The sequence below is a fragment of the Protopterus annectens genome, chromosome 4.part0, assembly GCF_019279795.1.
Source record: "Protopterus annectens isolate FY-2018-M chromosome 4.part0, PAN1.0, whole genome shotgun sequence".
NCBI lineage: Eukaryota > Metazoa > Chordata > Ceratodontiformes > Protopteridae > Protopterus > Protopterus annectens.
The window spans coordinates 1,955,291,574-1,955,363,662 of record NC_056733.1 but is presented as its reverse complement, the minus strand read 5'-3'; positions in this window follow the sequence as shown (position 1 = coordinate 1,955,363,662).

Genomic DNA, 72,089 nt, shown 5'->3' with positions numbered 1-72,089 from the left:
TGACTGGTTCCATTAAATTTGTCACACTGGACATCTTGGCTAGGGCTAGTTAGAAAATTATTATTTTGCAGAGTGAATAACATTCAGAAAATGGTGGGAGGAGCTTAGATTTAATTACAAATATTAAGTAGCATGGATGGTGCAGTGGTAGCATTGTCGCTTCACAGGAAGAGGTTCTGCGGTTTGATTCCTGGCTGGGGTGCCGTCTGTGTAGACTCTGCATGTCTTCCTTGCATTTGTGTGGGTTTTCTCTGGGTGCTCCAATTTCCTCCCACATTCAAAGCATACATCTGGAGTTTTTCTCCCTGGGCTTTCACTGAAAATTGGCTTTGTTCCTAGTCAGACTTTCCCAGTTAAAAAAAAAAATATTTAGCTGTAGTGCTTGTTTGCCCTGATGTTCTTCTTCCTGACTATTGCTGATCTCTGTCTTTTTCTTTTATATCATTTTGTTTTGTTTTAAGATTTTTTGTTCTTTTTGTAGTTTCAAGAGGTCTTGGCTAGGGTCAGTTAGAAAATAATTATTTTGTAGTCAGTGAATAATATACATCTTATTAATGGGCAGAGCTGAGAAATAGCATTCCTCATTTAACTACAAATATTTATTGGCATGTTTATTTAGCTGTGGTGCTTGTTTGACTTGTTTTCTGCCTGATTATTGCTGACTTTTTCCCATCCAACCATTCTGTTGCTGTACTTTTAAACTTGGTGGTTTTTGAGGATTCCGGCGTGTAGATCGACAGACAAATGCCCATGAGCTACATCGCCCAAACTAGAAGGCCGCAGCACCTCTAGCCCATAGAGCGGTGCTGCTGAAAGAGAGATATGCCATGGTAATCTACAAACGCAGATGGCCCCTAAAGCTAATACGCAGGCTGTCAACTGAAAGTGTAAACGACCGGCAAAGTGAAACAGCTCGAGCAGACAAACGGCACATCGGTAGTGCTACACAAGTGCAGCAAAAACATAAATAAAAGAAATAAATACCTTTACAGCCCCTGTTGTCCACACAAGCAGAGCAAACATTCCCCGAGAAGCAGAAAGTAAAATCCACAATACAAACAGTATAACACAGCACAGCTAACCCTGAGCAATGCAGAATAGAATAACAACTCATGTGTCAGGCTGTAACTTTAAAGGAACAGACAGTTTAGTTTCAGACTTAATACCCCACACACAGTACAAGTTAATGCAAGACCAGTTTGTGTAATATGAGGAAGCATGTCACAGCAGGAGGGCTTTAGTATAGGACTAACCCAAAGTAGAGGCATGCCTGTAACAGACAGTACCTGTCCTGGCAGAGCCCCCTAAGTGCAGTGAAAGGTGGGAACATGCCAACCTGGGCAAGCATGGACTACTAACCCAGTAGCAGGAGATATACACAGTAGCATTAACCCATCTCCCACTCCACAGTAGTGTATGTATTGCAGGTGTAACCAAACCCATCCATTTGTCACTGCAATTGGAGTGCACAAGTACGCAGTCCCATGTAGACAGACAAGGGTGCAACAGAGAGATACCTCCCTATGTAACTTCTGCCACTGATACTGGGACTGGGCCCAACACCCTGATTGGCCAGCAGCAACAACTGGGAGTTAAAGGGGGCCGGTGCAGTACACTTAGAACCTGTGCTGCAATTAGGCTTTGTAGACATCTACCAGATTACAAGCATATGGCAACTCCAGGGCTGTGCTAACTGCAGATATTGCAACCGTAGCAGAGAGGCAGTCAGAGCAGGGTGGAGTGCAAAAAGCTGTACAGGGCCACTGTGGCAGGCAATGCTACATCACAGGGTACAAGACAAGGTGGTGTACAGTGAGTAACCTACTGTCTGGAAGGGACTTATTCCAAGGCTGGTTGTACATCCTGTTCCCAGCTAGACTGGCTGTGATGGATACTGAGAGGCCATCAACAAGTGCTGCTATCATACTGGAATCTATGTATCTGTATAGCCTCGGTCTGCTTGGCAACAGATACAGCACAGTGCCCAGCCAATGTGGCAAACCAATGCTGGTGGTTGAGGGGTACCTCTACCATTTGGAGCATGAAGCACCACCGAAATGGTACTGGGCATGTATCGAGTGGAGAGTAAAGGTGTGCAGAGGACGTGCCATCACTGTTTGCCAGGAAGAGGGGGAAGAACTGCTGAAATCACTGCCACACCAGTACGGCCCAGATGCAGCAATGGCCCAAGTGGCTACACTGCGAGCAGAACTGCGTCAGAGGGCAGTAAGCAGTAAAGAACTGCCAAGCTTGGCAATGCAGAGTGTCCTAGGCACAGCAGATGACAATGTACTACAAGAGGTGCCTTCTCGTGCATCCCTTCGTCGAAGCATAACCAGGGTACGGCAGAGGGCACGGGCATCCATGACTACACCTCCAGCAACACTTGCAGATATTGATGTTAGCCAGTATCCACTTCATAGTGGCAGCTTCATCCTCCGTAGAAGGTCAGATATGGATGGGACTCCTTGGTACTACTTACTACAACACAAAATTTGACCGATCTGTGCAGGTCTGACATCATTCTTGGAGATGGCACCTTCCCCACATGGGCTGATATATGTTGCCAGCTGTATACATTACATGGATGTATTGGTACCCCCACCTCAACAAGGATTGTACCCCTGGTGTACTGTCTCATGACATGGAAGTCAAAGTCGGCATACACCGCTTTGTGGGAGGTACTGAAGGGTATGGCCGCTGAACAGGGATGCACCTTGTCTCCACAGTATATTATGACTGATTTTGAGAAGGCAGCAATCTGTGCCAGCTGTAAGACATTCCCTAGGAGTATTCTGAAGGGATATTAAGCCACCAAAAAGGAAGAATAGTCGAAGAAACGACTCAGCCAGTATATCCAAGAAAATGTATTTTATAGTACCAACAATTGATGTTCTCCAGCGCCTCGGCATAAGCCTTTTAACAGAGTATAACAAAACCCATTTCTCATTCCTTTATATAATAAAAAACTGTTCTAATAAAATAATTAAAAAACACTTAATTACAGCAGCCATTTCCAATCAAGCTCTCTATTTAACCCCTTAGGGTATAGAGTATCAAATTTTAAAATAAACAGTGCTTCTTTCCGTTGTAGTTTATTCTTCAGGCACATACCTTTCACACAATGTACTTTTTCCAAAATTGTGCCTGTTAAATTCTTACCATCACTGTTATGATATTTTTTAAAATGAAAGCCTAAAGGGCTTTCTACCTTTTCATTTTTAATATTTCTCAGATGTTCTAAGAACCTGACTCGAAAACTTCTTTTTGATTCACCTATGTAAAATAGATTGCATTCACAATTTAGTACATAAACAATACCCTCTGTGTTACAACTAGAATTACCATTCACATTAAATTTCTTTCCATTTATACAGTCAAAAGAATTTACTGTTTGGTTACATATACTACAATGACCACATGCTTTAAAGCCATAATCAGAAATACATTTGGTTAAACTGACAGCAGAAAAAATAAAATAAGCATGAACTAGCATATCTTTAATACTCTTTCCACGTCAATAAGACACCATAGGTTTTTGAGGTAGCAATTCAGCCAAGCATGGATCTTGTAACAAATGTGTCCAATAAAACATAACAATTTCTACTAATTTCTCTGTATATGTTCCATATGTTGTAACAAAGAACATTCTATCCACTTGTTGATTATACACATTTTTATCTGGTTTAGCCCTATATTTTACTTGTTTATGAGTCTGATTATTAAGATTCAAATTATTTTTAGCTTGTTCTACACTTTCTACACTATAACCTATTTTGATAAATTTCTGACAAGTCAATCCAATTTCTAATTCGTTGTGTTGTTCATCACTAGTTAATCTTGAAATTTGCAATAATTCATTATAGGGAAGTGCTGATATTAGGTGTGGAGGATGGCAACTAGTCCCATTAATAAAATTATTCACACCTTCAAATTTATGATGCACTGATGTTAATACCTTATTACCTCTAACATACAAGTTTACATCCAAAAATGTAACTTTATTTCCCCACTGAGCTCCATCAAACTTGATACCAAAATTATTACAGATTATTACAGTCTAAGTCATGAATAAAATTAAGTACATCTAAATTACCCCCTTCACATAGAAAGATTAAATCATCTATGTAACGATAATATTCTATTACATGACTTCTAAAAAAGCACATTCTATATAGAAATTTAGTTTCAAAATAACTCATAAATAGATTTGCATATACTGGAGCAAAAACTGCTCCCATTGCTGTGCCTTTAATTTGTTGATAAAGAATTTCATTAAATTCAAAAAAATTATTTTTAAGACAAAACAGTATTAAATCAACTGTATAATAAGTAAGAGGAGTTTCACCCAAATGAAATTTAAGAGCTTCTACCCCTAATTCATGTGTAATATTAGTATACAAATTTTTAACATCTACTACTATCCAGTACCTATCTTCATTCCACTGAATTTTATTAATTTTCTCCAGAAAGTCAAAAGTGTCTCTAATATAGGAAGACAACTGCACAACCTTTGGTAAAAGTAATTCATGTAACACAATTCCTATATTATGAAGAAAATAGTTGCAAGCAGACACTATAGGATGACCCGGGGGATTATATCTATCTTTATGTAGTTTAGGAAGACAGTAAAATTTAGCCATAGTACAATTTTCTATGGAAAATTTCCTTTCTATGTCTTTTTTGGTAAAATAGCCAAGTCTATATCCCCTATTTATGAGTTCATTATATGCTGACAAGGCTGTTTCATATTCCTTCCATATAGCTATTCTATATACTTCCTCATTATTTAAGTTATCCATACACATCTTATAATACTGTTCTACTGTCATTATAACTAACTTATTGCCTTTATCTGAGGGCTTAAATATAATATCTTTTCTACATCTCAACTTCGTTAAAGCCTCCCATTCATTTTTAGTTAGATTATAGGACACTTTTTCCTTTTTTTTAAAAATATCCTGCATAGAATAATTCACTATGCTAGAAAAACATTTCACTGCCTCATTAGTAAAAGGAGGTATATAGTTACTTTTTATGCTAATCCCATCTGTCGGTAATAGACAGTACGCATTCACAGTTTCATCATTCTCAAAAAAAGAATCACAAGAAAAGAATTCCATAGAAGTTGTCTCATTCAGAGAATCATCCATGTCAAAGGAATTAGTTACTTGTACATTTTTTTCCTTTGACTTGGAAAAAAAGCACAAAAGATGTAACTTTCTTACTAACTTAAAAACATCTATTTTAAATGTATGCATATTAGAAACAACAGTAGGAATAAACTTAATACCACAATTTAATACTGCTATTTCAGTATCTGAAAAAGAACTACCAGTTAAGTTAAAAACATACTGTTCATCTAACCTGTTATTAACACCGTTAGTCTTAAGAAGGTTAATACCATCTTTTCCTTTTCCCCTGTTGATTCTGTTGTTGCCTGCCCCACGTCGTATCTGCTTGTCCCCTTTTCCGACCTCTCTCACTTGTATTGGGTCTGTTATAAAAATGTTCATACATATATTCACTTTTTTGAGCTGGAGGGAGTGAAGGAAAGTCTGCATTTTCATCCGACCATTCTCCTGAAGCTTCTGTTGCTTCTGATGAAGCAAACAAGACACCATGTTTTTTCTTTACCATTCTTTTACCGGAAAACCCGCCCATGGTTTTCGGATAGTTTTTATTGGTAAAAGCAGTCTCATTTGCATAATCCCTCAAATCTCTCTGCAATTTGTGTATTTTTCTATCAATCAAAGTCTCAGTTTTACTCAGTACTTTCTCATTAAGATCTTTTAACATGCCCTCAAATCTAGGGACCGTCAAAGAAGTACATAAACTAGAGCACAGCTTCGCAATGTCATTTTTAATCAATTTTTGTTTTAACAAATCTCTTTCGACTAGGATGGCCACCCATTCTGTTGTACAGCAATGTGTTGCCATTTCCCATCTTTTTGCAAACTGTACATCTTCTACATTTTTTTCATCAAAGGGCGTAGAAGGATTTTTGAAAGGTCTTAAGCCCTTTGGAGTAATATTTAGCTCCAGATACCTCTGTAAGCTAATAATATTGTAATGTGTTGCATTTTCTTTAAAAAGTAAACTTTCAAGTTTTTTAACAGTACCTTGTAATTCAGCTGACATAGCTGCAGTATGATGTTGTCCTATAGTAGAGAATGGATTAACAGTCCGTTTTTGACATCCATCCAACAGCACTTTATCCCAAATCTTCTGTGACTCCCCCAATTGGGATGTAGAATTCATACCTCTATCGGGCAAACGTTCTCCCACCTGTAGAATATTTTGTTCAAAAGTTCTTTGAGTAGTATCTCCCAGTTCCTCACGAAAAATTCTGGGAGTTTGAAAAGAAGGATCACTCGCCATAGATAAAGGTATATTAAGCCACCAAAAAGGAAGAATAGTCCAAGAAACGACTCAGCCAGTATATCCAAGAAAATTTATTTTATAGTACCAACAATTGATGTTCTCCAGCGCCTCGGCATAAGCCTTTTAACAGAGTATAACAAAACCCATTTCTCATTCCTTTATATAGTAAAAAACTGTTCTAATAAAATAATTAAAAAACACGGAAGTCGAAGTCTGCATACACCGCTTTGTGGGAGGTACTGAAGGGTATGGCCACTGAACAGGGATGCACCTTGTCTCCACAGTATATTATGACTGATTTTGAGAAGGCAGCAATCTGTGCCAGCTGTAAGACATTCCCTAGGAGTATTCTGAAGGGATGCCGATTCCATTTTGCACAGATCATCTGGCGCCAGATCCAGCATCACCACCTTGTGGCCATCTATGGCATGGACACTGCTTTCTCAATTGCCATCCGCAAGCTAATTGTGTTGGCATTCCTACCATTGGATGATATTGTCCCTGCATTTCTGGACATTGTGGCTTCCTTACCGGACTGTGCTCAGCCTACTGGCGTTTTTCTAGACCATCATTATGTACGAGGCCGACCATGCAAGTATGCATTCCGCTGCTTAGCACAGACACGAATGCCATCGTCCTACACTTTGCGGTTTTGGAATGTGTGTGATGTCTCAGAAGTGGACTTCTCGCAGACTAACAACCAGGTAGAGGCATGGCATTGTCGGCTGAAGGTATAACTGAGATGCCCTACTGTACAGCTATTTGACCTTCTGTCTGTTCTGCAGCAGGAGCAAAACCTGACAGATACCCGACGGGAATCTCTTTTGAGGGTGATGCCTGTGACACCACGTAGGAAGGCTATTGTTGTAAGGGAGCGTCATCTAAAGCACATCTTACAACATAAGTGTGACTACAGTGATGTGCATGATTTCCTCCATGCTGTGGAACATTTCTACAAGTTGTGATAATATTTGGGTTTAGTACGCACCAAGCACTACACACATCACATTGCATATTGCATTAATAAAGGCTTTGCCCACAGCACACAGGTTTCATGTTACTACTTTCATGCCCACGTGGCATGCTATGCCAGCCACATGTTCCACTGACAGTTGCACATGGTGGCTTCTAAGGGGGTGCACAGTGTAGCACTGTGGGGTTTGTATCTGCCACCTGTGGTTAGGGTGCAGGGGATTCCTCAATTCTCACAGAGAATTGTCCACAGGCATTTGCCACTGCAGCTAAATTGTCAACCTGCCATGTGTCCACATCCGGCTGTCTCACAGGTGGATGTCGCACTGCCTACGTGCCTGAACCCGGTTTTTGAATTGCTTGCCCCTACTATAAATCTGGTTTTGGACACTTACCCAGTGCCATCTCATCATCTCATTGTCCTGAGAACTGAGAGATCAGCTGGGAAGGCCACACCCTATTAGTGTCTTAAGCTTGAAATATCTTCTATTTCCTACCTTCCCACTTACTAAAACATGCACTTTATTCAGCTGCTTTTACTGTATGTGTGCTCTTATAGTGTTCAATTGCATTTAGTATGCTGCATTTATTACTGATTGTTAGTAGCCTAATGACATTGTAACTGTTATTGTAAGCCTCTTAGTTCTGATTTAAGCACTTGGGCTCCAAACTTATCTTACATTAGGAAGGCTTGTGGTTCGCACTCTTGAAGCAGGAGAAAATAGCCTAAGCCTTTTTGAGCTGGGAATTGCTGGTTGAATGCTTATTGTGCCTATTATTCTAAAATTGTATTAGTTCTTGATTAGTTAGTTCTTGTTTAAGCACTTGGTCTCCAAACCAGTTATTTTACATTAAGAAGGTTTCTGCTCTACTTTCTTATAGAAGGAGAGGGTAGCTTCCACCCTTTTGACTTGGGAATTGCTGGTGAAGACTTATTGTGTCTGCTATTCTAAGTGTGTTTGCTCTGGTTTAAGCACTTAGGCTGCAAATCAGTTATTTTACATTAGGAAGATTAGTGGTCTACACCATTATGAGAGGAGAAGATAGTCTATGCTCTTCTGAGCTGGGAATTGCTGGTTGTAGAAACAATCAACCAAAAAAGCCACTAAGGATCCAACAATGGTTAAAACAAGGTAATTTAATAAAATGGAATAAGATTAAAATTGAGCGCTTTCATCCTGCAAATGGAGACTTCATCAGAATCACAAACACTGAAAGCACACATCTTTTGTACTGTTAACCACAAGGTTCAATTAAAACAGCCATTTGTAATACATTAATTAGATGTGTAATTAATTGATCTTAAAGAGACACTGCACAAATGGATTTCAAGAATGGTAAAATTCATAAACTACTTATGAAAAAACCTTGGGAGACCAAATAACTTAAATGGCATTTCACAATTGAATTTTAAATATATTTATTCAAAAAAATAGATCACATTTTGTCAGCCCTGATATGTAATACTGAAATTATTTACACATGCTCATTTAAACCAGGGGGAAGGCCGCATATAGTCTGAGCTGCCATATCAATCCTCTATTTGTGAGCTGGCCCTTCCACTCCCCTCCTCTGGGGTTGACATTAATGATTTCTAAAATCCCAAAGGAGATCTTCATAAAAACTGGACAGCTGATAGAATGTTTATATAAGGCATTAGTATCTTTGTGATTTGCAATGTCATAAATGTGTGCATAAATACATGTTTTTTAGTGCCCTCTCAGTTTTACATATGTAGTATGCTGAGCACTGGTCACTCTTAGCCAGGTATACAACTATGGTTGTTCCACAATTCCCTTTTTGAGAAACTACCCTAATATTAAACATATTATCAAGCACTATGCTGTGTACCATAGAAATGTATAAACACTGTTTGCAGCTGCCACAAGGAATAATTCCCCCATCTGAAAAATAATTCTCAGGTGGTTTATTTTCAAACAATTCTTTGAAATTTTTATCAGTTTTGGAAATAAATGTTCATCTGGCTCCGACCAAGTCGTATATGTCCTTATTAATTTAAAAAATGTTCTAATTATGTTTAACAGTGTCCTTAACCTTACTAGAAAACTGATTATTCTCAAGAATAAATGCGTTGTCATACATATATTCCTATGTATTGTCCAGAGTCTTTTTAAAGCCAAGAGCTTACAAAGGTTTACATCTTGCCCCCACCCATCATACACTTCATTAAGTATATTGTAAACTAGTTTCTCTGGGTATCACCTCTGCATGAACATTTGTTTCAGGTTATTCAATTCAACCCACTTATCCTCATATCGGGATTTCATCCTTGTTGCAAGTATTGATTGCCTTTTGACAAAAGTTTTCCTTTGTGTAAATGGATGGCTGCTGGACATTACAGAACATTTATTTTCTGTGAATATTTGACTTAAATCCATCTGCTGTATGGGAAATGAGGGTGTCAAGAATTGGAAGGGCTGGTTCACAAATAGAAACCTGATGTGGCAGCAGCGCAGACTATGTTCAACCCCCTCCCCAATTTAAATGAACATGTATCGATAACTCCAGTATTAAACAGCAGGGCTGACAAATTGTGATCTAATACATTTTACTAAATTATTTTGTTTTAACCATTGTTAGATCCTTAGTGGTGGTGTTGGTTACTTGCTTCTTCATTAACTTTTTCATCAACACTGTACTGCTCTCATTTCCTGAGTTTTCTTGTGGGTACATGAGCACTTCCTGATGGATTTGTTAGATAATATACAACTACCAAGTTCTTGGGCTAACAATTCAGTGAACAATTCAGAAATAGCCCAGCTAAAGAAGGATGTTGCTGTTCTTAAAGACAATCCTACTAAACTTATTGAATTACTTTCTCAGGCAGATGACTGAGGTTTAAGTAGGTGGGTGTTCCTACATCTTCTATAGTTCTATGCGATGGCCATGCCTATCTTCATCCTTGCACTGACGAAGAACAGTGTCTGACACTCAGGATGTATTTTTTGAGAAAAGAGGACTTACAAACTCAAATAATAATGCCAGCTCTTCTGCAGCATCTAGTGGAGTCCGTGACCTTCTGTAAATTGCAAATGTTCCTTCTAATAAGGACAGAACAAGGACTTATGCAGAAGTAGCAGGTACTGCACCTTCTTTGAATAAAACATTACCATTACATTCTACAGAGCAGCTGAACAATGGCAGTAAACTGAATCACTATCAGACAGATATTATGAGCCAAAATAGTGGTCATTCAAGTCTATTCAATGTTAAAAACCTTATGGAAAACACTTATAATTTTCAAAATGTTGGTGCCATGGACTCAAATATTATTAAAACTGAACGCAATAATAATTATCCCTCTTTAATGGACTTAATTTTCTTGTTTGAAAAAAAGACTTGTGCAAATGACAAGTACTTAAATGGAAAATTCTTACTCGAGGGCATATTGTAAGTTCAATATTGTACTGCAGGGCTTATGGATGTATAAATTTCCCTTCGGTTTGCATTATAGTGATGAGAGGTTATCTGATTTTACTACTTTTTTTGATAATTGCGGGTTTGAATTGGTTCACAAAATAATGAAGTATAATTAGTCCTTTTTAAGTATTTTAAGTTCAGAAGATGAAAATTTGAATCAATAAATATTAAATTACCTGAATTTTTTCTTAATATAATATGTTTCATGAAAGAATTCTGAGTGAAGTAGCTAAAAAGTGTAACAACATTTTCAAACTGGAAAGGGATGCAAAACAATATCAGAACAAAATGGTATATCCCATTCCACAAGTAAATTCTTTTGTCTGGTAAGAAAAATGTATTTGATTCAGATGCTGTTTCCCCTTCAAGGACTCATAGGTCTGACTTGGGTGGAGGGCAAAGTAGAAGTATAGGTGAGCTTGGCAACTTCTCTAACGAACCACAGGATTTTCATTTACTATGATGTTCAGAGATATTAGCGAGCCAGTCAAAGCAAGTAATAGAATCAGGGCAGCAGTTTCACTGTTCCCCCAGATGAATTATTACAAGACGGGAAGGGGGAAGTGAAGATAACAACTAGTAATGATGGTGTTATGTGTTCAAATAAAGTTTTTTTAATTTATAACTACACAGATTCTTCTATTACAAGAGATAATTTTACTTTGTTTTTAAAAGGTTTCAAATTTGTTCCAACCAGAGGTATTGACATTGCTGACTCACTGGTAGAGTTACTGCTGTTCACTAGGAAGCTGAATTTTAATATATTTTTTTTCATGATAAGACTAATAAAGACAGTTTAGCTGCTTATCACAACAAGCAGTTTGTCAAAAAGCATAGTACCTCTAATTTTCCCCTCCATCCTATCTTACAACTGTTTGAAAAAGCAGTTATAGAGGATATGTATAAAATGTATTCAGAATAAAAGGGTATTCTATAACCTTACCAAGAAAGAAAAGGAACTTATGAACACTTTTAGAAAAGATAGGAACATTAGAATCATGAAACCGGACAAAGGCGGAGGTGTTGTATTATTTGAGACGTGATTATTTCAACATTATGACACATATTTTAAACAATACAGATATGTATACTACCATATCAAAAAATCTGATTAATATAGCATATAGGGAAAATTGATTCATATTTACAGGAATATATATTGGATGAATGGATAGATTAGGAGACCAATAAGTTTCTGTCTAAACATAAGCCAATTTTCCCAGTATATTTGGGATTCTGAAAATCCATAAGGATGTGGTAAACCCTCCTTTAAGGCCAGTAGTTGCTGTACAGGGATCTGAGACCCACCTTGTGTCAGTTTTAGTAGATAAATGGGTGAAAGATGTTGTAGTAAGTACCCCTCAACTCATCAAAGACTCGTAGGATTTTTTACGACTTAAAAAACAGTCTAAGGAACACTATGCTCTGTGTGTCAAAAAAGTAATGTAAAATAATGTAAAATAATTGTTTTTTAATACTCATATTATGTTTGTACGATGTGCAACAGTGCGTAACAAGCCGTTAAAGAAAATATTTAAAAGTGTAAAAAAAAAAAATATGTAACAATAATGAATTATAGGGCCTTGCATGGAGTATGTACAATGGTAGATTTCTGTGGTTGCTAAGGAGGCAGGTTCTGGAATAGTGTAGCTTCCTGGTTGTGTGCACGGATCTGTATGCAAATAAGCAGGGCTACTGAGTACCAAAAATGGGTATCTGTGCCTGCAGATCACATCTGTGTACTCCCAGAACCATGTTAGTGTCCACAGAATAGGAAGGTGACATCAAAAAGGGGTGCGTCTGCATTTCTTTAAGCAGATTAAAGCTCAGTGGCTCCTGTTTGCACGCCATGCACTGAGATGAGCAGGATTGGTTGTCCAGTGCCTGCTAAGCTTTAACACCGGGGTGTATTTTTTAGTTATTTTGAACACATTTGCATGGCACATCACTGAGCTGAGCATGCCCATCTATGGGAGTGTGTCCATTGAGTGCTGAACATTCTTTATATCTGTGGTGTGGGTCTGCATGCTGCGCCACAGTGCTTACCAGGGAATGCTGTTTAAAAAAAAAAAAGAAAAGAAAATTGCCTGGGAAAGTCAGTCGTATATAAATTATTAATGACCCCTGTACCACTTAAACTGGTCCATTATAATACTGATAATGATGTACTTGGAAGATAGAATGCATCATAGGTAGCCAATCACACAGGCTGTACCTACAACAGGTCACTAGAAAAGTTGCATACACCTTACAATCTGATTTCACCCCTATACTCTGACAAGTGGAGTACAAATGTGAGATTTTTAACAGAAGCAATGCTAGGGGCTGCTACAGCACTGCTACATCTGTATGTGCTAGATGCTGAGGTCACTGCTGATGCTGATGCTAACAAAAGGCCTAGACTGAGAAGGAGAAGAGTGTTCAGGCCCAAGGTATCCTTCCAGGACCTACATGAGCATGAGATTGTAGATCACTACAGGGTAGACAGGGACATACTGCAAGAACTCACTGAGCTCTGCTGCCCTCAACTTAGTCCCAGAGCCAACAGAGGAGAACCCATCCCAGTGGAAACAAAGGTATGTGCATCCTTTAGGTTACTAGCTACAGGTACTTTCCAAAGACTAACTGGGACATGATGGGGGTCTCACAGGCATGAGCATCCTGGGTACTCTACCATTTCCTGGATGCCATGCAAACACATGCCAGTGAGCACATTTATTTACTCCACACCACTGAGGAGAGAGATAGCAGTATGTGACTCTTCTTCCATGTAGCACACTACCCTGAGGTACTGGGTACCATAGACTGCACTCATGTACACATCAAAGCACTGCATGGTGAGGAGGGTAGAGTCTATGTCAACCACAAGGTGTATCACTCCATCAACTGTCAGGCCATGTCCAATGCCTAGGGCATTATCATGAATGTGTGTGCTGGCAGCTCTGGTAGTTATCATAACTCCCATATCTTAGGTTTATAGGTTCATAGGTAGGTACTAGGCTATCTGCTCGAAGGCATTTATAAGCCTATCCGGAATGTGTTGACTTTCACCCCCCCCAGATTAGTTCCCTGTGCCTCTGTCCAGCAGAGCCATTGAAGTGATCCCTGGGGTAAACTTTCTGTTTCCCATTCACTCGTCAAGGTTCTCTTGATGAGGGTTAGTGAGGAGCTCTGCCTAATGTAGATTGGAATCTTGTTCCAGAGGATGGGAAGTCTCTGCGACAGGAATCTATTCTTCCAGCACGTCCTATTTATTGTTGAGGTGAGGTTTAGATCCCTGGAGTGTGTGGCTTGAGGGGATATGGTTTTCTTTAGGTGGAGCATGTCCATCAATTCTGGGTTGGACATGGCCTTGTATGTCAGGCAGAGATCACCTCTGAGTAGGCGGTATGCAACCGAGTACAGCTGTAGTTTCTTCAGTTGAGCTGCATAGGGCATCTGCTTGAGGCCAGTGATCCTCTTGGTGAGGAACTTCTGTGGTTTTTCCAGTTGTTGCAGGTGTCTTGTAAGGTACATCCCAAATGAGGCATTGTACTCTATGATGGGTCTGATGAGTGATGTGTAGAGGGGCCCAATGACCTTTTTTGATCTGGATGCAAACCCTTTTGTGATTAGGTGGGTGACGTAGAAGGATTTTCTAACCACTTTGGCAATGTGATTATCACAACTGTACCAGATGTCTGCCAGGTGTACATCTCATATGGCCATCTACTGGGGGATGCTGGCTACGCACTGGAACCATGGATGATGACACCCATCAGAACTGCACACCCACCCACCGAAGAAGGCCATAATGAGGTACACACACAAACTAGGAACATCACAGAACATGTGTTTGGACTGCTCAAGTAATGGTTCCGGTGTCTAGATATATCTGGTAGAGCCCTGCAGTACACCCAGCCACATGCGCACAGATATTCACAGTATGTGCAATACTACACAATATGACCCTGTGGAAACAGCTGCAGAAGGATCATCAGAGGGAAGGGATACACAGCCCCCAACCAGTGCTTAGGTACCCACAGTCACACCCACAGGGGGGACTTGGAGGAAGAACCCCCTGAGGCCGTCCCTCTAGGCAGATGGAGGCATGCCCAGTATGCCCTGGCCTTGGCCAAGAGACAATGTATAGCACATGCACTAACAACTTTGGGTCCTCGGGACTGACACCTCACTCTGACTTGCATACATAGTAAAAAGGATGCCACCCAGACCACACAACCTGTACCTAACCATGTATTGACTGTGTACAGCATGCATCAGATTCAGCCCTGAAACACAGGTCTCTCAGTGTTTGCAAGGTAAGTCTCCATCCTATACAACAAATGTACAGGATACTAGACTATGGTAGCATATGTATGGACCTGCTGCATCTATGCAAGGGAATAGAATGGCCTACTGGGCTACTTGCAGAGAACTAACAGCTACTTGGGCCAACAGGTACTCTGTCCAATAATGGGTGCCCCATAATATGTACTAGGCTACATGGCTGGAAATCCCACTGCATTATGCAAGGAAAATGCCAAACAGTGGGGTCATAGGACAGGCACATGACTATCAATGCCAGAGTTCCCTATCCCCAACACATCAGTTTTCCTACATAACTGCAGTAACAGTATGTTTGCAAGGATATACCAGCAGACCACACAATTCCAGGGCTGTCACAAAGAACCTGGCCACATGTTGTATTTTCCACAAAATGCAGGGGTCACAACAAGGATCATAGTGTATGTTTGTATGCTGTTGATAGTGAGATGAATTAAGCCTCACTTTCTGGAGGCTGGTATGGGTCACTGGGCTAAAGACATTAGCATGGTTAATGGTGTTGATGGTTTGAAGCTGGCCACAACTAAAACATTTGCATGTGAGTTACTTGTATGGTAGGAATCCCACAGATTGTCATAACACCGTAATCTGTTACTACAAGGAAGCTGGACACAGCCAGAGAAAATGGGGGGGACAAAGGTCAAATCCTACAAACATTATACATGTTCTGAGTAACCTAAAAGGTGACTAATATAACAGCTGCTTGGAACAGATGCTGCAGTATGTAAAGGCCATCACATAACTGTGTCAGTACTTACAACAGTTCAGTGGACTGCATTTCATATTATATTATCGGATAAACACAACTGTATGAGGAACAGAGCAGCTGTATGGGGCGGAATGCTGGACGTTCTGCAAAACCATGTACAATGAAAAGTATGAAGACTATCATCCTGTGTGTGGTGTTACATCATGTACCCCAGTCACATCATATGTCTCAACCTCTAAGAGCAGGGAATCTGTACAAAGTCATAAACAATAGTGGGACAAAGGCCTAAATATAAGGAGAAGGATTAACTATTGGCCAGACAAATGTGGAGAATTGATAGAATAACAGGTCTTGTATTAGCATGAATCCACTGATGTGCATGGAGTCAGTAACTGAAATGTCTCTTATCATATCCAAATGTCAGTCTGTAATGTTTTGCCCCTAATGTGCCAGAAAATCACAATGCTATATAAAACATACCAAAAATATGATGCAAAATTCTACACATTCTATTACAATCTGTGCAGTTGATAGGTATGGGTCACATATTATATTCAGCAAACAGCTGGGGAATACCTTGGACAAAATATCAAGGAGGTGCTGGACTGCGAAAAAAAGTCAAGCAGCCAAATGGCTACAGCACACAAAATCCCGGACTAGAGTACAGGTAGGTCTGGCCTGGAATCACCTTGTAAATGCTGTCAGTCACACTGGACATGCTCCTGCACTTAGCTAACTTATGTCTATTGTTTCATCTGTCATGTGGATATATATATATATATATGTCTGTACATACAGACAGCTACATATATATATATATATATATATATATATATATATATATATATATATATATATATATATATATATATATATATATATGATAACAGGGTGTATATATAGCTATATAAAGTACAATGATACATTGACTCTATACACATGTCTACAGAACACATTTACATTACTGACACACACAACTACATTTAAGGAGACAGCCCTGTTATACAGATTGAGATAGATATGGGTGGGCATGTACGAATGTTCCCACATACCCCTGACTGATGGGGTTATCTGCACATACACATCACAACAGTCACCCGATGGCACTTGACCAAGGTTGCAACAGTACATAATCCACTCAACCATAGACCCCTGAGCCTGTGAGCTGTCACCCTGAAGACAAGCACAGATATGCAGGTGGTGTAATATATAATGGGTGCAATGCACACATTGGAGAGGCCACAGTGTTCCTGCCCACATGTCTGCCTGTCAAACTGCAAACAGCCACATATGGTCAGATTGGTAGGCGGACACACATAGCAGGAATATGACCAGGTATCCCATTCCTAGGACACTAGATACAATAACAGTAGAAGGCAGTATCACTCTGCAGGCCACACATGTTGTCTAACACAAGGCCACTTACATTCTCCACAAGTACTCTGCCTGCATCAATGTATACAACAGGCTTAACCTGTGGTGCATGTGATAGGTACTCTGAGCTGTAGTGTGTAATACTAGTTAAGTAGGAGTTTTAATCTTATATCCTCCAACTGTTTGTGTGTGTGTGTGTGTGTGTGTGTGTGTGTGTGTGTGTGTGTGTGTGTGTGTGTGTGTGCATGTGTGCATATGTGCATGTGTGCGTGTGTGTGTGTGTGTCTGTGTGTGTGTGTGTCAATATATCCCATCACAGCACTATGGACTTGCTCATATACACTATCTCTGTGCAATAGTATGCATTTTTTGGCCCTGTGACTGGCTGCTGGCCTCCAAATGCCCTCCTCTACAAGGCTTGGAGATGGTATCCACCTTAAGAGCACTGGCTGACAGTGTAGTAGCAGATAAACAGGTGGTCCTTGTGATAATTACTGTGAGCTATAGTGTGTAATTCTAATTAGGTAAGAGTTCTAATCTCACATCCTCCAACTTTGTGTTTGTATCAATATATCCCCTCACAGCACTATGGATGCACAGTTTGATGCATGTGATATGTACTGCAAACTATAGTGTTGAATACTAGACAGGTAGGGGGTTTAATCTCGCAGTATCCAAGTGTGTGTGTGTGTGTGTGTGTGTGTGTGTGTGTGTGTGTGTGTGTGTGTGTGTATATATCTCCTTGCAACTCCTTAGACTATCCTATATGGGCTATGTCTGTGCAATAGTTATGCATTTTACTTCTACTGACTAGCTGCTGGCCACAACAGGTGCCTATGTTACAAGGCCTGCTAATATCATCCACATTAAGTGCACTGACAGTGTAGCAGTAGAGAAACAGTGTGGCAGATCTGATAAGTACTGTGAGTATAGGGTGTCATACTAGACAGGCAGGGGTTTTAATCTCCCAGCACCTGTCTCTGCATGTGTGTGTGAATATATTCCCTAAGAGCACTTTAGACAAACCCCTTTGGGCTATTTCTGTGCAATGGTTATGCATTTTATACCCACTGACTATCTGCTGCTCTCAACAGTGGCCTCTGTTATGTCATCCACCTTAATTGGATTAGGTGACAGTGTATTAGCACATAAACAGCATGGCACAAGCAATAAGTACTGTGAGCTGTAATGTGAAAGACTAGATAGGTAGGGGTTCTACTCTCACAGTATCCAACTTGTATGTGTGTAAATATGCCCCCCTGACAGCACTAGAGACATGCCCTTGTGGCCTACCCCTGTGCATTGGTTATGTATTTTATGGCCCTGTGATGAGACGCTGGCCCTAAATTGCCCTCCTCTACATAAATATAATTGATGTCCACCACCATCTACAATTGTATATTCAGACTACCCAGGTGACATGTATCAAGGGGAGTAGAGTGTGTCACAGGGTATGAAAGCATGTTGATGCTGACTGTCCCCATTTTCCCTGACACAATCTTCTGCACATATGCATCTAGGGAGCCATGCACATATACTGACATACCTTGTTGACACCATATCACTACTGTGCTGCCTTGCCATCCTGTGCTGCTTTATTTCTACCATATGCCCATAGTTGCACCACTCAGACTCCTGGGACAAAAACATACACAGCTCCATTACACACCTGTCATTCTGTAACACTACTTCCAGTGTACCATCAGACAACAAAGATACACAATGTTTGATGTGTACTCCTGACAATTGCCAGCATATACTACCTGTTGTGGCCCACAACAACTGCCATGGCATAACATTACTGCTCTACACAAACACATGTAAAGTTATCTGGTCACCCTGTGCATTGGACATAGATATGCAGACCCACCCATTGATGACATGGATGGCAGGTATGTGACACAGGTATCACCACATGCACAGGATGTGGTGTAGGGGTGCCAGAGGCCTGGCTGCAGCAAACAGTTGACAACATGTGTGCGAGTTAGGAAATGGTGCTATTGACATGGGTCATGGAGTGGTGCTGTGTGTGGCTGCAGGTGACCTGCATGTGACAGTGGTGTTGGAGTGTGTGCATATACACAGTCAAGCTCAGTGCTAGCCTACATGTGCATATGGTTGTGAACCATACATAGAAAAGTGGACAGTTCACCGTCTCCAGTCACAAACATGGGAACTGGCTCCTCCAAGAGTTGCACAGGCAGCACTATGTCCAATGTGAGATGCAGTGTTAGTACCTGATGCTGACTTCTGTCTGTTGGGCCCATGCCCTCCCACTGGACCACCCCAGGACCATGTGCCCATGGCCTGCCATGTCATGGTGTAGACAGCACTCCACCCTCTGTAGCACTGGTGGTGCTGCCATTACAGGATTGTGAGTCTGTCCAGCCATGTAGACTACCAACAGATGGTGTTGCTGGCCTGCGTCCACATGCCTGACGCCCAACCCCAAAAACATGTTCCAGTACACACAATGTGCACTCAAAGACAGACACTGTTTAAGCCCACTGTCTGTCCACTATATCAGTGAAGCATTCCATGGTGTCACCAATCCAGTGGAGGCAGTCACAGATGTCAGACTGCCCTGCATCCATAATCCTAAGCATACATCTGGTGTTGCATTCAGCTCATGCCTGTGTCTCCATGGCAGCTCAAAACATGCTGCAAGTGACCCCGGGATGTGGCAGCTACAACAGGCAATGGATGGGCAGCAGTCCTCCCTCGAGCCCCCCTGTCAATCTGCCTGTGTGGGACCTAGCCAGCTGTCAGGCCATGGCCAGTGTCCACACTCACTGATGCCATAGTTCTCACACTGTCCTGAACTATGTCACAACCCTCTGACTGTCCAATATTTGTAACCCATGGTGACTGGGTATGTGTGGGTATACTAACTGTGTGTGTTGGGACAATGGGGACAGAAGCGGGATGTCAACCTCTGGGACAGATTCAGCCACCAACAATCCCACCTGTGCCTCACTACGGCCACCATCATCATCAGAGTCCAATGAGACACTGACATTAAGTTGTGAGGGGTACAGACTCCAATCCCCCTTCCAACCCCCCTGTTTACCTGTGAGAAGCAAGACAAAAGCAGTACATTACCACCTGCACTATTATGTATGGCAATCCACACAGATTCATGTGGATGAAGATCCATAACTGCATTGCATGCCCCACATATTCCCATCTCCGAACAACACACACACACACACACACACACACACACACACACACACACACACACACACACACACACACACACACACACACACACACACACAACAACATATACAGACAACCCAGGTCCTGTACAACATGCACACCAGTTACATCTGGGTAATGTTGCCATTTCAATACACCTATGAGGTATGATGACAGTTTATGTGACAGGAATACACATTAAACCCAGTACACCTATCTTGACAATGATATGTCAGTTGTAGTACCACTGTCTCAGGTATGTACCTTATCCCTATTGTGTCTGAATGGGCATCTTGGAGTAATTGCCTCATGTATACCAGGCTGCATAGTTGTTCGTAACTATAAGTGCAAACATGTTAATGTTTGTACAGATACACATCTGTCATTCCCTAGAATATGCACTGTAGTTATCTGCTCTGAAATGGAACATACAATTATTTTACTCTAGCTAAGCAGAACATTTGTGCAAAAGGCAAAATGGCAACCCTTAACATCCATAGGGTATATCTGATCAGGCAAAATGACAGTATGAAACTTACCAGGTACAAGAACATGAATTCTGGCCACACCTGACATACCTGTGAAAAGATGAGGGAGAGGTATTTTCAACAACACCAAATATTGCAATGTTACACAGTAATATGTGTGGATATCCACATGTAGAGTAGCTAATATGTTACTGGCTATATTGCTGCCATTCTGACTATGTGTGCACAACTGTATTGAAAAACCAAACTCCCCTCCTATGCAGATAGACCTGCCAACAATGTACTGGTCTGTAGAGCCTGCCACAATGACTGAAAATGTGTTATACTGGTGAACAGAGTCATCTTACCTGGATGCTCCTCTGATGTGGATGCTGTGGCACTCACCTTCAGGATGTATGTCATGATGGCTGGCTGGGATCTGTGGGCTGATCTTAGGTTTGCCGGGAACTCCTTTGTGGCTGAGAGTGGTTGCTGTGTTGCACGCCATCCACTGGTGGTAGGATGATCCCTGGCAACAGCAGCTGCCATTTGACGTGTGGCATTGACCATGTCTCTGGCCAGTGTTGAACCTGTTCATAGGTCCTGTCCTGTTGGCCAATATCATTAACAGCCCTCTCAAGGTCAGTCCACAATGCTGCCTGCTGTTCTTGATTGTGGTGACCCCTTGACAGCAGGATGTGATGGATGAGTCTGAGGGCATCCACTATAGCATCATTTTCTGCAGATGAAAATGGAGGATGTCTCTGTCGATACATAGTACCTGCAAGACAACATCTGGGGAACACATTACAGGACCAGATACATGGATGTCCACTATGTACAGACCCTGCTCAACCAAAATGGGCTGCACTATCAACTGGTCCCTCACACGTCATACCCTGTAGTCTGTCAACACACTGCATGTGTGGCTATCACCAAGACAGTAGCAATGCCGGTTATGCCCCTGAACTGTGACAGAGTCAGCTGTATGTCTCTACATGCATCACTGTAGTCTACTGTGGTGTGTCCCCTATGGCAAAATCCCACTACTATGTCATTCAACTGGGTCTATATTAGATAACCAAAATGATAAAAGAGCGAACGCTCTTTTACCAACATAAAAAACATGAACTCACTAAACACCAAAGTTACGGAACAGTGATTTTCTTTCCCAGGGAAAATAATTGCTGTTCCAAAAAAAAAAATTGAGACACAGAATAAAGTGGGGGGCTTTGCCCACGACACCCCACACACCACCTTACTTAAATATACCAACTCTGAGATTGTACCACAGTGGAAGAAATGGCAAAGTCCCAAGAACGGCCCAGCAATTTTTTTTCCCTGGGAATAAAATCACTGTTCCAAAACTTTGGTATTTAGTGAGTTCGTGTTTTATGTGTCGGTAAAAGAACGTCTGCTCTTTTGTCATTTTGGTTATCTAATATAGACCCCATACAGCTACTATCAGACAAATAGCTGTGTGCAATTACAACTATATGGGGACAGTGAAGAAACACCAGAGCGCCACAATGACAGACAGCAATGCAAACCTGCTGTAGTACATCTTCCCTGTAGGCATTTGGGCCTGTGTCCCCACACTAATTATATCTGACCTGAATTTCTGCTGTAAGGGAATGACACATATGTTAGCCATAGCTCTCATGCAATGAGGTACAAATGTCAATAAAACACTGACCTAGCCAGAGTACATCAGGGACAGTCAGGGATACCTTCACAGTGTCAGAACTATTTCTGTGTGACATTGACAGCCTGAGAAGAGGTGAATTCCAGTATATCTTTTGATATTATAGCTGTGTACACCCTTACTTACTGTCAATATGTCTACTCATAGTTCACTAGCTTTCCTACAACAGCCGACCATTGTAGGAGGGAGTAACAGGGGCAGAGCTGTGATTTCATTCAAAGCAGGGACAGTTGAGAGGCCTGCCTGTAGCTATTGGACAGCAGAGCATCACCAACATGTCAATACCATAGATGTACTACAGGCCTACTTTTGTAATCCCTATTTCCCATACCTCCATCCCCCCATCTGCATCCCATTATAAGGGGATATATATTACATATCTAGTAGAGTGAAGTAATGTTATTCTGACCAGAACCTCTGCAAACAACTTGCAAAACCATTGTCTGTCTGAGTAAAGCAACATACAGACATCTTCCCATAAGCAGTTGATTGCCTTCTGTAGGTAATGCTCATTAACAGGCTATTGCCTGTGGGCAAATATGTGGTAAAGATTTGCTAATTACATCCAAAACAGCTGGGTTGCACTTTCATTAGCAAATGACAAGGCACAATAGTACAATATTTAAGGGCTTCATGAAGGCCTTGGCCCCTTTCTTAGTCTTTGACTTGGACATTAGTGAGGTGTGGAGAATTCAGCATCACAGAGAGTAGGTACAACTACTGTCCACTGTTGATATTTATGAGGTATGTCCACAATTTTGCGTGATATGTTTGGCCATTGTCCCATGACATTGTGATTATCTGGCAGTTCAGTGGTAAACCTTGTAGGTTGATGTCAGTAAGGAAAGAGAAACATGTGAGTGCCAGACATCATGCCCATCAGAATATGCATGCTGATGCAGTAGCTGCTATTCTATCAGCACAACATCTTTGTAGGGGCAAACTGTGAAACATGTCACTGTTGCTGGACCTTTGCCCCCCACCCTTTATGTATTTTTTTTTTGTATCCTTTGTTCTAGCGGGTTGTGAGGTATGGTAGATCTGTAGCAGCTAGCTTAAAAGCTGCATATGATCCAGGCTGTAGCTGCTGCTGCAGCCTAGGATGCATAGGGGGAATGTGAACAGTTTGCAGAACAGCAAGCTGTATGTGTAACTGAGACAGCAGTGTCAGCTCTGTCATTACAGCAGAGCCAGGGTAAAGGTACCCCTTACAGTCCAGTCGAGGCATGTGCTTAAGGTACATCTGTTATGTAACAGTGCCAATCACAGAGTAGTAGGCGACATATAGTTAGGCTATGCAAATAAGTGCAGTGTGTCTCTACCTACAGGCCTTCGACTTGCAAACATGAGTAGCAGTTAATTCAGTAACAGACACCTGTGTGGGTTAAAATTGCATGACTCAGTCATTAATTGCTGTGTTCACAACAATGTAATTGAAGTGCAACATGCTGGATGGCACAATGTACTGCATGCGAAGCATTTAACAGACTGAGCTACTGAATCAGTGCTGCAACAGGTGTATTTGCAAGATATGTGTACATACATACAGTCTGTGACACACGTTGTCTGCATCCATCATTATGTGCATGGCTGTCAAAGGCAGTTGTTTGCAGCAGGGTCACAGCTGTACACATACACTTTGCCATTGCTGCCTTAGCAGGTGTGTTTACTGATGTTGCTGATAAAAGGGTACATTTACCTGCTATCCCAGGCCTCACATACATCCATTATTTATTTGGCTGTGTACTGGTGTGTTTTTGCATCAGAGTCCCAGGGACACCCCCATTTTTCCCATTAGATGTACTTGCAGTGTGTCAGAGGCAATCAGTATATTTTGCTGTAAACACCTATTTTAAATAAGAGTTGAGTAGCCTCATGGGCTAATGCACTATGCTGTAGTTGACAGGGCTCAGGAGCGAGACTTGGCAGGGTTGATTATTTTGTAGATATGGCTAACACTATGAGAAACACATAAGATTATTAAGGCACATTAAAGCACTTTTAAGCAGGTTTGAGTGGGTTTGTGTGATGTGCTGCTTATCTCCTCGCAAACCTGTGCTAAAAATTTAAAAGGAAAAGGAAAATGGGGTGATAGGACAGTGGTGAAATGGGGGCAAGTAGGGGGAAAATGTACAGAAAGGCAGGTAGGGATGTGCAGGATGGGTGTAGGGAAGACTCATAGCTTTCTATTTCTTGTACATTAACAACTGTGTAGTTTGACAGAATTTGTGGATGAATTTGGATTCTCAAACCCCAGATAGAGAGGTGAGGACAACACAAATGTATTTTCAAGCCAGTTGGACCAAATAAGTTGTGTCCAGTGGACATGTGTGCGAAATGGAGAGCTATGTATGGGGCAATTCTTTTTCTTGTGAGACAGGTGCCCTTTTTCAAGGACAGAGTAGAATGTTGGGAAGGAATATTGGTATGTATCGGGAGGTAAGTTGGGTAGAAGAGGATTCAATTGCAGACAGACAGACAGACAAGACAGCAGACAGGGGTGGTGTGTGACACATGAGGGGGTAAACACCTTGGATTGGGAGAGTGTTGTGGAATCTGAGAAGCATGTGCCTCCAGAAGGCAGCAGCGTGACTGAGCTCCCCACCCATGAGCAGTCAACACTGCTCATTCACTGCCCCAAAGGTGGCTGTGCTGGAGGCTAGGCACCAGGGCCAGCAGGCCCCACCAGGATCTTGAGTCTGCCCTCAATCCAGTGTAGGCATTGTTGAAAGCTCCTATGAACTATCCTGCACACCATGGCCAGTAGTTGATCTTGAGCAACTGTTGCTCCTCCACAACAGTTCCCAGGAGGGAGACAGGCCTCGTCCACTGAGGCAGTTCCACCAGAAGGTGGTTTAGGGCAACAGAGGGGGCACCACCGGCCTGGGTCCCAGACATGCTAGCACCCAGTGCCAAGGCCGGCTGAGATAGGGTAGGCAGATCAGCAGGAACTGGTCTACACTGATGTACTGTGGTTATGGAGGTGAAGCAATACATTTAGGTTAGTTATGAACAAAACGATTGTTAGTAATAATAGTATGCCAGAATATTGGAAATAACCCAGTCAAATTTCAATGCACATTATATGGAACACAACAATAAATAACATAATAGTATATTAACAGCATGCCAGTAACAGTTACAGCATAAGGCCAACAACATAGTTATTTAACAAAATCTGTTAATATGTAACCATTATAATACATAACAATATTAAAAACATGCCCCAAAATAAAGTTTAATTTAACAACAAATGTTAATAGTAAACCTTATTAAACAATGGATACCAATAATAAATAAATGAAGATAAGGGGTGGGGAGCGAGAGAAATACATTAGTCCATTAATACCATTATAGTCTATTTTGTGGAGAACAGTACTGCTATCTACTCTACAGGTCTGTCCTTTCTTTATGTTTAAAAGTGGACTATAGCTGCTGTAGCATGTACATACCTCTCAAGCTATCCACATGGGACAGTATGGGTCAAGCTGTAACAAATTTGGATAGTAAACTGCACAGAACACTTGTACATCAGGTGGACCTATATAACTACCAAGGTGTACTGTAGCTGATGCAGTAATACATTCCTGATTAGATGCTCATGTCAATGGTAAATGTGTGACAGAGGGATTATGCATGACTAAGTACATTCTGTGACAGCGTGACACTTCAGACACATGTATGCGTACAGTACAAAAGCTATATTAATATCATGCCTTGCTTGACATGCATGGTAATAGAACCCAATAGCAGTAACTGCAGAGGACATCTGCAACAAATGTATTAATTGACTGCAGCAACCTTTAACAGATACTCCAGGCATACAGCCATACCAGTGATTACGCATTTTATTTATTTTCTTTTATTAGTATCATATTTATTTCCTTTATTTTATATTGTATATTCACATACTTGGTAATAATTTTAACAGTCTGAGACATCTAAGCACACAATTATTTACCAAGACTATGGCTTAACTCAGCCATTTTCCTGTAGTTCCTGTGGAGATAAAATCTCTAATTATTTCATGACTGTACTGTAATATATAGTGCTACAGTGCACTGAATTTGAATCCTGGCCTGTGTGTGTGGCAAAATGTACTTCAGACAGAGCATTTAACAAACTGAGTGACTGAGTCACTGCTGTTTGCTTACTGACTGATATTTTCTTAGAGCTCACCTTGACCCAATATATGACCTGGTATAACAAGTACAGGTTTATAACAGACTGCAGTGATAGTTGAACACACAGGCATGAAATTCAAGCATGACAGAGATACTAGGTAACCTATACATTACTACATAGAATGCAGGTGTACACAATATATTGTTAGTGGGTTGAAATATATGTGAAGTCTACAAACCATATCAGATTATTGGGTTGGCTAGCTCACCCATATACCTTTGCGGTTTACTATCAAAATGTCGAGTACCTGTTAGATGGAAATGGGAATGTCGAACAACAGTTGCATGATCCCCATTTTGTCTAACCTACACAAGTGTGAGTGTTCAGACTCGTGAATGCAGCAGTGCATTTGCACACCTGTCTTTGGCATTCTGAATACAGATCGTGGAACACTGGGGATCTGGAAATAGCCCTTTTCCCCACTGTAGTGCAGTCTTGGAGTTGGAATATAGTATCTGTATGGGGTGTGGGGGTGCAGGGGGAAAAGATGGAATTTCATAGTGTGCACTAGGGAGTTGCTTAACTGAATGTTGAAAGTGTGAATTCAATGACTTTAGTGTGTGCACTTCGACATTCTGTCCTACTTGATATTTTCAACTTCGCACATTTAATTCGCAGATGTGGATGGATTTTGTTTTAAACTTCTAGTATATGATAATAAACCTATCTTTGCAGACAGTATATTTACAGTCTACAGCTATTACACTGTTATACTTGCCTGTAGCACCATACTCAGAGCCTAAATGTACATAGCTGAAATGCAATGGTTAAAACAAAATAATCCTGATATACACAATATACCTTGGGTGTTATTGTTATTGCTTCATGTGTTATTGTGGAACATGTGTCACAATTAATTTATTGCAAAACAGCTCTAAATCTATACTTATTGCACAACACACTTTATTAGATATACCTTGAGGCAGACACTGGTATTGTTTTTTTTTTTTTTTTTTTTTTTTTGCAAAACAGTTGTCCTAATCGATTTCATGCAAAACAGCCCTAATTCCACACAGATTGCACAATACAGCTTTATTAGAGGTACCTTCATGCATTTACTGGTATATTTTCACATTTTTATTGCACAACAATTGTTGTAATGCAGGTGGTGCAATACAGCTGTAATTCCACAGTTATTGCAATAGAAACTTTATTTCATTTACTTTAGCAAAGTTAATACTTTATTCTTCCCTGCTTATTGCACTTCAGTTGGCAGTAGTCACTTATTGAAGTGCAGGTCTACATCCACATTCATTGCAATACAATCTTTACTGTATATACTTCATGGTAGGTAATGCTTTACTCTTTCTTGTTTATCAGACTATACATTGCAAAATACAACTGTACTTACCACACTCACGGTGCAACATGGCCAAGTGCCCAGCATGCACCTCATCATTGTTTGCCCTTTCCTCTGCAGCTGTTGGGAGAGAAGGACACCATTATGCATACCAGTTTAGCAGACATTCTAGATTATATATTGGTGAAACACAGGTAATGGTACTTACATACATGTGGGACATACCCAGCCCAGAATTGTTGGATCCAGGTGTCCATGAGAGCCCCTTCCTTCTTTTCAGGTTACCATGGCTGTGAAGGCACCTGTGCAGGGGATAGCAGTTGCACTACGGAGGTCCTTTGCCAGCTGGTCCCAGGCCTCTGCCTTGCACTCTGAGCCCTGGTAACCTCTCTGCATCAGCTAACCCTCATGTTTTTTTACAAGAAGTCCGACCATGACCCTGGACTCCTGAATGCTCCAACACTGTGCCTGAAAGAGTAAACCCTCTCCAATACCTGCCATAGTGTATATTTCAGTGAAAGCACTCCAATGGATTATGCTTTATTCCTGCCTGATGAGCTTAATTTAGCCTGTTTTCCCACCCTTACGTACAATTGGGAAAGTTTTAAAAATGAAGCATGCTGCTTGGCACTGTTCAAACCAGAGCAGCTGATCTGAGCAGTGCTTGAACTGGCAATGCTGAGCAGTGCTTAGCCGTGCGCAAACCAGCTAAGCGCAGCCAAGCATTGCTAAGCACTGCCAAGCAGTGCATAAACAGAGATTGTTTAAGCAGGCTTTAGCAGGTCTTAGCAGGTCTTAGCAGAGCCTAGCTGAGTGCAGCAGATCAAGATTGAGAAATAATCACAATAAATCATATTTGGAAAATAAATGCTTGCATTACCTTCCATGTATTCAAACCCTGCACCTACTGCACATAAAGCCATAACTCTAACCATTTGACTATGTGGATATGTTGAATGCTGCTATTCTTTTACATATACCTCTGAGCTGATTTTAAGCACTGCTAAGCACCACACCATGTCACACAAACCTGGTAAGCTATGCTTAAACTTGACCTTTGCATTACTAATTAAATGCATCGGTTTCTATTTTTAGATGTCTGACACATGTCACTCTCTGCACTCTGTGTCACACCATGCAAACTTGAAAAAAAATAATAAAATTAAATACATTGATATAATGCACTTGGACAGTGCAGGGGGTGTGCTGCTCATCTGCAAACACAGTTATTCACATATTCCCTACACTAATTCAATAATTGTGTTTTATGTCTTCCCCTCAGCAACATACCATCATTAATATGGATGTCATTCTACAGAGGGGTAACTGCGTACACTGACATGGAAATTTCCATGTAGGCTCTACTCTATGCCTAGATGGAATTTATTAAATCTGAGGAAAGTTTCCTTGGTTGTGGAATTTATGTCTTTGTTATTGGACAATAATTGTATCTTTTTTGAGGGGGAATATTTCCAACAGTCAAGAGGAGTGGTTATGGGTGCAGCTTGTGCCCCAGTCTTTGCCAACACTGTTCTCCTGGGGTGGGAGTCTCAGCATGTGTTTAAAAGCAGTTTTTTCTAAGAACCTACACTTATACATTACATTCCTGGATACGTATTCATTTTATGGGATGGCACAGTGGAACAAATTAATCTTTTTTATTAGAATAATTAAATACAACTACTTATTTAAAATCCATATACAACTGGAAAACAGTTAGCTATCTTGACACTTTCAAGTCCCATACAGCAGACTGATTTAAGTTAAAGATTTACAGAAAAGAGACTTTCTGTAACACTTATTTACATTATTCCAGCAGCGATCCATTTACACAAAGGAAAATTTGGTCAAAGGGCAGGCAATAATGGTAGCAAGGCTGACATCTCAATATAAGGATATGTGGGATGAATGGACTAACCAGAAACAAATGTTCATGGAGAAAGGATACCCAGAGAAACAAGCTTATGATATACTTAACGAAGTGTATGATGGGTGGGGGGCAAGATATAAACTTTTGTTCGGTCTTGGCTTTAACAAGACTCTTGACAACACACAGGAAATTAGTATAAGAAAACATTTATTCTTGAGGATAATCAGTTATCTAATGAGGTTAGGGATTTTGTTAATCATAACTGGAAGATTTTTCATTTTTAAAATTAATAAGGGCATATACAACTTGGTTGGAACCGGTCCAACATTTATTTCCAAAGCTAGTAAAAATTTCAAACAATTGTTGGAAAATAAATCACCTGAGAATTATTTTTTTTCAGATTTGAGAATTATTCCTTGTAGCAGCTGCAAACAGTGTTCATACATTTCCATGGTACACAGCCTAGTGCTTGATTTGTTTGTTTGTGTCTTTGGGCTTTTCCCGGTTAGAGGTCGCCACAGTGGAACTCCGGTCCACTAATGATTGGCATTAGAGTTTTCCATGCTGGCTGGCCGGGCCTAATGCACAACCTTCAATGAAGGAACGCCCATTCATGCATGTCGCCACACAGAAGACGCTCTAACTGAGAATCGAATGGGCAACATCTAACTGTGAGGCGACAATGCTACCGCAGCACCACCACCACAGTAGCCTAGTGCTTGATAATATACTTAATATTAAGGTAGTTTTTACTAAAAGAGAATTGTAGAACAACCAGAGTTGCATAAGTTCATAGGTTCATAGGTTCATACTAGGCTATCTGCCCTAGGGCATTTATAAGCCTAGCCAGAATGTGTTTAGCTTTCGCCACCCATTTTAAATTTATTTTGCTATGCCCTTTTTCGAGGTTAGTATACTGTGCCTCTATCTAACAGTGACACAGAAGTGATACCCGGGATAAACCTACGATCTCCCATCCACTCATCAAGATTCCTCTTGAAGAGAGTCAATGAGGGACTCTGCCTAACCTGGACTGGGATTTTATTCCAGAGTGAAGGGAGCCTCTGGGTTATGAATCTGTCCCTCCAGCATGTCCTATTTATTTCAGTGCTGAGGTTCAAGTCTCTCGAGCGCATAGCTCGATGGGATTTGGATTTTCTGAGGTGCAGCATGTCCATTAATTCCGGGTTAGACATGGCTTTATACGTCAGGCACAGATCGCCTCTGAACAGGCGGTATGCCACTGAGTAGAGCTGGAGTTTCTTTAATCGGGCAGCATATGGCATCTGTTTGAGCCCTTTGATCCTCTTGGTGAGGTACTTTTGGGGTCTTTCCAGTTGCTGCAGGTGTCTGGTAAGGTACATCCCAAAAGGGGCATTGTACTCAATTATGGGCCTGATGAGGGATGAGTAAAGAGGCACGATGACCTCCCCTGATCTAGATGTGAATCCCTTCATGATTAGGTGGGCTATATAAAATGTTTTTCTAACCACTTTGGCCATGTGGTTGTCAAATGAGAGATTGCTATCAACTTGGGTCCCCAGGTCCCTAATTACTTCTTCTGTACTTAATGGATTTCCACCTATGTGGTAATTTGTGGGCACTTTGTTTTGCCAAAGGAGATGACTATACACTTTTGGCATTTAGCTTGAGGCCATGGCTCTGGCACCAGTTGTCTGTTTCTATGAGGCCCTTTTGGAGGATGCTTGTGTCGGCTGGAGAGTCGATTATGGCGCCCAGTTTGCAGTCATCTGCGAACTTGGTCAGCCACAGTCCTTCCGTGTTGGCCTGTACCTCCGAGAAATATATACCGAACAAGAGGTCCCAGGACTGAGCCTTGTGGGACACCACTTGTAACTGGTTTGGAGTCTGACATGGCTCCAGCAATTCTAACCATGTGGGTTCTGTCCTTGAGCCAGTTTGCAATCCATCTAGTGACATAGGGGTTTATATTTAAACTGGTGAGCTTATCTATAATGCCCGAGTGGGGTATTGTATCGAAGGCTTTTGCGAGGTCCAGGTAGGCTGTGTGGACCACCTTCCCTCGTCAATGGCCTTGGTGACTGTTTCAAAGAAATCAACCAGGTTTAAGAGGCAGGATCTGCCCTTAACAAAGCCGAACTGGGTAGGATCCAGTGTTTGTAGGTCCCCAATATCTTTATTTATGAGGTCCATGATGATCCTTTCCATAGCTTTGCAGACCAAGCTAGTCAGGCTTATCGGCGATAGTTTCCAGGATCCGTTGAGGCACCACCTTTATGGAGAGGGACCACTGTTGCTGTACGCCACTCTTTGGGCACATATCCTGTAGTAAGGCTGAGATTGAACAGTAGTTTTATGTTTGGGTTTAGCTCTTCTTTGAGTTCATGTAGGGCGCAGCCGGGACACCATCTGGTCCCATTGATGCTGTGTTTTTGCTTTGGAGAGGCGGCTCTTACCTGAGCATCTGAGATGTCAGGGGGGCAGCACTCTGCTGGGATAGATATTTGCCCTTTTGGTGGGGAGGGGTGGGGGAGTTTGCGCTGAACCTGTCTGCTAGGATGTTGGCAATATCTGTGGGTTCGGTGTATTTTTTGTCATTTTGGACTAATTCTGAGCATATCTGGGAATTACCACCCAGGTTCCTAACATAACTAAAGAAAGCCTTGTGATTATCCTTAGTGTCCTGTGCAATTTTTCTCTCGAAGCTGGCCTTAGACAATTTTATGTGTGCCCGTAGTTTTTTGCTAATACTGATCAGTGATGCCTTCCCTTTTTGGGATTTTGCTTTATCATTTAGTAGCTTCCTCCTTCTATTGTATAGTTTGTTTATGGCTGGGGTCCACCAGACAGGACGTCTGCCTTTGGAGGATTGGGTCTTGGTTTTATTTGGGATCGCATGATCCATGCATTCCTGAAGGTGTTCATAGAATGCGTTTATAAAGGATTCTGCAGTCTGGGCGATATTTGCCACAGGCCTGGGGGCGTTGAAGGATTCCACCTCAGTTTTGAGGAGTGTGAAATTTGCTTTAGAGAAGTTTTTCACTGTGGTTTTTTGGGCGGGGGTGGGGTCGGGATGTGAATATCCAGTGAGATTAGTTTATGGTCTGATCTTACCAGTGAGGGATACACTTCTGGTCTGGAGCATAGAGTCCCCATGTTGGTGATGATCAGGTCCAGTATGTTTTCCCCTCTTGTGGGAGTGGTAACAAGTTGTTCCATAGCATTTGAGTTTATAAATTCTAGGAACCTTTGGGCTATGGTGTTGGAGCTAGAGTAATGCTCCCAGTCTATGTTTGGGTAGTTGAAGTCGCCCAGTATAATGGTGTTTGGAGAGACCTTCATATTTTCCAGTGTTCTCAGGAAGGCTGAGTGGGGTTCCTGGGTTTGGGAGGGTGGTCTGTAGCAGGCTATAAACTGGAAGGCAGTTTTACCCACTGTTAGTTGCACATGGATAGTCTCTGATGCTTTGTGCTTTGCCACCAACCTGGAGGTGTGGGTATCTTTGATGAATATCGATACTCCCCCTCCTTTTGTGGTTCAGTCCAAGTTTTGGGGCCGAAAAGCATGGTATGAGGTATAACCTGGTAGTGCTGGGGTGCTCTCGGGAGCCCTGAACCAGGTTTCTGTTACTGCACAGATATCGATGTTCTCCATGCTAAGGAGAGTTTCGAGTGCGTGCATCTTGAGGTTTAGACTTCTGGCGTTGAGTAGCATTACTCTTAGTTTCTTATCCCTTGTGATACCTATGGAGGTGGAGGACACATACCTGGCTAAGTGTGACCAGTGCTCAGCATACTACATATATAAAACTGAGAGTGCACTAAAAACATGTATTTATGAACACATTTATGACATTGCAAATCATAAAGATACAAATGCCTTTTAGAAGCATTCTAGCAGCTCTCCAGTTTTTAAGAAGTTTTCCTTTGAAATTTGAGAAATCATTAATGCCAACCCCATGGGAGGGGATTGGAAGGACTGGCTCGCATATAGAGAATTAATGTGGCAGCTCAGACTATGTGCAACCCCCCCCCCCCAGTTCAAATAAACATGTGTCAATAACTCCACTATTAAACATCAGGGCTGACAAAATGTGATCTATTTTTTGGAATAAATATATTTAAGATTCCGTTGTTAAATGCAATTTAAGTTCTTTGATATCCCAAGTTTTTTTCATAAGTATTTTATGAAGTTTACATTTCTTGAAATGCATTTGTGCAGTGTCTTTAAGATCAATTTATTACATTGCTATTTAATTTACTAGAAATGGATGTTTTAATTGAACCTTATAGCTAATAGGATACAAATGTGGTTTCAGTTTTTGTTATTCTGATAAGAAGTCTCCAATTGTGGGATGAAAGTGCTCAATTTTAATCTCATTACATTTTATTAAATTATTTTGTTTTAACCATTGTTGGATCGTTAGTGCCATTTTTTGTTACTTATTTCTTCCTACATTTTTAATCAACGCTGCACTGTTCTACTTGTTTCCTGAATTGCTGGTTGAAAGCTTATTATGTGTGTTATTCTAAAAGTGTTTTAGTTTTTTTATGTGCATAGACAATGATCTCTTGCAGCGTTAAGTTTCCATTAAATACCCTTACTGTCTAGAGAAACTTTTTAAACTACTAGACCATCTAGTTTACACAACGCTAAGCATTGCTCCTCATGTTCCTTGTCTTATTGACCTACTCAATATTTAAATTTCCCTCACTGCTCATTAGTAGATCAGTAGACATGCATATGCACTTCCAAACTCTCTCTCTATGGCCAGTCTGGTTGACATTGGTATATGTACACTGACAACCCACTTATTCTTAATAAAACAAATAAAGTATGCAAGAGGTGTAAATACTCTCTCATAAAACCAAAGCTAATCCTATAGAGGTTGTCAGTGACACTTGCACCACTCCAAATGCACAGGGTAAAGACCCTACACATGAAAGTAATTATGCTCAGACACTTACAGGTAAACTTCCAAAAACACTAAGACCTCCAACAAGAGGCCAGTCACTAGTGGTGTCTACCTGTGATTGGTACTGGGCCTGATTCTTTTTGCCATCTATTTCCCTCAAATGGAAGCAAATGGTGAAGGTTTATTGCTGAATATGTTTGCAGATGATTGCAAGCCAGGGTTATCATCAACTCCCCTGCAGACACTAGCATTCTTCAAGAGGCCTATTTCTGACTAACAAATGGTGCCAAAGCCATGGTCTTAAACTCAATGCTAAGGAATGCACAATTGCAATATTTGGGAAGTCTGCCATTCTGGCTAATTACCATGTTGATAATATGCTCCTAGGAGCTGACCCAGTAGTCATGGTACACACATAGATAGTAGCCTTACCTTTGACCACCATGTAGCCACAGTGGTGAGGAAATCCTTTTATGTTGTGCAATTTCTAAGCAATGGCATGGTATCATTCAGTGAAAACACTAGCTGGGCTAGGTTTTTCTTGCAGCACTTAATAAGAACTAGTACATGACATTTTCATTGACTATATAAGTTATAGTCAAAGTCTGGTTAGGGAAAAGCCAGAACACAGAACATGAAGATGCAATTGGCAAGAAAAAATAAAACTCTAAATGATGGCAGTGGAAATTCTTGCAATAATGATGCTATGAACATGTGACAGAAAGAACATTCAGGAAAAGAATATACAAAAGACAGGTAGTATGCAGCACTATGATGCACTCAATCCATTTTTATATGACCTCAGCATTTTATATTTATTGTAAATAAAAGTTTATACAATGGCTGCTAAATCTCAGTATGTAATATACTGCCCTATATGTCTGACATAAAAATAACGTGTGCATCTTTGCACTTTCCAAATACACATGTCTGGTTAATTGCTCTGCTTGTGATTCTGGGTTAACATGAAAGTGATCCATAGAGATCAACATTCTAACTTGGTTAACAATGAAAAATAAAATACAGAGGACCTACAACAAATGAAGAAAAAGACCCGTGCACTGTGACAGTAGATAATATAAGCAAAGTCAATGAATGTGTGAGAGAGTAGGCTAGAGGACTGTAAGAATCCCAGAATGTACAGACAAGCACATCAGAAGTAAAAAACAAAAAAAAGTATATGCAAGTGGTGAGACCTTATTAAGAGTACTCTGATCAGTTTTGCTGACATCATTATAAGGATGTAGAATAAAAGCATTTCAGAGGATAGATGCATTCAGCTCCAGAAAACAAACAAAAATAGATGGAAAAGTTGAATAAGTATAGTATTTATAAAAGCATGAAAATGGTATTATAAAATGTATTCATATAGCTGCAGTAAGTACCTACTTTCAAAATAAAAGAAACACATGATAACGGAATGACAGAATGTCAGTGTGGATAACTCAGGCATCATGAACGACCACAGAAAGTGTGATGCACATTTAGACTTTGCTTCCTGGTGAGATAACTTATAATTCTACTACTGCCACCTTTTCTGCTTACTAATTTTAGTCCACAACTAAATTGTCTGTTAGTATGTATTTTAAGTCCTAACTGTTGCACCTGAAACAACTTGCTACTGTAAATGCTCATTAACTAAAGTGTGACTTCTGTTTATCAATGTATGTATTTTGGAGGTTTTCTCCCTGGGCCTCCACTGAAAATGGACTCAAATCCAGTTGGACCAGCCCGGTCAACAAATGTAAAATAAAATAAAATAAATAAATAAAATAACAGGTTTAGCTATAGCAATATAATTCAGAGATGCAAAAGAGAAAGAGTGAGAGACAGAGCAACAGAGAGAAAGAGCAGACTGTTCTAAAGTGGGACAGACAATTAAATATATGTTTTAATTAACATAAGCAGCAACTTAAACATTAAGAAGTAAAATAAGCAGATGACATAGGCTAAGATGTCATTATCTGTTATAAAGTTATGTAATCTGCTGTACATACTGGAAGCTGTCTATATTAGTGAAGTGGAACTTAACTCACAATACACCAGTTCATTCTCAGAGTGTAACAGTATGGCGATATGCAGTAGAACTCCTCAGCAATTATAAGCCCTAACATACTTTTAACACTTTACCTTAGCTGGAAAAGCCTTTTACTATGTTCTTCATCTAAATATTTATGTATGTTTTTTTCTCCACCCTTCATGCCAAGGCATTAATTTGACTATTTTATTTGTGTGTATGACAGGGTTTGTTTGTGTCTTTCGGCTTTTCCCGGTTAGGGGTCGCCACAGCGGAACTTCGGTCCGCTAATGATTGGTAGTGGATTTTTACGTACCGGGTTACCAGCCCTGATGCACAACCTTCAACGAAGGCATGCCCCATTCACGTATGCCTCCACACAGAAGACGCTCTAACTGAGAATCAAATGGGACAACGTCTTGCTGTGAGGTGACAACGCTACCGCAGCACCACCACTGCAGTATTGTGTGTATGACAGGGTACTTAGCCTTATTTCTCTCGTGTACATTTCCTTTTCCATATAAGTTCCATTTTTATTGATAAACATGACCCCCTTAACTCTTTTGCTTTCTTTCCCATTTTGATAGCTCTTGTTACCCCCCCAAAGATCTTTTAATTTGATATTAATGTATACCTTCTAAATGCCAATCACATATTATTCCTAACATGGATAATAAGATGAGATGGAGTTCCAAATAACATTTTGGAATGTTGTACATGAATATATTATTAGAAGTTGTCAGTGTTTCAATGGAATCATTAATGAATGAAATAAGAAAATGGTGATCAATAATTTATTTCTGATATTTTTGTATACAGTGAAAATATGGAGTTGTTTCACCATTTTCACTTTATTGAATTTTAACAAAATTGTTCATCAACAATGCAAAAATTGGACAGCATTTCCTTAATTCACGAAAACAGTTCTGGATTTAGTATTACTGAAAAGAATGATATCAAATCATATGTTGAATACAGGGCTTAATGTCACACTCAACTTTCATTTTAAACAGCTCTGCCTTAGACATCCATGTATTTTGCATTATTCCTTTATGGATTTTTTCTGCTCTGTATTCATAACTTTTCAAGTGATGTTTTTGGAACTGAAATGCAAGACAGGCCTACAGTGATGAAGGGAATTGATTATTTAAAATAACACCAACAATATCAAGTGATGGAAGTTGAAGAGTGGAAAAGTACAGGCAACATGAACCACAGATAATGTACCTTTGCTCTCTTTCTTGTTCTCTGAATATAGTAAGCTTGGCTGTATTAAAAGCATTGCAATGAGTCCTGAAAATTAGTCTTAAATGAGTCTTAGCAAAACCAAATCTACTCGAGCTACACGCTCTAGGGATATAAACCTCAACACAACAATGAATAGAACATGCTGGAGGGATAGATTCCCTTTGCAGAGACTTCCCTTACTATGGAACAGGGTCCTGATCTACATAAGACAGAGCCCCTCACTATCACTCTTCAAGAAGAACCTTGATGAGTGGATGGGTAACAGAAAGTTCACACCGGGGATCACACCAACAGCACTACTAGATAGGGGCCAAGGGTACTAGCTGCTAGTACAAGGGTCTAGGGAACTACTAAAGGGGCGGTGAATACCGCACAACGTGGCTGGGCTAATATATGCCTTCGGGCAGATAGCCCAGTACCAACCTATGAACCTATGAACCTATGAATGGAGATGCAACAGAAGTGAAATAAATTCAGCAGCTACAAAATCTAAAGTTGAGTTGGTTGTTTATATAAAGTTTTCACCAGTAGTGGAGGCAGACATTTTGCAAGTTTCTTGTTATGCACTGATACTATTTGTTGTGAGTAGCATGATCATACAGACTGTGTTATGTTAATAAAATAACAGTTTATTATGAGAGGTAACAGTTACAAACCACTAAGAGTATTATCAAACTGAAGACCGTCTTATGTTTCTGTAAGAGCTGGCCCTTTGATTAATATAATAAACTTGTATTTTTTTTTCTTTTTGTTCTCAGTTCTAGGCTAAATGCAGTTACATATGGTATGGGGGCCTTCGGGGAATAATGCTTATTCCAAAAGTCAGACTCCATAATTTGGCATGTTCTGTACTGTTATTTATTCAATGTTTCATTATGTTACAATTAAAAGTTACAGAATTTCTAGATAAAAGGTAAATAACTACCTTTATTGCATTAAGGCCACCTACCATGAGGCATATGTAATACATTCTTAGGATTGCAAATACACAATATAGTTTAAGTAAGATCAACTGGACAAATTATGCCAGCTGAGAATATAAATATAATGTTTGTAAGCACAAAATACTTTTGACAAAATGTTATTTCTTATGCAGGAATAAAATATAATGTCATCATGACCATGTTAGTATTTTTTATGTTCTTGATTGTGACTTTTGCTAAGTTAAATGCAATGTTTTTTTATATGAAACACATGCTAGATGATTAATAGTTTACAGTTTTACATTGCTATCTGCACGTCTACAGAATTCACAAAACCTTTATTACATTGCTGGCATATTTACATATTTTGGAGAGTGTATCCACACATCATCATCTGCCATTTCTTTCTCTCTCTCTCTCTCTCTCTCTCTCTGTCTCTGTAAGCTGTTACTGTAGGTAACTGGTCTAGCACTGCCTGTATGCATCTCACATGTATTCGTATTTTGTGTGGCCATATTAGATTCACAGTACTATTAAGAATATACCCTGATTACATTCTCACTCAACCGTCAAAACATGACAGTGGTAGACTTTTTTTTTCACAAGAAGCATCTTTATTAAATTATCACATATGACATAGGCAATCAAACATTTAGATAAATGAAAACAAACCATATTGACATCATTGTAGTTGTAAACATTATACATTACCTATAAATTAGCTAGTTATTGTCAGTCAAACATTACATAGCTCATTCAAATCCTGCCTTCTTTTAAACCTTGTTCCTCTTCTCCATGTATTTTCCTACAGTTTACATTTTTCCTATGTAATTTGATCCTTCCCTTTTCTAAAGATCCCAATTCCAGTTGTTTTACCTCTGTTACTATATTCACTACTTTTAGTAAGGGTTGGTTTAGACTTTGATTTCCATTTTCTAGTAATTGCTTTTTCAGCAGCCTCCATAATTAGACTCAGCAAGGTCTTACTATGTCTATGCAATTCCTATTCTCTATCATAGCTGAAAAAATAATTTCCTTATTTATACCAATTTGCTTACACAGTATCTCTGACAGAGCAGTCTGCAGGGTATCTATACAGTTTGCCAACATATTATACTTCCAGATAATATGTCCCCGGTTACCTCTTTCTTCCCAATCACACCTCCAACAGTTGCTGTCAACCTGAGGAAAAATTCTTTGGAGTCTAATTGGGGTATGACAATACCTATGTAAACAATGCCAAGCAAAAATCCTAAATCTTCTAGAAATTTTTTGCACATTTGGGAGACATGCATATATCCTTAGTTGTTTCTTTGGGAATTGCTTATCCAGTCTCTCTTCCCAATCCTTTCAAACCTCCTCCGACTAATTCTTATAGTTATCATGCAATATTTTGTTTGCTCTAATAGTTATCTCTTTTTTAATAGCTGCTTTTGTTCTAGATTATACTAAAAACTCTATTAGTGCTAGTCTTTCACTTAGGATGCCCCTATTTCTTTCTTCTTGCATATACTCCGATATCAATCCTTGATAGGGAAGACAATCTCTATACTGTAGGTCAAATAAATTCTTGGCCTCTTCCGAGTCAATTACCTTTCCTTCTCCAATTATTTGCTCCCAATACATTGGTTCTTTTACCAGTTTTCTCCAAAAAATTCCAGCCTCTACAGCAGAGGTGGCTCGTACAATTGGGCTGCAGGACTGCAGCCCCCCAGCTGTAAACAAAGAAGAAAATAAAGGAAAAGAAAAAAATAAAAAGAAAATACAAAAATAAAAACATGAGACATGGAACATTGCACATGCGCAGCATTTCTGGACAGTTGGTGAAGCAGTCTGGAGCATTTGCACAGAATCCAGACTGTCTCACCAGCAGTCCAGATTAGGAAGAGAGCATGCAGAACCACTATCCCAGAAGTTTATGCAGTTACAACTGTAAAGACTTGAAGGGGGATCGGACCACAACATCCACAGGCTGGGTAGCACCCAGCTTGCTCGCTCTCACAGGAAGGACTTGCTTTCGTCGCCGCGGGCTAAATGTAAGCACATGCCTGGATGCATAGTCTCAACTTGTTTTATGGCCTTTGAGGGCTGTAGATGGATGTTACAACCTGTTTTATAGACTTTGAGGTAAGGAATACAAAGTGTATGTGAAATGCCCCAAGTTTCCCTACCCACCACCATTTGTAGAAAAATTGCAGATTTTTCTCTCATACTTGTTCTGTTCTGTTAATCATAAAATCTGTGGCTTCTGTAGTTTTATGTCCTTACAAAGTCAGTAGTGCAGTGATGCAGTGGTAGCATTGTTGCCTGACAGCTACAGGTTCTGTGGTTTGTTTCTTGGATGGGGTGCCTTCTGTGTGGAGTCTGCATGTCCTCCTTGTGTTTGTGTGGGTTTCCTCTGGGTGCTTTAATGTCCTGCCATATTACAAAGACATGTGTCTGGAGTGTTTCTCTCTGAGCCTCTGCTGAAAATTGACTTCTGTTCCAAGTCAGACTTTCCTGGTTAACAAATGTTATATAAAAATGACAAACATTTGAATTTCAGACTTCATATTTTTCAGAAAGTACATGGTAACACAAAACCTTTTATTCTAGAAATTTTCTGAGTTTATAAGATGGATATTTGAAATTTGTCCCTATTTTTGGGACTGTATTCCTCCATTATTGGCTTCATCCAGGTTTTTTGTGCTATGGTTGAGAGCTATGGTAAGAACTGAATTCACCGAATATGTTTGGGGGATGTATTCCCCCATTACTGGCTTTGTCCAAGTGTTTTTTGCTAAGAGGTTGAGAGCTATGGTGAGAACTGAATTCACTGAATATGTCTGAGGGCTGTATTCCCCCATTATTGGTTTTGTTCAGGTGTTTTGTGCTAAGAGGTTGACAGCTATGTTGAGGACTGAATTCACTAAATGGTAGCCATTTAAGTTTCAGTCTTCCTCTCTTTTACAAAACAGCTGATTTGGCATAGTGGTATGCTGCTCTGACTGTTTTGCACAGGGTCCTGGGTTCACAATGTAGCAGTGAAATGTATGGTGGTAATACAGCATTTTATTCTAGCAACTTTCCAGCATTATACAAGCAATGTTTAAAACGTGTCCCTGGTTTTTGGGCTTTTGCCCCCCCCCCCAATAAATTTTGACTTTTTTCAGTTTTCTTGTGCTGCAAAGTTCAGAGATTCAGGTGAGTGAGTAGATTTTACAAGGAGCTGAATGCTGCAGGGGAGCAAACGTTTAGTGCTGCTTATGCTGAGTTTACTTGCATTGCTAATAGCACAAAAGGTAGTATACTTGCTTTTGATGCAGAAGGCTAAGGGCTCTACTCCCACAGTAAATAGATGCATTGCTGATACTGTACTGTGTTGCAAAGGATGTGGATGCTGCACTCCGTTTTGGCGAAAATACCTAGTAACTATGAACTTGTTATCAGTTTGCCATCCATTCCCTATTTCAATATTACTAGCTTATCATTCTTTTAGTGTAACATAGGCAATGTATTTCTCAAGGGCAACAGGCACTTTATTCGTAGATGAAACAATGAAATATAAAGTTGTTTGCTAGCAGCAACCTCTTCATTAGTTACATATCTCTTTAATGTGAAATTATTTAGATGACATTTACTTCTTCAAAGATTGTGCATATTTACTGATACTGGTGGACTGTAGAAGTTTGAGTAGACCTTTATTATGGAAATGTTCTGAATTGGGCAGTTTTGTCATTATTGGTGCATGCATTTTGTTTCATTGTTTATTGGAAAAATGTTCAAAACAATGAATTTTAAAATACTGTCTAAAACTGTACTGTATTGTACAAGGAATATCATTTAATACAACCAGGAAGGTGTATGAAAGAGTATATATATGTTTCGTGTGCAGGGGGGCTTGTGATTTGAAAACAGCCCAAACCCAAAGTTGATCTTTATCTGCCACTGGCAAAATGTATTTTCTTGGAATATGGGTTTCAATGATGTTTCAATGAATGTGAGTTTCAAAGGCAGAGAAGTTTTAATGCCAAGTATGTTTTCATTGTGAGAATGCATTGCTTTGTTTAACAGATATCTATTAGTGTCTGCGCTGCAAAATGCAAAATAAAACTTTCAAATGAAGTCCAAATCATTGCAGAAGCAAAGCAGTATGCACATTAGTGTTTATGGTAAATGGGATGAAATAGCCAAGTAATGGTTCATTGGAATGGCTGCAGGTGGAGGCTCCATTTGACCATGATTTTGTGAGGGGGAAGGGTGACAAACCCAAAGACAGCTCCGGCTGAACTATACCTCTCAACTGTCCAGATTTTTGCAGCATGAATAGATTTTTGCTTTTATTTTTGGTTTGTTCCTCATAAAGTTTTTGGTTTTCTGGGAAATCATTTAGGAATTAAGTCACTCAATAATGACAAACACTGAGTTTCCGACTTCATAACTTTCAGAAAAATGCATGCTAAAGTAAGACCTGTTATTCTATCAACTGTCTCAGTTTATACAAGAGCAATTTTTAGTTCTGTTTATATGTTCCCCCAATATATTTGGCCTTGTCCAGATTTCCTGCATTAACAGGTTGAGAGGTACATGTAAATAAATTGCTTTATAGAATTAGGCATACTCAGACTGCTCAACTGTCCCTGATTTTGGCTCAAAATTCTACTCTTTCCCTAATAATCCCTCCGCAAAATGGCAATTTTGGAAGAAAACGTGGAGGGTTTACAATTAATAAATAACTGTAGTAATCAGAGTTATAGATTACTTTTATTTCAGAAATGCATGTAGATTCTTTTATTTTGTCAGCTGCTCAAGTTAGCAGTACTAATATTAAAAATGTGTCCCTTCTTTGACAGGTTCCCAGCTTTATCGTGTGGCTATTTTATATTTTTGCATCACATTTTTGGTCCGTTTTTCATAAAATTGTATTTTTTTGGCAAATTAGTGGCAAATCATTAAAGACTGAAGTTAGAAAATAATATCAGACATTTGTGTTTCAGATTTCATACCCTTCAGAAAATTTATAATAATGCAAGACCTACTATTCTATTATCTTTCTAAGTTTATAAGAGCAATATTAAAAAATTGCCTTTATTTTTGGGCCTTTGTCCCACTTCTATGTATGGCTTTGTCCAGATTTCATGCTCTGAGGTTGAGAGGTATGACAAATATGTCAGGGCCATCACAATCAGCCAGAGACATTTCAAATTGTGACATACTTGTTGCACCCCACTCCCCCATGTAGTTACTCTGGATGTGTCCAAGCAAGACAAGGAGCTGTTATGCAGTGTAAGTGTGAAGAGTATCCTCTCATCCAAGGTAGACACAAGTACTACAGTGGCATTTCATCTGTCCTTGATTTTGCAGAATGTTCTGGTTTTTGTCATATTTTATACTGTTGATTTATTCTTATTATTATTCAGAAAGTGCCTGTTGCTCTGTGTTTAAGTAGCAATGCTTTAATGACCATCGGGTAAGCTTGTCTGAGATTGTAAGATGCAAATAAACTTTAATAAGCATACTGTTAAAGAATTGCCAACACCGAAAGCCTTTTTGTTGTTGCCATGCAGATAATACTTACATAACTAGATAACGTATAAGCCTTGGGTATTGAAATGTATATGACAGTATTTGTAATAAAGGACAGGATTACATTATTTTAAGACGCTCATTACATTTCTTGGAGACTTGCAGTCATCTTTGCAGGCTTTACTTGCAAACTAAACAAAATTCCAATCTATCGTGTGTGGTCAATAACCTGGGCAGTAATCCTTTAAGCAATGTATGTTGAGCGTGTTTCTTGTTTGCCTTTCATTTTTTACTTTGATCATGTTTTCCCCATGAAACAAGTAGATAGTTGTTGTCAGGCAGCAGGTCTTTTTTGGATAAGAAACATTTTTACAAGTGGGGGTATCACAGAGATTGCTACTTTCAGCATGTTACTTGGTACTTTAATAAAGCTGAATATAAATTATAATTAGAACTGCAGTGCGAGGAGAAGTGGTTTCATTTGAGTGCTGCTTGTATTTTTATACTCGATTTTGACTGGCATTCCAGTAGTGTATTTAAAAAGTAATTTATTTTTTCATGCCTCACAACCCTTTTGTTCATAGGTTCATAGGTAGGTACTAGGCTATTGGCCTTGGGGCCTATACAAGCCCAGCCAAAAAGGTACCCTGGCTTTTGCCACCCATGAAAATTATTTTCCTGTGCCACTGTCGAGCAGAGCCACAGAGGTGATCCCCGGGGTTAATTTCCTATTTCCAATCGAATCATCAAGATTTTTCTTGAAGAGTGCTAATGAGGAGCTTTGTTTGATATAGATAGGTAGTTTATTCCAGAGTATGAGAAGTCTCTGGGACAGGAATCTCTCCCTCCAGCATGTTCTGTTTATTGTGGTGACAAGGTTTAGGTCCCTAGAGCGTGTAGCTCGGAGGGATTGGGATTTCTTTAAGTGGAGCATGTCCAACAGATCTGGGTTTGACATAGCTTTGTATGTTAGCAGAGATCACCTTTGAGTAGGCGATATGTGATGGAGTAAAGCTTGAGTTTTTTGAGATGGTCTGCATAGGGCATCTGTTTGAGGCCAGTAATCCTCTTTGTGAGTTATTTCTGCAGCCTTTCCAGTTGTTGTAGATGTCTTGTGAGGTACATACCAAAAGGGGCGTTGTACTCTATAATGGGTCTAATGAGTGATGAGTAGAGGGGAACAATGACCTCTTTTTTCTGGATGAGAAACCTTTTGTGATGAGGTGTGCCACATAGAAGGATTTCCTGACTACTGTGGTGATGTGATTATCAAAGGAGAGACTACTGTCCACCTGTGTCCCAAGGTCTCTTATCACACTTTCGGTGTTAAGTATACTAACGCCTATGTTGTAGTTCATGGGTACAGAGTTTTTACCAAAGGGGATGACAATACACTTTTTAGCATTGAGCTTGAGGTCATGGCTTTAACATCAGGCATCTGTCTCAGTGAGGCCCTTTTGTAGGATGTCCACATCATTAGGAGTTTCGATTATGGCCCCTAGTTTGCAGTCATCTGCGAACTTCGTTAGCCAAAGACCTTCTGTGTTAGCCTGTACTTCAGAGAAGTAGATACTAAACAGGAGATGACCCAGGACTGAACCCGGTGGTACTCCACTTGTCACTGGTCTGAAGTCAGATTTGGAGTCTGCTACTTTCGCAGTGTGGGATCTGTCAGTGAGCCAGTTGGCAACCCATCTTGTGACATAGGGATTTATACCTAGTTTAGTGAGTTTATCTATAATTCCAGAATGGGGGATGGTGTCGAAAGCCTTGGCAAGATCTAGATAGGCTGTGTGAACCACCTTACCCTTGTCTACAGCTTTGGTGACTGCTTCAAAGAAGTCTATCAGGTTTAGGAGACATGATCTGCCTTTTACAAACCCGAACTGGGTGGCATCCAGAGTTTGGAGATTACCAATGTCTTTGTTTATAAGTTCCATGATGATACATTCCATGGCCTTGCAGACCAGGCTCATCAGGCTAATGGGGTGGTAGTTCCCAGGGTCCATGGTGACTACCCCCTTGTGCAGTGGGATAACCCTTGCTGTGCCCCATTCAGCAGGCACAAAGCCTGAGGTGAGGCTATGATTGAACATGGTACTTAGGAAGGGTGCCAGTTCATTCTGTAGTTCATATAGAATGCAACCTGGGATGTTGTCTGGTCCCATGGATGCTGTGTTCTTGGCTTTGGAGAATGTGGCTTTTACCTGTGCAGCCATGATTACAGGAACTTTGCATTCTTCCAGTATAGAGATGGGCTCTTTACGGGGTGAGAGGGGGTTAAAGTTAGCACTGAACCTATCTGCCAGGATGTTGGCAATATCAGTTGGGTCTGTATATTTAGTGCCATTGTGGTGTAACTCAGAGCAGATTTGAGTGTTGCCATTGAGATTCTTGACATAGCTGTAGAATGCTTTGTGGTTGTCTTTAGAGTCAGTGGTGATTTGTTTTCGTAACTAGCTTTGGAGGATTTTATCAGAGATCGCAGCTTCTTACTGAGGCTGACCAGGGAGTTCCTCCACTCGTGGGATTTTACTCTCTTTTGCAAGAGTTTCTTCCTTCTGTTGTACAGTTTGTTTATAGCAAGGGACCACCAGATTGGCTTCCGTTTTTTGGAGGATAGCATCTTGGTTCTGTTTGGGATAGCACGATCCATGCACTCATGTAAGTGCTTATAATGTGCAACTGTGTTGGATTCAGTAGTTGTAACTGTATTGTCCATCTGCATGGGCATCCTGAAGTTCACCACTTCTGTCTTAAGAAGCATGAAGTTGGCTTTGGAGAAATTTTTTACCATGGTTTCCTTAATGGGGGGTGGAGGCAGGATGTGGATATCTAGGGTAATTTGCTTATGGTCGGATTGGACCAATGAGGCATTGACTTCAGGTGTGGAACACCGGTCACTCATATTGGTAATGACTAGATCTAGGATATTGTTGCCCCTGGTGGGGGTGTGGTTAAGTTGATCCAGGGCATTGGAGTTTATGAATTCCAGAAAGCGTTGATATTAAGTAAGCTGTCATGCAGCCAATGCATTGAAATATTTTTTTTTTCTTCTACACTTCATTTTGTCTTGATTTGACTCTCATAATGATGGTTTGGCACCCAGGGCAGCGTATTTAATTAAAGTTACAGTTTTTGTGGTTTTGAGTATAGCTCCTTCCCTTTCTTGTTTGCCACACCCATTCCCATTGACCCCACCCATTCAGCTGTCTCCTGCAGCCTTCCTTTGATTTGAAGTCACCAGCTGCCACTGCTCTACAGTGATAGATGCTTATGATCTCTAGAGGTAGCCCCTAGTCTGCTTAAACATAGATGCAATACCTGATTTGTCCGATTATGTTTGGAAAAAATGGATGTTGGTTTTTCACTTTTTGGCTGCCTTTTATTATTGAATGTTGTTTTTTTTACTTTTTGGATGCCTTTTGTTATTGACACAAAATGATCAGTTTTCTACCATCACCATCTAATTCTTGGAAGACAGTCTACCAGTGTTCACACAGAAACATTCACTCATTTTACAATACAAGAAATGAAACTCCCTTGTATTGCTATATTCTGAAATCTCAGTTAATCATCAAACTGCAGGTTTTACACCCTAAAGCTCTTATCATATTACCCATTCAGCACTACAGGACAGTCTCCTTTTGAGAAACAGAGATATATTAACTCTCCAGAATTGCTAACTGCAAACTGAGATTCTTTGGATGTTACAAGTTTAGTATTATTTAACAGTCATTTCACTGAAATTACATTACTTTGCTAACTTTTTAAAAGAATAGTGTATCTATATTAAGACTGTACATTTGTTCTGTCTTGTTCAGCATTCCACCCCTGATTTTTACCCAGATGTAATTCTTGTGTCAGTGATGTTATCACCCTCAGTCTTAGAGACATATTCAGAGTGAGTGACAGTGATAAATGCATGCAAAAACATACTTAAATTCTAAAAAAAGGCCACTAATGGTCTGCCATGTTGATCCACCTGTTATGACATCCAACAATATTAGCTACTTAATTCCTGTACCTCCTTCTTATTATTGTACTTTTCAATACAAAATCATTTACTTACTTGAGGCTTAGCTAATTGTAGCTAAATGAGTCACAGCTAAACAATAATTTGTGTATTCCTGAGCAAAAAAAAAAAATCAGATGCACTGACTCTATAAATACACTTTTTATGAGTGTGTATGTGAGTTTGAACACTGTTTACTTGAAGTAATTTGGAACAGAGGCACAGGCTCTATGTTTGCAGTTGCAGGAGAATGACAACCTTCTGCAATAAAATAATAAAAAAAAAACGTTTTTTTAAACTCATTGTTGATAAAGACAAATTTATTAAAGCTATCAGCAGTGGGATAGTGGTACATGTTTGAGCTAAAAAAATTGATCTTGATTCATGTCACTGCCATGGCATCAGATTGTACACTACAAGATTCTATCATTTTAGCTATGATGCATTGCCTTCTAAAATCTAACTTGAAACATTTCTTTTCCAGCTGCCACTAAATCTCCTGCTCTGCCTGTCTGTTCTTCTTTTTCATACCCATCCTTTCGGTCTGACAAGGATAACAAGCTGATCAGTCACAATCTGATTTCTTTCATCTGTTTTCCTTTATAAATGGTCATCTTCATAAATTCTTGTACATACCACAACCTTACCATATATTTTATCATTCAGTAGTGCTATGTTCTGTTCCTATAAGCCCAGTTAATTATCATTTGTCTGTATAAAATTCAAAAGTATATGCAATACATTATATATCTTCTTACTAATGCACTGTTTAATGGATGGATGGGATTGGCAGGCCAGAAATGCAGTCCTCACCCTCTTCCCCAGAATTTTTTAATCTGCTCCATGTTCTTTTATACTGTATCAAATTTCTTAGCTGAACAGTGATTGCAGTCCCAACAGTCTATCCTTCTCTGCCCTGATCAGTTTCTCTTCACCAGGATTTATGAAAAGGTTTAAATGAAGAATGCTAGTCATGTTGCATTTGCTTATGGGAGAATGAGGAAATAAGCCTATTTTCTCTGCTTCCTAAGTACTTTCAACATTTTGCCTCCTCTCTGCCTCTGTATTCAGCCTCATCATTTCTTCTTTGTCATGCACTCCCTTAATCAAATTACACGTAGTCCATGGCCTTCTCTAAGAGAAACAATGTACTTTCAGAGTTACAGAGAGCAGATTTCATCCTACAATCTGCAGCATGTTCCCTCTCCTTCCCCATCTGTTCAACAAAACCAATTTACTTCTCCCTGATACAGTCGTATACATAAATGGGACACCCTCCCTATTGTTTCTGACCAGTAGTGAGAAAACATTAGGACTTTTACCCTCTGGGCATATCCTTTAACTATCTCTTCCATTGCTGTCCAGATAAATTCCATCTTGCCTCCAAAATGATAATATGGTAAGAGTTCATGGAACCTAGATTGATAATTCCCTCTCTTTTGACCAACACGTAGCAATAATAGTGAGAAAATCCTTCTGATTAGCAGAAGTTATATCTTAAGGCAGATCATTTACGTCAAAATAAGTTACCATCTCTCTTCTTTAGCTGTCATTACACCAATTATTGAATGTAATGACCCATTCAAGATGTACCTTCCTAGAATATATTAAGAAAATAAAAAAACTGCTAAGATTCCTCACCAAGAACATTGATGGCCTGAAGTCCTTGAGCTACAAGGAAAGGCTTGAAAGCATTATCGCTTTACATGGTTTGTTACAGGCCCTTGTAAGGTGATCTATGTCTTGCATTCCATGTCATTAATGACCCTATCTTCACAGATCTTGTAAAATCTAACTGAAACATCCCTTTTCTGGCTGCCACTGTATCTTCTTTTCTGCCTGCCTGTGGGTCAGCTAATTGTAGCTCATTGGCTTCACTGAAACCAGAAACTAAGGACTTTTATCTCCACTGGCACATAAAAAAGTGTACTGGAAAGGCAAATTTATTACCCAATGCCTCACATTCCTCAGCTCAGGAAGAGTGTTCAGTGATAGTTAAACAAAGTGACATTGTAACATCCTTCAGATTAAACCTGGACGAATCAATGGGTACCCATCAATTTCACCAGAATTGCCCTGTTTGTTTCCTTTTTGAAAAGAGGGGTACAGCATGAGAGTGATTATTGCAAGACATAAATAGTCTTATGACTCAATTGCCTTATATTTTCTAGGATTCTACTATCCTTCCAATACCTGATGTCTTTCTTCATATATAGCCTCCATTTATATACAATTGTATCAAATCCTGCAAATTGCTTTCCTCATTTGCGAAAATAACAGCACTGTTGTTACTTTTTCATGTACATAACTTCAGGCTGAGGACTGCATTTTCAGGAAGTAGCATATTATTTCATGCTTTCTAGGCAGAATCTGTATCACTTCTGGGGTGTGATGGGCTCGTCTGAGTTCACAGTACAAAGCAAGCTAAAATTTTTTTTTTTTTTACTTTTGTGGGATGTCATTTTCTTAGAAATACAGATCATATCTGCTAAACTGCACAGCTGTACAAGCTTATATCAACATTTTATGATGCAATCACATGAAGCAAAGGCTCAGAGGAGGAATACTAATTTTGAAATGGCTGAAGGTTGTACCCTACTCTTAATTTTCTTTTCCATTTTTTGAAATCTATATTTAAGTTGAAATATGTCCAACAATATTTAGATTCTGTGAAAAAGAGCATTTACATGTTTAAAGATTTATGTGCTCATAATCAACTAATGACATTTGAGCAGACCTGATGATACAACTATAAAGCATGCCTCAGTCTGAGCACCATATTCACCCACAGCTTGGAGGTTGTGGGACTTTTCATATTCTAGGAACTGACAAGGTGCAAATGTAAATGGCATTATACTACAAAACAATGACTACTAAAAGTGGGAATTGGGGATTGGCATAACAGTTAAGGAGTTTACCTCACAGGCACAAAGTACAGGATTTGATTTTTCCTGTAGAAAGAAACTGGCTGGGCTTAAAATGGCCCACAAGTGCAGCTAGCCTAGCACTTACCTATGAACTTAAAGGGGCATACATTTATACATGCAACACAGTAAAAGCTGATTTTACTGATATTAAATAAATGCCGCTCCCTACACGGTGTCCTCTTTACACAGTCCTGCAGCCTTTCCTAATTTTTCTGCTGAAGGATGTGTACAGGTATATCTGCCTTGTTTTAATGATTGTAGATATTAGCATGGTTCATGGCACATACTGAAATAACTAACACTGTGGCTTCAGCAGGGATCATAGCTCATACTGAAATAACTGACACTTAGTCTTCACCATCTGCTAAGCTAGAAAAGAAAAAAAAAGGAACTGAGGCTTCCTGCCTTGGCCTTTTGTCTAACTGTCTTGGTATGAGGATTGCACCCTTGCACTCATACAGCTCACAGTAGGCAAGAAGATGCTTTGCATTCAGCTATAGCTGTCCTCTCAGGAAAAAAGCAGTAATGTTCTCATCAGTGGACTCCAATTAATAAATGTTGTCAGTTCATACTTATTATTCATATGGGGGGGGGTGGAGGGGCTGTATTTTTGGCTTTTTCAGTCACACTGACAGTGCAGTAGAAACCAGTGGCAAGTGGGCAATTAGGCATGCTCTCCAGCTGTGAAAGTAGATTTCTTAATGACTGCATAAAGGAACTGGATCAATGGAAGGACAGTAGGACATCATCCGGCGAGAAGAACCCCACCTGGCTTAAGCTGAAAAGCAACTCTAATTACATACATTGCTATATTTCTACTGAAGCAAGTATATTTCTGCTGTTTACTCAGTTGTTGTACTGCACTGTCATTAATGTGGTGTTGGTCCCTGTTGAAAAGGATAAATACACAGTTCATAGCCTCCTGTAGTCTGTGCCAGTGCCTCTCATAATTATCAGAAGAAAGACAAATGGATGTGAACTGCAAGCACAGCCTTCTGAGGACCAGGTCACTGAGCCATTTATTCATCCCTGAATGCTATAGCAGTTGTTGCCTAGTTAGAAAGAAATGAAATAAAACAAAAAAGAATAAGTGGGATGTTCACTGAGATCACCTCTCTATAAGATTACATCTGAACTGGAACAAACACGCTGTTCAATAACATCCACATTAGTATTCAAATTAATATTATTAGGAAAAATAAGATATAATTTAACTTGGGACAGTTATGATTCTGGTACTTGATCTTTTTTCCATGGCTTGATTAAAAGTGTGCTTTCTACAAAATGACATCACTGGTGGCTAGTGATGATCTATTAATGAATTGCAACATTTCAAGATTTAACAATCTTCATTTGATAATATACAAACCTTAAACTACAGACTCACTGCAGAAGTTTACCCTTCTAGTGAGGAAATAATGGAGAAGATATGGATTAGAAAAGGGCAAATATAACCTCAGACCACATGTACAGGAAATTCATATCTTGCAGAGCAATTTTCCATTCACTAGCTCTGGCTGCACTGAAAAAGCACAAATGTTTAAAAATCTCTTTTTTTATTCCCCTCCACTCCAATGACTTTAGTTACCTGGTTCCTTTCGCATTGACAGACTGATATGATTATAGATGTGGGAAAATGTAATTTTATCAGTAACTCATTTGTCAAGTGCTAATCAAGCAAAGCAACTTGGGTAATACAACTTTTGCCAACAGAAGCATAGCGTGAGAAGGTGAGGTGAAAGGGGCAGCCACTCCAGATGCAAGATGTTAGGAGGCATGATAGGCAAATACCAGTATGATAGTAGTGGAGAATATGATATTTATTTTTGTACCAGCATTTCAGAATGCTGGTATGGAAGTCAATTCTGATACTTCTTTTGCACCCTGTCAGAATTAAAACATTGTTTCAGTGCTTTGTGTGTGGTATTTGTGTAGCAATTAGAGCAAGCAGTTTGCTAAAGTTTTTTTTTTTTTTTGTCCTCAAGAGATGAAGGATCAGCTTATTAGTAAAACATAACTATTTCTTTAGCTCCTCAACTCTGATGTGAAGAATACAGTTGTGTGAAAAACAGACCTAACTAATGACAGCAACTAGGTCAGAAAATGGACATGACCTTTTGTTTCATTTATTTATTTATTTTTTGTTCTTCAAGTTAGAATTGAAGGATGCCATATTGTGGAGTGGAAGTGGCAGCTGGATGAACCAGCAGTCAACAGGGAAGTTTTCTTTTTTCTCCACTGTTGTATGACCTGGGAGTTGACATACATGAAAGTTTGTGAGGTGTGTTGAGTGCCCTCATCAAAAAAAAAGGCAAATTCTGATGTTGTTTAAAGTTGTTTCAACATTTTTTAATCAATCTGCACTCAGAAAAAGAGTCGTCGATCAATATGAACCCTATACTCACACACGCGCACACACACACACACACACACACACACACACACACACACACACACACACACACACACACACACACACGTATATAAGGATGTCATGTGAGAGTTTAAAAAAAAACATTTTAATAAAAATGCATGCCTGTGCCTGGACAGTCTTATCTATTACCATGCTACTTCATTTGACAACCTGCTTCATGCAGCAGCCAGCAGGTAGATTTGCATCCATGAAATTCCATTAAAAAAAAAAAACTGAGCTATCCTTCATGCTTTGATCCAACATTTCCACAGATGATCTTCTGTCATATATATCTGTTTAATAAACTTAGCAGGGTCTATATTACATCACCAAATGCTTAAAAAAGTGAACAGTGATTAATTGACCCTATGTAAGTGAAAGCTTACAATATCGAACTGTCAGAACAGCGATTTTTTTCCAAGGGAAAAAAAATCGCTGTTCCAACAAAAAAAAAAAAAAAGCACTTTATAACATTACATTAAGTGGGGGGCATTGCCTCCCACCCCCCCCTACTTAAATATACCAAATCTGAGACCGCACTACAGTGCCGGAAATGGCAATGTACTGAAGCAGCCAAGCAAATTTTTTCCCAGGGAAAGAATTCGATTACATGCCATTTCAATATTTTGCCATTTCAGTCTTTTAACTTCGACCAAGATGCAATTGAAAGAATGCCTCTTCGGTCTTCTAATAGGAACCCAACTTAGCAATGGATGTTCCATAGGTTTCTAGGTAATTAGTAAGCACGCAGTCCAGAAGACCATTAAGAAGCCTTATCAAATTCCCAGCTGCTCTAATGCACTGTCTTGTTATGTGACTTGCTCAAGGTCATACATTAGGCAAATGAAGGCTAAAGGAATCAATCCCTGTGCCACAGGAAACAGCTGGTTAACAGTTCAGAGACTTAATCCTTTAGATTAACTGCCAGAGACAAACTTCCAGCCCTAAACCAGAATCAAAACAAGAACATTTTACACTCCAACAAGCACATATATCAGCCAAATCCATCAATAATCATAGAGCCTTCAAGAAACATTGTCTGTGATGTATTATTAACTGTGATGTATTTTCATGACCTCTTCTGCAATTCTTCTTATCGTACACAATGCCAGAATAAAGTTTTTAGTTATACCTTGCAGTGCATTCCTTTCCATGCCTTCTCTGTTTTCTGATTAGTTGCAGGGAAGATAAATCAATTTAATTTGAACAGTGCCAATGCAGCAAACACTTTTTTTCATGACACAAAGACTATTTGATATGTCTCATTTGTTACTTTACTGTATAACACTTAAAATGACATTATTTTCTATTTTCTTTTCACAGCGTCTTGCAAATTAAGTAGGAAATCCCAGTATTCTCTACCATTTTGTATCAACTTGTCTATACTTCAACTATAGCTTTTCTACAGCTGTAGGTTAACTTGTCTAGCTAATGGAAATGGTGGATTCAAAACACTTGAGCCTGATCTCATTGGAAGTGGAAATGCAATAAAGCCATAAAGAATTCAGTATGTAATGTTCTTATGTATCACAAGTGAGCAAGTAATTAAGGTATTTAACACTTCTAATCTTAAGGTTAAGGAAAAAAAAACAAGTTAATCATGAAAATTAAATTCTGCACATACTGTGAGACAAAACAATCCCTTCTTGCCTCACACATTGTTTTTGTTTGAGTAGGAATCGATCAGTTTAGGAAACATAACTCAAGAAGAGAGCAAGGGATTGTGAGTTTGATGACATATGATTTACTGTGAAAAGGGACAATTGTCTGGGACATTTTAAGTGATTAAGTCATAAGAACACTACTGAGGTGGTGAGAATTAAAACCTGAAAAAGCATCTAATATGTGTAGGACAATTAACAAATATTCATATAAAAAGTCTGGACAAAAAAAGTGGAAGTATGTTAAAAAAGGCTCTAAGCATTTCAGTTGGCAAAGGTAAGCTGGGAACATATTAATAAAACAAAATGAAAATGACAATGTGAGGCGATTTAAGATGCTTCCCAGAAAAAAAAAAAGATGTATTTATTAATTCCGCAGCAGGCATGAAGTGAAATGACAAGCACAGTGGAAGTCATGATATAGCTCATAACCTGAAATGCAAATTACATGATGGTGCATTTATTTTGCCAAGCTATACTGATGCAGAAACTGCATTCATGAGAAAAAGATGAAAACATGGTTTGTTATTGCTTACTGATCACAAACTCTGAAAAGTCAGTGCAGAAATTTTTTGTATCATGTTTTAAGTCCATCAGTAAAATAATAGATTATATTATTTCATAGGTTCATAGGCTCATATGAACCTATGTACCTATATTATTTGCAATACATGATTTTTATTTGGACTAATTTTATGATGACTAAAATTTTAATAAATCTGCCTTAGTTTATGTATAGGAGGTTATCATTTAATAGACATTTCTACAACTACTATTACAATGCAAACCAAAAAAAGTACTACAAGAAAGTAAACTTTTAAGTATTGTAATTTCAGTGCATGCAGTTGTATATAGTGACATGTCCTATGAACTAGTTGTTTGTCTTTCGGCTTTTCCCGGTTAGGGGTCGCCACAGCGGAACTCCGGTCTGCTAATGATTGGCAGTAGATTTTTACAGTGCCAAGGTGCCAGCTCAACACCCAACCTTCAATGAAGGCACACCCATTCACACATGTTTTTCAAAGGCCACTCGACTGTGGGGAGGACATGCAGACTCCACACAGAAGGCGCTCCAGCCGAGAATCAAACTGGAGAACCTCTTGCTGTTTGGCGACAATGCTACCACTGCACCACCATGGCTTACACAAACCTCAACAATGTATGACATGGATTTGGAGATAGCGTGACTAGTTGGTTGGTGTATTTAGTCAGTTATTCTGATTGATCAGTGATCTTCAGAGACAGCACAGAATCCAGATTTTACAACAGAAGTCTTGAAAACATGATTGATATAAACGGATGTAATGATACAAAAGCATTTTACAGACAGTCTATGGTGGATGACCATGTTTGATTATTGCATATTGTTGGTAATGGTCCCTTAAATGGCACTCATGCTAATGGTTTATGTATTGCAGAAGCCAAACAGATACAAGATGGATTCAGGTTTAAGTAGACATCTTGCAATCTTTTCTGAGTGGTAGTAGTATTATAACATTTTATTAGCTTTTTTTTTTCCTTCAGACGTTATTTACCACAATCTGTTACAAGAAAACACTTTATGAATTAGTACATATTTTCCATCACTCTGTATATACTCAAGGGTTTTATTTTACATGTCTCATTATCAAAGAGGAAGAATGTTCCTAAACATGACATGCTGGATAAAAGCTGAATTTAATTTGTTAATGATTATACTCAATAAGATGATTGGTAAGTGAATATTATATGAGGCATGATACTATAGGACTTATTAACTAACTGATTGGATAGTGAGCGTTAAAGAAGGCATACATTAAAAGGTTCTTATTTTTTTATTGTAGTGTATTGGAAGTTTGAATTAGGGCATTTTTTGTGTAATAATTTGTTCCTGATAATCCAAAAGAAGCATGTAACTGCATATAACAGCGTGAAGGCATTGATAAATCACAGACACAGACTATGACCTGAGAGCAGGACTCATGTGGCATTAGGGCCGAAAGTGAAATGGGGTTTATAAAGCAGCATGTATGGAACAGGCTCTGTAGAAAAATGTATAGTGGATATAAAAAGTGTACACGCTCCTGTTAAAATGTCAGGTTTTTGTGATACAAAAAAAATGAAATCACAATAAATCATTTCAAAACTTTTCCTACCTTTAATATGATCTGTAACTAGTACAATTCAATTGAAAAGCAAACAAATCTGTTTGGGGAAAAAATATTAAAAAAAATGTACAATACACTGGTTGCAGGTATGCACACCCTTAAACTAATACTTGATTGAAGCACCTTTTGATTTAATTAGAGCATTCAGTCTTCTTGGGTAGGAGTCTATCAGCATGGTACATCTTGACTTGGCAATATTTGCCCACTCTTCCTTGCAAAAGTGCTCCAAATATGTTAGATTGTGAGGGCATCTCTTGTGCACAGCCCTCTTCAGGTCACCCCACAGAGTTTCTATTAGATTTAAGTTGGGGCTCTGGCTGGGCCATTCCAAAACTTTAATTTTCTTCTGGTGAAGCCATTCTTTTATTGATTTGGATGAATGCTTGGGGTCATTTTCATGTTGAGAGGTGAAATTCCTCTTCATCTTCAGCTTCTAGCAGACACCTGAAGGTTTTGGGCTTAAAGTGACTGGTATTTGGAAATGTTCATAATTCCCTCCACCTTGACTAAAGCCCCAATTGCAGCTGAAGAAAAGCAACCCCAAAGCATGATACTGCCACCACCATGCTTCACAGTGGGGATGTTTTTCTTTTGGTGATGCAAAGTGTTGTTTTTGCGCCAAATGTATCTTTTGGAATTGTGGCCAAAAAGTTCAACCTTGGTCTCATCAGACCATAACACATTTTCCCACATGCTTTTGGGAGATGTGATGTATTGTTTTGCAAATGTTAGCTGAGCCTGGATGTTTTTCTGTGTAAGAAAAGGCTTCCGTCTTGCAACCCTACCCCCATAGCCCAGACATATGGAGAATACAGGAGATTGTTGCCACATGTAGTACACAACCAGTACCTACCAGAAATTCCTGCAGCTCCTTCAGTGTTGCTGTAGGTATCTTGGTAGCCTCCCTGACCAGTTTTCATCTTGTATTTTCATTAATTTTGGAGGGATGTCCTGTTCTTTGCAATGTCACTGTTGTTCCATATTTTCTCCACTTTTTGATGACTGTCTTCACTGTGTTCCATGGTATATCCAATGCTGTGGAAATTTTGTTGTACCCTTCTCCTGACTGATACCTTTCAACAATGAGATCCCTTTGATACTTTGTAAGCTCTCTGCAAACCATGGCTTTTGCTGTAACAGGCATCTGAGTAAATGTCAAGAAAATACTACTAGGACAGCTGAACTTTATTTGGGGTTAATCAGAGTCTCTTTAATTAATAGCAGGTGTGTACCCAAGAAGACTAAATTATGTAATTAAATCAAAAGGTTCTTCAACAAAGTATTAGTTTAATGGTGTGCGCACACAGCAAAGTATTAGTTTAGGGGTGTGCACACTTACGCAACCAGCATATTGTACGTTTTTTATTTTTTATATTTTTTTCCCCTATCAGATTTGTTTGTTTTTCAATTGAATTGTGCAGGTTATAGGTCACATTAAAGCTGGGAAAAATTTTGAAATTATTTATTGTGGTCTCTATTTTTTATCTCACAAAAACCTGCCATTTTAACAGGGGTGTGTACACCTTTATATCCACTGTAGGTACAGGTAGAGATCTGGTATACTAAATGTGGGGTGGTGGTATATCTTAAAGATTGTTGAGGGAGGGAGACATTGTAAAACACATTACATTTCTATAAAAGAAAACACTGATGTCAAAATTTTTGGTTCTGTCAGTTGTAACAAAAACTTCTAATTCCTCCATGATAAAAACATGTCCCAATTACCTTGAAGCCTTAGATGCTACCAACTTACATGAAGAGGTGGGTGAGTTTTATGAATCACATATCAAGTTGTGTCTTTTCTCTTCAGGCCCTTCTTCTTCTTCTTTTCTGCTTCTTGTCTCTATTTGAAGCTTGTTTGTTCATATCAACTAAGCATCTGTTATTAGACCCACAAGGTGAGCATTCGGGCATTTCTTTTCATGGATTATAAGGTATTCTTCATTGCTGGTAACTCCAGCCTTCACATGGTTTCTGGTAGGAAAATTAAAAAATAGTCTATCTCTCTGTCTGTCTCACACACACACACACACACACACACACACACACACACACACACACACACACACGATATAGATTGAGAAATAAAGATGATAACTAATGTCTGATATAGGACAACTTCATTGTTGCTTATCTTCAGCATTCAAGTAACCTTTGTGGCTTAGTTATCACTGCTATATCTTAGGATTAACACAGTACTTTACACAGTTTGTTAATGAAATAACTAGTGAAAAGTTTGAAAACCTGAGAGGTTTAAAAGTAAAAAAAAAATGTAAAAGGTTTCTTGGTGTATCTGTAATCTTCCAAAACATCAGTATTTCTTAAGTAAATATGCCCATAATAAACAACCATCCAATCTGTAACAACAGAAGTAGGAAGCTCTACAAACTGATATTCCTCTGCTTCCCCAGATAGTCTGAAAGGGTGGTAGGTACAGTACTCCAATACAGAGATACAGTTTTCAGGATAGTGGAACCATGTTTCTCTAACTAAACACATATAAATGTGCCTGAGGGTCAGTAATGCCTCCAACTAAGGCATTTTACTGTTCAGAGTACTTGCACTGAGCAGAACCACCTTAATGTAGACCAGATTAAAAATGCCTTTATTGTAATGTCTAATAGATTATCTTTACATAGAAAAACTACTTTGGTGCAGCAAAATATTAGCCAATATGGGAAATCCTTGAAGCCAGAGGTGAAAGCCTTCTGCCTGCAAATTATCACATCCCATGCTGAGACATTTTGGATCATATTGGATCTAACTGAAAAAGCGTAAACTAATAAACCAATTTGTTGAAGTCAATTAAGCATGATTGAAAATGTGATTTCTTGCTTGGAAAATGAAGTATGTTGCCCTTGATGCATAAAGAGAGATCTCAACAATACCTGTCGTCAGCTCCCTCAGTGTAGAGTGTCTAAGATACAGCATCCAATGGTACACTCAATTATAAGAATGGTCTTTAGGGTAAGGTTTCTCATTTCTAAACTAAGGTTTATTTACAAGGATCTTTAGGGTAAGGTTTCTCATTTCTAAACTAAGGTTTATTTACAAGGATAACTCAGAATGGGATCTAATGTAAAAGAATTTTCAGAGTTATCCATTAACTGTTAAGTTCTTTCCAAAGTTCATAATTTAATAATTTCAATGTTTCAGAATACACAGTGCTTTTGTCAGATTTGGTCAACAAACAAAACAGCACTTACAAAATGTTCAGTGCCTACCCTCAACTCTGACTTTATCTTGGGCACAAGAAGAATTCTTCTCATTTCTTAGAATAGCAGTTCTTTCTTTTTCTGGTTTTCAGAGACCTCTTGCCAGACTGCCTATTGAAATTCTCCTGCAGTTCCCAGAAAAGTCTTCTTAAATACCCTTTTTCAACCCAGACATTAGAAATCTGCAGTCTGATTTCCTCCATGGTTAGCAGTTATCATATCTCTCGATGTGCACCTGTTTCTGATCAGTTACACCAGGGAGGCACTATCTGGTTTGCTGGCTTACTCTGAACACCTCTGGAATTCTGCAGTTTCCTTCCCTGACAAACACTCTTATACTGTTAAGTAAAGGCAATGCAAACAACAGTTTTTTCAGAGGCTCATCACTCATTATGACACATGACCCCTCAGTGTAGAGTCACTGTTTCTAGGCCCATTCAATGGGATGTATGCCAGAGACAGCACAGCCACAAGTTAAGTAATTATGAGATTGAGATTTTTGATAGTGAAATTGAATAGCTGGAGGACAGAAACATTTGTTGCAAACATCTTGTCACTCACTGAGCTGACTCGTGGGTGGGGCTTATAGGAGCGGCTTATTCACTCCCTGTGACATGATCATCACTTCAGTGGTCATCTTGGCTGCCTGGTTGTTCACTGTTAATGGTGTGTTTAACTCAAGCTTACAAGGTCATTTAGTCTGTCATCATGAGAGAGTCATACCATGTTTGCCAATACACCTTGGTGCCAAAGAAGATAGAAATCTAGGCTTGCTCAATTTTTCAATCAGTTCATGCATTCAGGGCATAGGACATGAATCAAATCAATTTTCCCCCTTTTTATCCTACTATTAATTTAAAATGGATAACAACATAGTTAGACATTCCGACAAAATTTGCACTAGTGCCAGGGAGCAAATTAAGCTAAATTTGTACAGTAGATTAGCAATGCTTTTGGCCTAAGTATGCAGTCTAATAGTGTTAAAATTGCAAAATCAGGTAATAAATGTGTGTGTTTATTTCACTTGAAGAAAATGGTCCGGTCAGATTGATACTCTGATACACAGTTTATAAAACCGAGCTTAGCTCCAATTAAATCATTTAACTCCCTATATAGTTCACAATCAAAAATGCAAGGGAATCTATTCCAAGTCATGATATTTTGAAAATAAAAGGAATGGCAAAAGCAGACTAAGGTTTTTAGCAGATATCCCCCCTTTTTTATTTCAGTACTGTGTTAGAAAACATAAGCAATCATAAGTCATTTGCATTAATATACTTAAAAACAACTTAAAAACAATATGATACTCAAAGCTACTAAGCAAGTAAAAAACAGTTGAATACATAAATAAATACAGTATGTTACATTATTTAAGTGTTCTAACTTTATTCATCTACTGCTGTCAAATAGCTGACAATTTACCACTGTAATTTAATGTATTCTAAGAGAAGCAATGGCTTCCCTCTACAGCATCTCAACTAATTATTTCAACTACATAAAAAAATCAACTTTTTAATTATCACATAAAAGGGAGTGCTTATAAAGTGATTACTCTTATTTGCATGAAGGTATACTAGGATAGTTTCCTATTAAAATTCCCTACATGAAATTCTTCACATGTAGTGCATCTAACAATATGCACTACTATTTTAGAAGTACAGTTAAAATCTTCCATCAGTCTGCAGTAGCAATTCATTGTTGTAAGACATTAATACATTTACAAGGCCTACAAAATGCATGAGGGAAGGTACCACATAACAGTCTGAATTCCTAATATATCTCCCATTATTCTCCAAACATTTTCTGTGGAAATCCCTTTCAGTTGTGAAGAGAGTAGTATCTCCCATTAGTCTGTGTAAATTATGTTAATGTGACCCACATATACACTAAACAACACTGAGCATGCTAGACTGAAATGTGGTCCACTTTCGGTAAGAACTGCCATCACTTCAAAAAGGCACTCCTTCAATAGTGTCAACATTTGGTATGTTTATTGAACTTCTTTTCTGCTGGATCTTACTTGAAATAGCATCTGCAATGATGATGTTATATACCCAGTTGAGGAGCAGTCTGAAATATTCTTCATTAACAGATTCTCCTGGACAAGTTCACCTGGATATCTGGTTAAAAAAAATCTAGATATAACAAGAGTATCTTCTGTCTGCATTAAAATAAACAATGGAAAATGTAGGCTTCCTGTACAGTTCTGAATTTAGAATATCTGTTGTTCTTATCAACACGACCTCAGTATCTCCAAATGGCAGTACATGAGAATAAATAAATAAACAAACAAACAAATAAATAAATATAAAACAGCAGTAGTAGAATATATATAATTGAGACATTATTCCCAGTTCTTCTCACGGCCTGCACAAATGAAAATCAGTGAAATGCTTGTAAAAAATGTTATCTTGTTAGCAAAAGTGAGTCAAATGTTTTTATTTTCTGCTGAAAGTAGAAAAGCAGAAGCTCAGTAGGTAATAGTTCCCATTGCCAGTCCCCTAAATCTGCTGATGCATCATTTATCAAACGCTAAAAAGCTGCTAACTTACAGCAGCTGCAAGGAACATATAGTTCCCACTAATCTACAAAACAGACATGATGACTTACCAATCTAACTCCTCAGTATTTCAATCTTTCCCCACTGGAACAGAGTGGTAGAAAGAAATCATAACTGACTGGTTTCAAAAGGACATCCTTACTGCTACTCTGCACTTTTCAGTTTATATAAGTAATGTAAACCATCCATAATGCAACATTCAACTAATTAATATGCTTTAAATTAAAATCAGTGGAAATGCAAATTGTCTATCACAGGTAAGATGCAATCAGTCTAACTTGACGCACCATATTCTAGGACAATCCATTTCAGAGTAACTTCTTTTCAATGATTTCAAAGTGCAGCAGTTAAAGCAAACTTAAATTAATAGATTGTTATACTAGATTAGACACCATTAAATAAACTAATATACAAGTTATATCAGCAAGCATTTCATTCATTTTAAATATGCATGTAGCAGTATCCATAATTACTAGCCCAGCATTTCTGTATAATTTTACTTACTTCAACTATCTATTACTTTTCAACAAATCGAGTGTGATGAACTCCTCTCTGTTTAAATTATAACAAAGGAGATTCAGGAGACTTTACAATCACACCATTTATTAAATGTACTGAGACACTTCCAGACTGGATTGCAGTACCAGAATAAAGACGCTGCACTTGAGAAACTCATTGACAGTTGGTGTGGGAAGTCAGGGAGTTTGATTCATAATAAAGTGCATATTTACTCTACAACAATGCCATTTAAAATCATAATATCTTTACATTATGTTTCCCTAACTGCTCATCACAATAGATAAGCCCATCTTGAACACATTAATCTATACTGGGTTGTAACTGAAGGAACTCAAAAACTTGGAATTGGGAGGGTGGCCTAATGATTAAGATGTTTGCCTTACAAATACAAGGTACAGGGATTGAGTCTCACAGGGGATAATTGGCTAGGCTTAAAATGGCTTGCAAGGGCAGTTAGCCTAGTACTAATCTATGAACCTCTATGAACTTAAGAAAAACATTACTAATAGTAACATTACGGCAGTTTTCATTTCCTAGAATCTTCAGTAATCTCATCTGTGAAAGCTGCATCCTTTCAAACGATAAGACTAGTCTTCCCTCAGACTTCTGACACATGCCTTGCACATGGCACAGTAAATTTATGTTTTACTGTGACTGACTCCTCAAGGAATTCTTGATTGAAGGGACTTCTAATGACTCTGATTTGATTGCCATTGGTTGGAGGTTCCTCATAATCTTGAATATTAGATTTGCATTTGGAAGAAGCAATTTCCCCTCCATTGAACTTATGTAATGATGTTACTTTAATTTTTAAATATAATTGGTGGAGTAAACAGTAATGTTTCCTTAGTCCTGCAAGTCTTGATTAAACTTTTTCATTCATTTGAATTACTATACTTTCATATTTGCCCAGCTGCTCATAAATATCTTACATGCAGAAATATATGTGGGGTATGAAAGTCAGTAATAATTATCAAATTAAAAGTCTCAGTATATCTGGCTGTAATGTTTCTCCCTTTTTAATTTCTCCAAATCTTTGGGAATGGACCCCATTCCTAAGTCAAATTATGATTAAAGTTCATGAAATTAGCATTGTTTCACTCTTTGATGTCAGCCAAAAGTGCTCTTCCCAGTACCTGCAATGTGTGTAATGTTTCAGTCTTTTAATTTCTCCTAATCTTTTGGGTTTCTAATACCATAATGGGAATCGACCCCATTCCTAAGTCAAAGTATGATTAAAGTTCATGAAATTAGTATTGTTTCACTCTTTGATGTCAGCCAGTAGTGCTCTTCACAGCACCTGCAATGTGCCCAGCAATGACTCCTGCAATTTTTATGGAGTTACATGTACTGATAGCATATCTAAATATGATCGTGAACTCTTTTTATAAGACCCGTTTGCTCCTCCTACTATTAGAACTGCCTATGTATCTTTCTTCCACATTGCTCTCGTTTCTGCCTGCAAATCCTGATATTTTATAACTTTATGTCTCTCTATACGCAAGACACTGTAGTCACTGGGTGTGATGATTTCAATGATCATTGCTACTTTTGTCTTCTTTTCTTGGACCACTATATCCAGTTTTCTAGCATCTATCTTTTGAACTGTTGGTAATGCATGATCCCATGTGATGTAGACTTCTTCATTTTCTATGATGCTTTGTGGGTCATGTTTCCATTGTTCTTCAGCCACTTCAGTACCATAATGCTTGCACAATCCCCAGTGCAACAGTCTTGCCACATTATTATGCCTTTCAGTATGCAGTTCTTCTGTCAATAGTACGTTGCAACCAGCAACGAGGTGTGCAACTGTTTCCAATTTGGTTTTACAAAATCTACATTTGTCTGTTTCCTCCACATGTTCAATGGACTTTGTAAACAACGTGTATGGAGTCAACAATCTTGGGCCGCCAATATTAACCTTTCATCTCTTGGTTTGAATTTGCCCCTACTTAGCCATTCCTACATTAGTTCCTGATCAACAAGAGGTTCTTTCAGAAGTTTTCTATACTAGCAACTATATTTATGAATTTTCCACATTTCTTGCCTTCTCATCTGGTCCTTCCTTATATTCTTTCTTTTGTTTTTTGGCACATTAGTTGCTGCTTGATTTTTATCTACTTCTCGTTTGATTTTCATTCCTGCTTGATGCCGATGTGCTTCTGCTAGATTAAGCAGAGAAGTCTTCTTAGACTTATTCCATCATGTTTCATAACTTTCACTACATTTGGGTCTTGTGAAGTGAGCAGATATGGGTGGAGTCCCAAAATTGCAGATCTATACATATAATCAATTTCAAGGGGGTCCGTCCCTCCTTCGGAATGGGGAATATATAATCTTGGTAAGCAATGATTTTTATAAATCATTTGGTGAGCATGAAGCATACTTCTTGTTTTCCTGTCTAATCTATCCAACAAGTTTTCAGGCCAGTCAGTCACTCCAAAACTGTAAGTTAGGACAGGAAGACCAAATTAGTTTAATGTTTTGATGTGGCTGTCATAATGTCTAAGGAGAACTCTATCAATTCCTAGCATTATCTGCATGGTCACATAGAGTCTTTCTTTAATACAGCAATATTTTTTTCAAAATCACTTTTGGAAAGCTGCCAGGCCTTATACATCAATAATTTCATTTATCTTGATACATTCTTCTAAAAACTACTTGTCATTTGCAGAAAATTATACTTTTGCAGTTTTTTTCTTAATAAACTAAATACATTTTGCCAATATTCTTTTCTTACTTTCACAGGGACCTCTGCCACATGCTGTCTTATTGACTCACAGTCAAGAGTTAGATGTATTTCTCTTATAAAAATCATTTGCAAATTAAGATAGAAAGCAGCACTGAGTCTGATACCAGCAATATTGGTAAACCAAGCAGGATTTCCAAGATTTTCTTCATCAATATTTATCTTGTTCTTGGGGAATAAGCAGAACCATTCAGACCAGCATTAGACATGTTTTTGAAACTCTGAGGAACATCATCAGCATTCTCAACAGAGGACAAAGCAGACAAAGGACTCTTTGTTATGTTAGCTGCTTTTCTACTAAGTGTAGGCACTGCTTGACAAATTTCTCAGGTAAAGAATGTAAATGTATTTGAATCAGTAAAGTTAATGGGCTTAGTGATCTCATACCATATGGATGATACAACATACAGTTTAAAACATAATCCAAAACCAAGTCCTAGATAATGAGCAAAAAGTTACACTACGTAAGCAAACAAAATGTGAACATAGAACTCAAAATTATGGTTTCAAACTAAATAAGCTTGTGGTGGATTGTATCCTGGTTCCTGTTTGTCTTTTCATCAGTTTGTGTGGATTTTTCAAGTGTTATGGTTTAAAACTTGTTTGACAGTCAATGCTTTTACACTTCATCAGAAAACAGGAAAAGATCCTAAAATGTTTGTTTCAGTACATTTAAAAAAAAATCTAATGCTCAAAACAGCCAAACAGTTCCTTCCATTATCATGTTGTTATACAGAGGAACTTAAAGCATGTTATATGTCTAAAATAATTTATTATACAATGACCCTCCCATTAATATTCAAAAACGTGCACGCTGATTGGCAGCATGCACATTGTAAATCTGAGTTATAGTAATGGAAAAAGGTCTGGTCGCCCGGACTTTTTCCATTACTTTAACTCTTTTTTTTGCAGCAACGGAGAAAGCAAGATCTCCGTTGCTTCACACTGTCTCGCTATGTTAAATGAGTTTAACATGGCGAGACAGCTTTAAAAAAAGCAACCGTTGCTTTTTTAAAGCTGTCTCATTATGTTAAACTCCTTTAACATAGCGAGATAGTTTATAAAAAGCAACAGAGATCTTGCTTTCTCCGTTGCTTTTTTCAAAACTGTCTTGCTATGTTAAATGGGTTTAAAAAGCAACGCATTAAAGCTGTCTCGCTATGTTAAACCCATTTAACATTGCCACACAGTTTTTAAAAAGCAACGGAGATCTTGCTTTCTCCGTTGCTTTTACCCACAGCTCTGATGTACTGCGTAGGCATACGCATGCGCAGTACATCAGAACTGCCACAGAATACCAGACAGCTGCGGAAGGGCAACAAGGAGGCATTATACAATGCCATTACTTAAGAAAAGTAATTATTTTTTTCCTTAAATAATGTCATTGTATAATAGCAATAACCCACACCTGGGTGTGGGTAATGCTGGATTTACCCACGGTTGGCTTTGTTTGGCCACTCGGGCTTCACCCTCGTGACAAAACCATACCAACTGTGGGTAAATCCAGCATTACCCACACCCAGGCGTGGGTTATTGCTATAGTATACAACAGGTTGTTGTGTCTTTCGGCTTATCCCGGTTAGGGGTCACCACAGCAGAACTCCGGTCCGCTAATGTTTGGTAGTGGATTTTTACGTGCTGAGTTACCAGCCCTGACGCACAACCTTCAATGAAGGCACACCCATTCACGCATGCCTCCACAAAGAAGACACTCTAGCTGAGAATCAAACGTGACAACATCTTGCTGTGAGACGATAACGCTACCGCAGCACCACTACCATGGGTAGATGCTGCATTTTGTACACATTATATATACTAGCCACTTTTCATTTTTTTTGTGTAATTTTTAAAATGCACTGATTTTTGCTTTTATTTTAGAAACTGTGTTCCTTAGTCCGGCTACTTGTTCATGCACAGTCTGCAGTTAAATCGACCACCACAGTGATATGGTTATAGCTCTCAACGTCTTATATCCAGGATTAGGAACAAAGCCAAAAATAATTAATGACAAAAGTCCCAAATCATGGACACTTTTTAAATATCAGTTGTACTGACTTAAAAAAGCAAAAAGAAGAAGAACCGAATCTACGTTTGTTTTTCTGAAACAAAGGAAATGGGTAGCTTTAATAACGATCATTATTTGTTGACTCCAATCTATCTCTTGCTCTTTTTTAAACTATTACTCTAGCATTCATTCTTGCATTCAAAAACAGCAAATGAAGGAATGAAGAAACTGCACTCTTCCTTGCAGTTTTCACCAGGTTTTTTTAATAATTAGGACTTCACTTAGCTAACTGTATGCAACGATCGGCATGATCAGTCACCTGAGTCAAGAACAATGATTCACACTATAAACATGTCAAAGGCAGCAACAAAAAAAATTGGGATCTGAAGGGGCAACTCGGGAATTTGTGGCACCCTATTATTTCACCCCCAAAAATGGGAAATACCGAGATATTCGGTAAAGTTGAGAGGTATGGTAACCATTTCTGATTCAGAGACAGCCCTACCATAGTGCTACAATATGAAGATATGCAGCACCATGGTGGGCTGTCAGAGTCTCTGCAACTGTGCTAAATGCTAAAGAGGCATTTGAAGAGAGAGGCATATGCTAATTAGTCATATGAATTTCCTTGGAACTGCCTGCAAGAAGGCACTTATGCAGTCAAGTGATTCACAGAATCACTCAGCTGCATAAATTAGCATGAACATAGCCAGCAGAGGTAAGTACAGGGGATTTTAATAGTCAGGTAGTGTTGGGGGAGGGGCTGTATATGTGTGTGGCTGCATGCGTGAGTGTATGTATAAGAGTGCGTCGACCTGGCTTGATGATGTAGGATGATTAGTGAGGGGGTATTTTGTGTGTGTGTGTGTGTTTGTTTGTGTGTGTGTGTGTGTGTGTGTGTGTGTGTGTGTGTGTGTGTGTGTGTGCGTGCGTGCGTGTGTGTGTGTGTGTGTGTGTGTGTGTGTGTGTGTGTGTGTGTGTGTGAGTGTGTGTGTGTGTGCATGTGTCTGAGCGTGAACATGTGAATATGTGTGGGATGGAGATTGGGGGCCATCATACCTGCACAGTCCCCTAAACTAATGAGCAAATACTGCAAAATGGAGTCAGAAGGAACGCTAGCAACCAAGGATAGATACCTTTGTAATATATTGCCTTAATGACACTTATAGTCATAGGATACTAGCCCCCAGGGTTAACACTTTAACCAATGTGTCTTCACAGTACATAGTGTCCAGGCGTGGGGGGACACTAGCCACCAGGCTTAACTCTTTAAGCACAGTTCCTTACAAGGGGAGCACTAGTCATTAGGGTCATCACTTTAGACATAATGCCTTAGTGGCACATAAGATCATTAATCAGAGAGATCTCAGTCTGATACTCCCCATCATCTCCAGTGTCAATGAAAGTACACTAAGTGAATACATTTATAGACCCCCAACCCATGTTACCCGTCAGTCTTCAACACTATTCATTTGTACTGGTTTATAAGGTAGTGCCTTAATTAGTTTTGCACTGCAATTTAAGCACAAGAAAGATTTGTTGTATGCTTGCATTCAGATGCAGGCATTTCACCATTCATAAATCCAATGTAGATCATGTTCAGTAGGTCAACTGAGAAAGTGCTAGTTACATGTAGATTAGACAAAAGTCACATGCATAGAATTCTTTTAAAGGAAAACTCCACCCTCTATTGTAGTAAACCTTACCCCAGAGCTTTATATATATATATATATATATATAATGTGTATATTATCACCTAGATGTCATTTATTTATTCAGTGCCTTTCATTTTTTATCATCTACATTTGACTTCCTATCATTGATCATGAAGCTCTTATACCTTTTATTTCTTTTCAGATCTCATATTGTTTCAAAAGAGATTGTTTCTCAGTATGTATAACCCATGGTAGGGAGCAGAGATTCTATAGTTTTCTCTGATGGTCACTCCCTCTTTCCTACGCAATGTTGCATCTTGACACTCGCTTGCTCAGATCAGAAAAATGCTAATAACAGCTAAAATTAAATCCCTTTCCAAAGAAATCGTTTTTAAAGAAATATTTCTATGAAGAACAAAGTGGTATACTACAGAGCTGACAACTTTCACCACTAGAAAAGAGTTTAGCTTGAAAGATATATTTTTTTGGAATTTTTTTTTTGTGACAATTGCAGTTTTAAACACTTACAATGCCCAGCTTTTGTAGTGAAGAAATTGTAAGTGGACAAATAAATACATTACCAGCTTAAAATAAGAATAGATCAGAGTAATTCAGTTAAAAAGAAGTGCTGAATCTGTTTTCATAAACCGTCTAAAACACCATTTACTCACAGCACTGTCACTTTAACTAAATGGGGGAAAAATGAAAACAATGTCTAGGACATGTCATACTATAATGAATTAAGCATCATCATGGGATGAAGGCACAGACACTGAAAAATGAAATCACAATAGTATTGCAGTCTCTATTATAGCTGTTTGGGGGAAAATAAATTAATTATAATAAGGGACACTTAGAATCATTCTGGTGCATTAGCAGTATATAGATTATCAATATATAATGATAAAAAAGAAGTTATGTCTTACCATAATGTTCCGTCTGTGTTGCTCATCTTCTTTCATTCATCACCGATGGGGTTCGGCCCCGAGCCCCCAGAACCGAGTCAGCCCCCCCACCAAGCTCACCCCAGCCAAAAATCTCCAGAGCCAAGTCTCCACCCAGAATGTCTCCCTCCCTGCCACCTCAGATTGAGTCAAGTCTCCACCCAGAATGTCTCCCTCCCTGCCACCTCAGATTGAGTCTGCTAGAGAAAAGGAAGTAAAGCCGAGGCCACTTCTGCGCAAATACCCTAAGGCACCACTTAGACAAAAAGCATCCCCCAAGAGCCTTTGGAGGGGGAAGGAGGGTGGGAAGTGATGAATGAAAGAAGATAAAAAACACAGATGAAATGTTATGGTAAGACATAACTTCTTTATCTGATGATGTTAATCTTCTTTCCATTCATCACTGATGGGACAGAATCCCAAGCTACCTTGAGGTCCATGGCTGGACCTTATGGAAGAACATTCCTGAGCACCGTTGAGTAGAAGGCCGCTCTCCCTCTGGAGACAAGGCCCAATTTGTAATGATTAATAAAGGTATGAGGCTTAGCCCAAGTAGTTGCTGCATAGATGTCATCCATGGAAGCCCTGGAATGGAAAGGTACAGATGTTGCCATAGATCTAGTGGTGTAAGCTTTAACTTTTGGCATAGGTTCATTATTGAAGGAATAGATGAAACACATGCAGTCCCTTAGCCATTTTGATAATGTAATTTTGGAAACAGCATCTCCCATTCTGGGCCCAGAAAAAGAGATGAA